The sequence below is a fragment of the Neovison vison genome, chromosome 11, assembly GCF_020171115.1.
Source record: "Neovison vison isolate M4711 chromosome 11, ASM_NN_V1, whole genome shotgun sequence".
NCBI classification, from domain to species: Eukaryota; Metazoa; Chordata; class Mammalia; order Carnivora; family Mustelidae; genus Neogale; species Neogale vison.
In genome coordinates, this window is record NC_058101.1 from 45,871,440 (window position 1) to 45,943,528 (window position 72,089).

General features: G+C 34.8%; 1 long non-coding RNA gene across 1 annotated transcript; it reads left to right on the forward strand.

The window, feature by feature from the left end:
• Window positions 1-13,725: 13,725 nt before the first annotated feature.
• Window positions 13,726-55,772, forward strand: LOC122889403. Its single transcript, XR_006380895.1, has 3 exons — window positions 13,726-13,801; window positions 39,455-39,514; window positions 55,762-55,772. It is a non-coding gene; the product is annotated as an uncharacterized LOC122889403 (long non-coding RNA).
• The last annotated feature ends 16,317 nt before the right edge of the window (window positions 55,773-72,089 follow it).

A 72,089-nucleotide genomic window follows, 5' to 3' on the forward strand; every position in this document is an offset into this window, starting at 1 on the left:
CTTTAGCACTTTGAAATGGTTACAGTCAAGTTTTAGATCACAATCCTCATACCATTACTAAGGGTAATGGTTTTCAAACAATACAACTGTAAGAGAAAGCCTGGGGATAGCCTGGGAAAGGAAAGGTGGGAAAGTAGCTCTATTGAAAGGTAAGAATCTCTTGTGACTGAAAAACCTCCTTTATGCATTGACTGAACCCCAAGTGGACCTTTCCTATTGACAAGCTAAAGGTATTTCTGAGAACAGGTAGTCAAGTAACAAAAACTCATTTCCTCCAAATTGAACTGAATTGCTAAAGCTACTGCTTGAAAGAATGACCTCCTCAGAAGACAGGGCAGAAGAATTTAGCTATGTTTCTTCTCCAACTGTGTACAGTTAGCAGAACTGTTAGCTATTCCCGGTGTCACTAGGAACAGCCCCTTTGAGCAAGAAAGGGAGAGGAGGTCCAATACAGTAGTGTGATTCTATAGAGAAGGCCATTCTTCTCCCTTATAACATCATTAAATACGTGCTACTACTCTCTGGGTCATTCAGCTTCATCATCTCCCAAATAATTTAGCTCTTTCTAAAAAGATATATAAATGTATATGAGCACAATTTCATTTAACTTTTTGCCTTTAGCATAAGTATAAAAATATAAAGTGTCAATGCTCCAAGTGATTTCCTCTGGGACTTTAATATATTTACCAGATGCTTGTACTGTGCCATAGTCTGATGGACAGTGTGTCTTGGTTGACATTTCTTCCTGCTATTTTGCACAGGTTGGTTCAAAAAGGTTTTTTAAAAAAAGTGACAGTTAAGCATATCAGTATTCCTTGATCCAACTCAAAGCAATGCTTAGCATTTTATTCACATTTTTCCCATCGTATGTCTATAGATTCTCAATTTGTTAATGATGGTTTTCCATTATCATTCAAGAGACATTGCCTCTGATATTCTTAAAAGGAAAAATATAATCACATAAAATCATATAATAAAAACAACCAGTTTCCCATCCAGAAACCCACAGACTAACTAACACATAGTCACTATGTGTATTTTGTCTTTGTGCATTTGCTTAGTTTTGCTATGAAGGGGTATGTCTTGATGGGTTTGATTATATTTTCCATATTTTATAATTGCTTCTATATTTTCCATATTTTATGATTACTTCTGAGATGTCAGAGAATACACGCAAGTAATCTGACTGAGAGATGGGATAAATCTATTTCATCAAAATGTTTAGGAAAGATAAAAAAAAATCAGTCACCAGAAAAATGTTAAATCAATCAACAGATGCTAATATTGGGTATTTGGGTATGGGCTGTCTACATATAATAATCTATACATAATCTGGACTATGATTCTTTCTAAGTGCAAAGCATTCAGAATAGACTTTTAAGATTATTTGTGATTACCACTCAGGATTTTAAAATTATATTCTTGCCTTTATTTATTACATTAATTAGGACTTAGTTACTATTCCCAAATTCTCAGGAAGTAACTTTCCCATTCAAGTTATTCATTGAATCTGTATTAGTCACCAAATGATTGCATGTTAGTCATGAAATGACACAGTGATTTATTTATTTGTTGGGGGGAGGGGTGCTTAGATCCTTTCCAGGTTTAAAATTATAAGATGGACAAGGAAAATGATCAGCAAAAGTAAACTGACAGTAATATTAGGTGTGTTTGTTAATTCTAATCATTATGCTTCCACAGCGAAGGTCACATCTATGACTTTTAAAGTGGAAATGAAAGTTTAAGTTTGGAATGAGAGCACATCAGTGTCAATGAAGAGAGCCAGGGCCCCTGAGGAAAGTTTTCATCAGAGTGGAAAGCAAATAGGGAAGTCAGTCTCACCCAAACCTTTTTCTTCCAGAGGTGAAGTGAGGCTTATGGTAGTAGTACCATAAGAGTTTGATCTTGAGCTCTCTTGACATGATTTTTGAGACAAATTATGAGTAAAGTGGTATGGTCAGGAGAAAGACATCAAGGAGAACAGGGAAGGCTAATTTAATTGCTTTTGTTCCTCAGTGACATAGCTTAAATTGAGCTTGCATTTCTGAGAGCACAGGGATATTTGCATGCTTGGATTTTTATAAATGGGAAATGAACTCAAAGCACTTGGCCTACAGATAATGTATCATTCTATACTTGAAGGACAAAAAATACAAGAGGGAGTCAAGGGAATCTGAAAATTTTTTCCTCTTTTGCTCATTTTCTCCAGATATGAGGGGGTGGTGGTGATAAGGTCAGCTTAAGTGTAAAATGAAATATAATAAATACAATACAAAGATAAAAAAATGTGGAGAGTCAAAATGCATGTACCTAAATATATGTTCTTAAGAAGAGCACTATCTTGTGGCTATAAAGGAAACCAGTTCACTTGATGTTTCATTTATTAATATATTAAACAAAGACATATTAAAGATCCTTTTGAAATGGTTCATACCAAGACAAATTCTGGCACAAAATGTTTTATTGAAGATGCTCTGTCTATACGACTGAATCTGTGAAAAATCAGGGAAATATCAGAGTAGTGATTTTAAGCTGTTGTAGAAAAATTAAAAAAAATTTGGAACAACTCCAATAATATTCAAGGATTGAAAAACTTGGAACTCTTTCCATTAAAAACCTGGTAATACCGTGATTTCCTGGAAGTGGACATAATTAAAACATATTAAAAAAAGGCAATTCACACTCTGCTTGCAAATTCTCCCACACATTTAGATGTTACTAGAGTTGATTTCTTCTGCATTTGATCTTGTTGTCACTGTCTTCTATGATCATTGCGATTTTATTCATGTCCAACTGAATCTAAGTAATGAAAATTTAATAAAATCTGTTATCAATATAATGAAAAATATAACTTTGCTATAGAGGTAAATAATTAAATACTTGTGAAACTCTGAGTCATAATTCGGGGGAGTTTGTAAGCAATATAATATAAGCAAATTTTGAATTTGTAAAATTCAAACAAATGAAACATCAATAAATGTGAGCTATTGTTGCAACTTGAGGGGTGTTTACTAAATAGCATTATTTTCATGCTCTGGTTGGAATCAATTAAGAGACACAGGGATCAGACAGATGGAGATCAAGAGAACACCAAGAATGCTGATAAAGGTTAAATGGGAGAAATTGTCTTTCAGTCTGTTAGCCTTGTGGGCTGGCTCAGATTACACCTGAAATTGAACTTGTCCACTCAGTTTCAAGTGTTGTGGAAACTTACACTCCTGCATGCGGTCCTGACCCTGCAAAGCTTTCAGGAAGGTGATGCAGCATGTGTTTTCTTCTAGCAGGTGTACCAGAGAGAGAATGGGGCTGGGTCCCATTTGTAAATTCTCTGCTCTCGGCCTTACCCATGAGAAAAGTTCATCTTCCTTCTCTAGGCAAAAGTAAATCTAAGAACAGAGAGAAGTCCATATTTAACTCTATTGGAGGTGTTATTATTATTGTTTACTGATATTTAAAATATAATAGTAATAACAGTATCCTCATGAGATTTCTTTTTTATTTTTTACCTTTTTTTTTTTTTAAGATTTATTTATTTGAGAGAGAGAAAGGGAGCACACACACAAGTCAAGGGAGGAGCGGCAGGAGAGAATCGCAAGCAGACTCTGCGGGGCTTGCAGCCCAGTGCCCTGCTTGGTCTCCCAACCCTGAGATCATGACTTGAGCCTAAACTGAAAGTCTGTGCCTCAATCAACTGAGCCACCCAGGTGCCCACTTCTTGAGATTTCTAAACATATCCATATTTGGAATGAGATAGATGAAGCAGCTTCATGTTTTCAATTTCAACCAGGTGGTTTCAGTTTGACTACTAGAGCAAATAGTGATAGGACAATTGTTACTTCATATTACCTTCTCCCATGAGTATTCTACTAACTTTACTACAAAAAGATAATAATTAATAAATGTTTTAGCCATTGTTATTAAGGGCTTAACAACTAGACATAAAACTTTAGATTCCTTTGTCTGCTCTGATAGGTATATACCAACAGAAAGGATGGGGATATGCAAAATAGACAGTACATTTAAGTCTTTTCTACAGGATGTCCTCAAAGACCTTTCCTTCTCTTCTACTTTTGAGATGATGGAGTTCAGAAGGCAATGAGAAAAGCCTATGTTGCTTCATTAAGAATAGCTGCGGGGCGCCTGGGTGGCTCAGTGGGTTAAAGCCTCTACCTTCAGCTCAGGTCCTGATCCTAGGTCCTGGGATCAAGGCCCGCATTGGGCTCTCTGCTCAGTGGGAAGCTTGCTATCCCACCCCCCCTCCCCGCCCACCTGCCTCTCTGCCTGCTTGTGATCTCTGTCTGTCAAATAAATAAATAAAATCTTTTTAAAAATTGTCTATTTGGTTTGCTAAATCTTTAAAATGCTAGGTGATGCTGACACAAAATTTATAGATTATTGTCTTTATTTTTAAGAAAATTGTTATTGTCTGCCTGTTGCAATTTCGACTGTATTTAATCTAATTGTTTAAAAAGAAATATATTTATGTAGCTGTGTGCTACTGTGTGCTTAGCTTTCAGGTTGCCTCTTCACATATTTCTTTGGTGTCTCTCATTATTAGCTCCCAGAATAACTTTATAAGAAGAATGCAAAAAAAAAAAATAGATCAAATACAACTTCCAGCTATAACCATCTCCTCATGTTCCATCTCTTGAAGAGAAATGTTATTCTTTCAATCGATAGAGGCTACCCTACACTTGCCCCTTGCTTGATGCTTTACTTAGTTTATTAACATCAGTTCAGACTTGAGTCCTGGTTTTTGAGTCCGCTCAATTCTATCCTGCATCAGTGTCCAACAGTACCAGGTCCAAATGTAAGAACAGTTTGAAATAAGCTTTAAATTGTCATTGAGGGCACCTGGGTGGCTCAGTGGGTTAAGCTTCTGCCTTCAGCTCAGATCATGATCTCAAGGTCCTGGGATCGAGCCCCGAATCAGGCTCTCTGCTCAGCAGGGAGCCTGCTTCCCTCTCTGTCTTTGCCTTCCTCTCTGCCTACTTGTGATTTCTCTGTCAAACCAATAAATTGAAAAAAAAATCTTAAAAAAAAATGTAATTGAAATCTCAAGGGCAATATCCAGAGGTGAGGGACCACTCCTCCTCCTCCTCTACACCATTATTTGGAAAAAATGGTAGGACCTTCACTAAACAGTGAATAAACTGCTCGGGGAATTATCTATAGCTGGGTGTTGAACTCAGCTGCCGCAAAGAGTTTAATAAAAATTGATCCCAAACCGGAGACACCTGTTCAATACCCGAGGCTATCCCAACTCTTAATATGATCCTTGGTAGTTATTTAAATTCTTTCAGGTTACCCTAGTTATCTCATTTAAAAAAGAGAGGTGAAATAAGCTATCTATAATAGCTATCATTTATTGAATACTGTCTAAATTTCTCTACATTATTTATATCTGTTATATCATTTAATTTAATAATTGTGTGAGAGATGTATTAGTATTATTCCATTTTACATTTGAAGAAACAGAATCTTAGAGAAGCTAAAATATTCTCATGGGCATATGCCTAGTGAATGGTGGAGGCAGAATGCAAATTTAGGTCCATCTGTCTTCAAAGTCTGTGCTATAGGGATAAGGCTCTAGTTTATGTTAACATTCTATGATTATTGGTTATTTGGGTGGTGTGTGTTGTCTTTGGGAAGCAATAAAATGTTTTGGTACAAAGGTGACCTAGAATCTTTTGCAGTACTTAAGTACTTTAAAACAAAAGAAGCCATATATATATATATATATATATATATATACACACACACACACACACACACAGTGTTTTTAAAATAGGCTATAAGGTAGATGTATTTTAATCTGTACACTTTCTTTTAGATTGGAAGCTTGTTGTAGTCCTATTTCCAGAATAAATATAGAAGAGGACTTAGTATCTTAGTATATTACAGCGCCTGAATATAATTTGGGGCTAATTGAAAAAGGCAAGGAAATCATCCCTGATTAAATTTGCAAATGGCTGTCTGGAGAACCATTATAATTTATGAGGATTTGTTGCTCAGAGAGTAAATAATACCAGTGACAGCATTTCCTCAGAGAACAGAAGATCAAATCTGTTGCAAACTAAGTGCCAATACTTCCTCTCAAAAACACAGTGAAAGAGACAGAGGTAATAAATGATGCTCCATTTACTGCAGTGCTTATGACCCTCCCGGCTGCTTGACAGCAGAGGGACAGCATTTAACCCTTGCAGTGTGCTTGAGCTACATATTCCTGCTTCATCCAACAGCCCCACATTCTCAGGGCATAACTGAATAAGAGACGTTGTCTAGGCAAGTGAGCCCCATAAAGTCACACCTGGTAGTTCTGGCATATAGAGATATGTTTAGAAATTTCATTTTGGGGGGCCTGGGTGCTGAGTCATTAAGTGTCTGCCTTCGGATCAGGTCATGATCCCAGGACTCTGGGATCAAGCCCTGCATCGGGCTCCCTGCTCAGCGGGAAGCCTGCTTCTCCCTCTCCCACTCCCCTTGCTTGTATTCCCTCTCTCACTGTCTCTGTCAAATAAATAAAATCTTAACCAAAAAAAAATTTCATGTAAAAATCTTTTTATTTTTTTCGTAATAACGATAACAAGAATCTCCATGGCATGCATTACAGCAATACTGTGTTGGTGTCTTTTAGCAAAATGACAGGCATTCTGCAATTAGCATTTGTGAGTTTCTGATAATGCAAACTGCACGATGAAATTCAGAATTTGTGGTCCTATATTTCAGAGCTAACCCCAAAAATCCGAGGTGCAGATTCTAGCAGATTTAATTCTACCTTTAGCTCTCCTACAGCATATAAATTGAAAGCTAGGCAACTTGTCATTCAAATGAGTTATTAAAAATTGAGACCCTGGATCTCACCACTTTAGAATCTGGTGGTGTCAGCACATATTAAGAACAATTTATGAAACGTGGAGACCTGTTGGTCAAATGTTAGCCATATATACTGGGGTTGCCATTTTAATTACTACATGTCCTTTTTTAAATAGGCATTTATTATATGAAATAAATTATTGTTCTGCTTGAACAGCAATATCTGGCCCTTATTGATATCTTATTACATTGCTTTAATAATCATTTGACATTTAGCATTTCATAGCTAACAATGAAATGCAGTGATTCATATCTCTTGAATGGATGATAAAATCCTAGAGGGAAGTCATTATGTTCTACATTCACTTTATTAATTGATTAATTAAACTGACACAACGTTAGACTGTAATGGGATTAGTAAATACCAAAAGACTGATGAGCCAAAGTTTACCCTTAATAGGTACAGCAGTATATATTTGTTAGTTGTATTTTTTTTGGGGGGGGGATTTGACATAAAATGAAATGATATATGTAAAACATGGAATATAGTGTTCATAATAAAATAGATGATATAATATATATGGTTTCCTGTCTTTCATTTTATTAGTTCTCAAAAAAGTCTGCGTATGGAGACATGCACACACAATTTTCTCTCTCAGCCAAGATGTTGATTTCATGCAGGTGCACTAGACGCAAGATAGTGTCATTACAGGTAGTAATACAATAAGCCTTTTGTCTACTAATAGCCAACTCTGAAACCTGCATAAACAGGCTAAGAAAGTAAGAAAGAAGTGTAATCTCCTTGCATGGAGTCAGGAAAAGAGGATCACAATCAATTCCTTTCTTGAGGGAAAATATAACACGGGTCCAGCTTCAGGAGGAAAAAAAAAAAAAAGCTGGTTTCTAATTTTGCATTTTACAACGATTTGTCCAAATTTTGTTTGGTTGATTGCACTGAATTGTCTTGTTTTTGAAAAACAGCAACAGCTTAAAAGGAAGCTCTCTGCAGGAGAAAAAAATACGCTTCAGGGAAGAAGGGTAGAAAAAGGAGAGAAGGCATTATTAATACAGCTAGTTATATGATTATTCTCTCTACAGTTTGTTTCTTCGGAGTCCACTGGCAGCTTTTTGAACTCACTTTGTGGGCCACAACACTTAATAGATTAGTAAGTCATCAAAGCAGTCTCCATTACACAAAATTAGCAGGATACACCTGCAGCAAGGAAATAAGGTAATAAACAAACAGACATGGACACAGAGGTCAGCAATACTTGAGAATTAATTCTGCTTCATCGTATGCCATGTGCGCAATAATTCAGAGTAAACGATAATATATTACACCCCGAGAAAATAAAAGCCTAGTCGGTGCTTGACTTACACGAGCAAAACAAGCTTACAGTGCATGGGTCTGTGTTGTTTGGCAAGTAGTCAATAAAACTGTACCTTATGACTTTCTCTCCTAAAGGTTCTAATCAAAACAATTTATTTCAGGCGTGTAAACCCTGCTTTTCAGACTGTAGCTATTGTCAGCATATGCAGAGGCATCAGCAGCCGCTGATGCGATTTTTGGATTGAGAGTCTCAGAGCTCCCCCATCTGTCTCAGGAATGGTTGGATTTCGAGCTCGATCAATACAGCATGTCAACTCTAGTGCGAGGATTCCCCCCCTAACCTTTATACCAGCAATTTCCCTGCATCCAAAGCTTGCCCAGTGTAAAAGCAGTATCTGAGGATATTATGCAAAGTGGCTGGATCTGATAGAGCTCGGAGAACATTAGCTACCAGGACACTAATTGCTGGAGGCCAAGCATTCAGACATTACAGCCCATTTGAAATCTTAAACGCCAGCCATGAAAAGAGAATATCTTTTCAGGCTAGATGTTAACTTGCTTGCCTCTATGATCGCGAGGCGGTGGGCAAAAATGAGAAAGAGTTCTGTAAACAAAGCTACCGTTTATTTTTGTGTGAGAGTAATCGGGCGGCTCTGGCTGCTTCTTTGAATGTATTTCTCTCTCATCAGCCGTGGGAGAAAAGAATTGAATGTGATGTGTTTGTCTTAGTAAAAGGTATAACTAGATCCTGGAGGGAGACAAAGTGTTTTGCTTTGTTTCTGCTCCAGTTCTCTACTGAGAAATAAAACCAAGAGGATTCAATTCTTTTCCTTGCAATGGACTCGCAGCTGCTCTGACTCACTGCTCAGAGCCACAGTGAGCGGATTGTTGTGTATCACTGCCCCTTAGTGGTTGGCCAACAGCAAACCTTTAACACCTACTGAACACTGCAGGATCGCAGGTAAGTAGTTTACGCGGGCTTCCCTGTTTCTTAGTGTGGGCAACAGAGACTTAATATGCCTGCCTATCGCTTTCTAAGATGATGTGTTTCTCCTGGTCAGTGGAATTGCAGAGGAAAGGGCATGTACTCTGGGGTCAAACGCATCTAGAATGATATTTCCCTGCTATGAGAGCATAAGCAAGTTGCTTAACCCCTTTCTCTTTCCAGCATGGAATTAGCTACTACCCACATAAACCCACGTTGTGGGATTAGCTGAGATGATGCAGGAGAACAACTAGCAAAATAGCTGATACGGGTCTTGGCCTCTGTGATGATCAAATGTAGAAAGCATGCAACTCACTATTTTGTGAAACCAAGACAATGTACGCATGTCATGGAAACATCACTATGGTCCCTGTGGAATTACAAGTGGAGTTTGCCTTGAGGGGTCACCTCAGGGAAACTAGAGCACAGTGGTTCCTGTATCTCACCCAGACTGTACGTTAATTTAATTATTGTGGTTTGTGGTTAGATTACGGTAAGGTGAAGTAGGCTTTTATTCAGTTCGCCACCTATTTATTGGTAGCCTCCTGCTCTGTACAGTCAATGTGCAAAGGAAAAAATTGAGTATCAGTGGCTCGGAGGAGCAACTTCTAAACAGTGGAAGAGAAAGAGATACAAACGTGTCTATATAAAAATGAGACTCTGCCAAACTAAGCATGTATATGGGGTCCTGGGTGGCTCAGCTGGTTAGCATCTGACTTCAGCTCAGGTCACTGTCCCAGGGTCATGGGATCCAGCCCCACATCAGGCTTCCTGCTCAGTGGGGGATCTCCTTCTTCCTCCCCGTCTGCTCCTTCCCCTATCTATGCTTGGCTCTCTCTCTCTTTTTCATAGAGTAATAAAATCTTTAAAAAATAAATGAATAAACATGTGTAGTAAGTGCTATGGGAATGTAGGAGGAAAGGTCATCGGCAACCTCGGTAATTTTCACAGAGTTTGTATTTGTAGAGGTACTTGATGTAGTAATTTTAGACTTGGCTAAACAAGAAGAAAACATTCGAAGTAAGGACAATAGCAAGGATAAGTAATTTACCGGGAGGGGAAAAAAGGTATTGAAAGAATAATTTAAAAACCAAGTGTGGCATGGGCCCCTGGGTGGCTCAGTGGGCTAATTGTCTACCTTTGGCTCAGGTCATGATCCTGGAGTCCCAATATCGAATCCTGCATTAGACTCCCCACTCAGGGGGGGAGTCTGCTCCTCCCTCTCACCCTCTCCTACCAGCTCACTCTCTCTCACAAATAAATAAATAAAATCTTTTTAAAAAGCAAGTGTGGCAAAAGCATAAGCCATGTGTTAGGAATAACAACCAATAAAGATGAGCAGGGTAGATTTTGAAGAGCCTTGATCTCTATGCTGAACTTTTACATACTGTATTCTATAATAAGAAATCACGGGGGAACATGTTTTACATCTTGGGACATTTTCTTTATTTTGGTTGAAAAAAGCAATATTTAAAATGAATTCCCCAATAGCATCTTTCATATCAGAGACAAATATTTTATAGGCATTTTCAAGGTTATCTATTATTATTTAACAATATTCACTTACATCTTCTTTAAAATGTTGGTATAATACAAATAGCAATAAAATCTAACTCTTATGGATTCTTGTCACAACCAAATCTCCCATTGGCCTATCATTTGATTTTCCCATTGCTAATGATAGCTCTACATGAATATTATTCTCCCCTCCTAAATAATTATATTAGGCCCAGACAAAACAGGTCACTGGAAACACCTTGAACACCTAACTGGGATCATTCTACACATAAAGTAAAACATTTGGTTTTCTTATGAAGATGTAAAAATTATCAAGTAACATTGAAGGATGAATGACAAGTCCCAAAGAACCATAGGACAACATATCAGCTAAACCTACAAATACACCCAAATATCAATTTCTGTTAATATCATTAGCACTACTCAGGTCTAAGACACCATCATTTCTCCCTTGGACTACCTCATCAGCTATAATTGTTATAAACATAAGCCAGCCAACTGAACTTCCAGTTTATAACTCTCTTTTGATTCCTAGCATCATCAAAAAATACTGTACATGTTCATATCTCATAAGGTCTTTACAACATCTTTATAACATCTGCATTGTGTTCCCATGCTGCAATGCTACAACTTCGCTTCACCCCTCAGGTTTTCTTATTCTTCTAACAATTCTCCTCTTTTCCACCAAAGGGCCCTTGCTTTCTCTTACCTTTTCTACAGCACTGATCTCATGTATATTTCAATTTACCCTTCATTGAAGTTTTTATTTAAAGACATCTGTAGGGGGGCACCTGGGTGGCTCAGTGGGCTAAACCTCTGCCTTTGGCTCAGGTCAGGATCTCAGGGTCCTGGGATCAAGCCCTGCATCAGGCTTTATGCTCAGCAGGGAGCCTGCTTCCCTCTCTCTCTTTCTGCCTGCTGCTCTGCTACTTGTGATCTCTCTCTCTTGTCCAATAAATAAGTAAAATCTTTTTAAAAATTTTAAAAAAGACATCTGTAGGGAGAATTGTCCTACCCATTCATTCTCAGGTGGCTTCCTTCCCCACTTTCATCATTCTCTATGTTCCATCACATCTTGAATTTTATTTCTTTCTCCACACTTGTTGTAATAATAAATTACTGTAATTCTTATATATTTACCTTGTATAGTCTGTTTCACCAGTGAGAGTCATTTGTATTATTTCCTTTTGCATCCTCAGTACTTCCACACAGTGCAGGCAGCTGTGTTTGTTAAATGTTTACTGAATGAATGAATGAATGAATGCACTAACCAATGAATGAATGACTCACTAAAGCCCAAGTCAGATGAGAAGAAAAATGAAATAGAAAGCCACTGAGATGGTAAAGCCAACAGAGAGAATCAAGAGAGGGGAGATAACTGACTAAGGAAAGCATTAGGGGCACACATATCAATAATGTAAGATAGGAAAAGTGGAGACATAGCCTGTATCCACATGGCCATATTTACAGCCCGCAGTCCGTTAAATTCAGTATGCCAGGGGATGAGTCAGAGTGCTTGGGATTTATCTTCCTCCCTGTAACTGCATAGGCTGTGGGGAAACAGCCAGAGGAAGTGTGAAAAGTCCACATAAGCCACCCATACTCTGAGGTAGCTGGGATGAGAGGCGAGACACACTCCTACAGCAAAGTGGTGGCACCGGGAACATCAGCGGAACACTGCAGCATCTCCCCGTGGGTCCTATAGCAGAGTTCCAGCAAATGTAAGAGCAAGGAATTATCTTATAAGAAAACCTGCCATTAGGATATATGATTCTAATTTTAACAAGCTGGGTTTTGTTATCAGAACTCTGCTCCTTAGAGAAAGGAGAGAGGTTAGGCAATGAGGTGAAACTCAAAGTCCTAAGGAAAAAAAAAAGAAGAAAGAAAGAAAAAAAGAGGCAAAGGTAAAAAAAAAAACATATATATACACATATATATGTATATGCACACATATACATATATATGTGTATATATGTATTTTTTTTACCTTTTCCTCTTTCTTTTTTTCATATATATATATATATATATACTGTGCATGTTGTTACTATGAGAATTCAGTCAGGAGGGTAAACCTGAAGCCAGTAAAACCAGAATGAAGAAATAAAGTCAGAGTTGGATTGTTGCTTTATGTATTTCTTTAAACAACAAGACCTTTATTCACATGTTTCAGGTGGGAAAGGAGCAAATTGTTGCAATCTAGTCCAATTTGTTCTTTTGATTTTTATTATTCCTGTGGCAAATGATATTGTCTGCAAATGACTAAAAAAATAACATATTAATAGTGACAAACTTCAGTACAGACACTCTCTCTTATTTGGCTGAGAAACCTATGGGAAGAGCTGCTGGTTGGGAAAATGGGTCTGTGTGGCCCAGAATGCTAATATAAATGCTGATCTACTGAATCTGTGAGAACCACGCAGAATGAATAGTAACACAGGGTATTGGAGGTTTTATGCAGGAAAAAAATGCCTGTGATTAGAGATAAGTTCATGGGGAATAAAAGAATGTGGAGGCAGAATTACAGACTTAGTACAGGAAAATAGATTAAGGTTGAGAAAAACTAAGATAAAAAGAGATTTGGCAAGAGGCTGAAATGCTTTAAATCCATGCAAATAACCGACAAGGGGGAAAGTGAATATGCTGGAAGAACAAAAGAATGTATTTTAGAGCAAGACAAAGATCAGATACGGGGACAAAACGTTAAGAAACTGCCCACATCCTGATTTTTAAGTTATCTAAGAGTACAAATTGACTTAAACATGTTCTGTTTAATGTACAATAAAAACAATAACCAAGCAAATAATATTAATAGAGCAAGCAAGGAAAATCAGAGTGACCTTGGTTAGCAATGTTATGGAAAAGAATGGAAGGGGTTTTTGGTTTAAAAAAAGAATTCATTATAAATCTTGAGTGGAGCCTGTAGGAGGAAATTTTTATTTTATGCCCTTTTAAGTTTGCATAAGACAAGTATTGATTTTGCCATATATTTTTGGAAGGTGGCACTACAGGCCAAGATTAAATCCTTATGGACACACTACAGGGAAACCGAGTGACAAAACCTCAATGCTGAGAAGCACGATACCATCTCCAACACCTACTCCTGAAACACCATAAACTCTGTATCCTGCATCCCAAGTGATTCAACAAGGAAGGTACTAACCTGAAGTTTCTATAGATGTGCTTTGGAAATGGGGAGGTTGAAGATTTTTGAATAACTTAAAACCATAAACACACTGAAGGAGAACAGGGTCTATTGCTGTCATCACTTTTTCAAAGGGGTCTCAACTCAAAAGTTTCAGAAGCACTGAATGGTTATGAAATTATGATATAAAAACTTAATCTAATGTTTAAATCAGTATGATTATAGATTATTTACAATGCATAACATATGGAGATCACATATATATGTGTGTATAATGTGAAAATATATAGTTATACATAATCTGTATATTTGTAAGCATTAGTTTGTTTTTATATAATCTTTCTATCACCATTCATATATATAATAACTTGTGGAACTGAGAATAATTTCTGCATTATTTTAGTAACTTATACATGATCAATAAAGGGTCATCAATAAAGATACTCGATAGATAGATAACTGTTTTCCAAAAGCATATTCAAAACCTGTGTTTTTTTCCCTCTCTCAAACATCCCTAAATATAGATGATGGCTGTGCCTAATACAACTAACATAACTGTTTTGCTCCAATTAAAATTCAATTAATGTCTTTATTAATTAAGGTTAACATAGTTCTATCACTCATTCGATCATCACTTGAAGATTTTAAGATTAAATTATTAAATGTTTTATGTGCATTTTATGTTCTTACTTGGCTTGATCTTCTTTTTCTTGAGATGGCCAGAAATACTTTCATCTGGAAAAAGCTTGCCTCTCTAAGGGCATAAATCCCAGGCAGAAAAATGAAGGTCTTGATTCAGCTGTCTGTAAAACCATACAGCTAATTAAACTAAACAGCTATTGTGTTGCTATAGCACAATAATGAATCATGGAATAAGGCTAAAATCCTAGAATAGAGAAGTTTCTGCTCTTAGTGAAGTCAAAATGTGTGAATTTGCCATAACATTAACATTGATTAAAAATTTGAAGCAGTGGTATCCAGTATTTCTTTTACCAATTTTGTAAAGGATGGGTAGTAAGTTTAAACAACTGCAACATAAATGCATTTGTTCAGAAAAAATAAGTGAGAATTCTGAAATATGGAACAAATATTTTAAGATTGTATCCTTGCCTGTTTCAGTTACAAAATAAATGTCTTCATGACCTTCACCTTGCAGAGAAAACTTAGAATTTTATGAGGGCTCTACTATATGTAAGCTAAAAAGATTCAGCTAATTTTCTGTTGCCAAATAAGAATTTGGACAGACCTCTGAAGACTCTATAACTAAACATTTTTCAGATAAAGCATCTCTGGGATTTTAAACTCCAAATTTTCTCTTAGGTACATGTCTCAATACAATGTTCAAGTAGAAAATACTTACATCTACTTCCCCAAAATGCATTTCCTATAAAACTGCATTTTTATCAAAATGATAGGAAAGAAAACTCTTGACTTACATTTTAGGTATAATTGGTAGAATGTTATACTTACATATAGAAAATTTGAAAAACTCGAGAATTCTTAGCAGTAGGAAAGTGTGTTTTGCAGGTTGTAGGCATTCTATCAAAATATACCAGATAAGGCTTTCTCTGCCATATTGTTCTCACCTGAGCATGATTTCACTGTGATTCTATATTTAATCCTTATTTTGTCTATTAAAGTACAATAAATGCCAAAAAAGTGGAGAAAATATTAACAAAACTGTACAAAATTTAGCAAAGCAGATGGGAAAAGTAATTGTCAGGGAAAACATGGTCCTGCATGTAAAATGACTACTTGCTAATAACCATATTAATATTTTGGAGACCAAGTAGCAATGTCTTAAAGCAATTTACATCTTTACCTGATAGTTTGATAACTTGTTTTTCAGCATTATACAAAGTGTACACTGGATACTGTTTGAGCACTTTAGATATACATGTAGCACTTTATAATGTTTCTCTTTAACTAATGAAAACCTGGATCCCTGTTAGGATTTTGGGGCAGAAAATCTATTGGTAAAGAATAATGTGGGTAGTGACTGATTTTGGTCCTTCAAACATTGAATTTCAAATACCTTCATGGATGTTTTTCTTTGGACTCTAACATCATTTTTCTTAAAACAGATTTTAATTTCTTCCAGATTGCTCTTGTTGCACCATGACCAAAAACAATACATTGTAGCAAGACAGCGATGACTTTCTATAGCTGTATAGTGCTATATAGTAAAGGTTACAGTGTAGGGAAGAAGATCTCTGCTTCTTCCCTAGAAGAACTATCTTATGGAAGAGAGTTTAACACCATAGTCTCCTCAAATACTGACCTACAGCCCATGACAATGGCTTATTTTACCTAAGAGACTTTGTAAGTTTGGGTAATTAACTTTGTAAATTTCCCAATCCTAGGGAGATTATGTCATATGGAAAGCAAGAGTAAGTATCCTTGACCAAGTTCAGATAAAATCTAAGAAATATACACATAAACTGTTGTTAGGAGGTGAACAATTTCACCTAAAATTACTTTAAACCTATGATAGGATGAGTGGTAGAGTTGATTAATAGTAAAATTACTAATTAATAATAAAATTAATTGTAAGATAGCAACAGTAAATTTATCAAAAATTCTTAGGCCAGATTTGAAAAGAAGCCTTCATTTTAGATGTCAAACAAACACAGAAATATGTTTAATGTTATTGGCATTCCCTATTGTAAGGAGATTTTTAGAGATGTCTGCTTTCCAAAGTATATCTTTGGCATGCATAGTGACATAAGGAGGAAAGAATGTTCTATTTCTTGATTATGCAAATAATGACATTATCTTCTTAAATTCGTCTCAGTACTGGGTCAAAATCAAGTTAATAAAGAAAAAATGGTTAAAATATGAACAAAAATTTTAAAAATTAAGACATTATTATGTAATATGACTAATAATGACTCTTATACTAGAACTTCCATCCCATGTTCTTCTATACATCTGTCTTTCTTCCCCTTCCTTCATCCCTTTCTTCCATTCTCCTCTCTCTTTTCTCCTCTCTCTCTCTCAATTGTAATTCTGTATCCTGGAAACAGAGATTCTTATCCTTAGCACTGAAAGCAAATTTTTATCTCTTCCCCTGCAACATTATGGCTATAGAAACAAAGTACTTTTAATGTAAATATTAAAATAAAATTTGGTACAGTATTTGAACTCCATTGCTTTTGGTAAATGAGCTTTTATAAATGTTTTAAGGTTCTTCATGAGGAGCATTTTCATCCAAATAAGGAGAGACTAAGCTTTAATATCCACTTGTTTGGATGGAGAGTTCTTTAAAAAAAAAATTCCTACTGTGAAATTGCTAAAGGTACTCAATAAACAATGTAGTATAGTGACACTATACTAAATGCGTTAGCACATGTTAAACTCAAAGAGGTTTATTAGCCAGGAATATTAATTTCATCTTTCCATATTTATAATTTTCCTTTGTTTTCCTTAAGTTCTTGGACTTAGATCAGTGGTTCTTTATTTTATTTATTTATTTATTTATTTATTATTTTTTTTAATTTATTTTTTTTCCCAATTTATTTATTTTCAGAAAAACAGTATTCATTATTTTTTCACCACACCCAGTGCTCCATGCAAGCTGTGCCCTCTATAATACCCACCACCTGGTACCCCAACCTCCCACCCCCCCGCCACTTCAAACCCCTCAGACTGTTTTTCAGAGGTTCTTAAAATTATTCAATGGGTCTAGGAGCTGGAAGTCACAGTGCGTTTTGTGGACCACCATCGAAATACTGAGATACTCAGTGTACTTTTAAATTCCACATAGACAATTTTGTGGCATACTCAATATCATTTTATACAGATATAATATAAATAAGATGAAATGAGAGTCAATGTTCTAAGACAAATGTATTTGGAAAAAAAAACACATTTTAAAAAAAATATCTCCATTAGGTTATTTTTTTCTACAAATTTGGAAGAGACTCATTATTCAATTACAGCAGCAGAACACCTTGATCCTGCTAATGGAACATGCTCGGCATGATAATTATTTAAAAACTATCTTTCTACATTAACAGACTTTGAAAAAAGACCAGGAAGTAAAGAACATTACATGACTCTAATCAACACAAAAATTAGCTGGATATTTAAATATATAAAATTCATGGCACATTGCACAATTTATGATCTAAACAAGATGTTTTAAGCAGAGTAATTCCCTTAAAACTGCTCAGTAATATTAATAAAGTCTGCATATTTAGACATTCTTCGGGCAATAATTTACACAAAAAATTTTGATATGATAAGCAGTGGTTGAATAATTTTGTTTTCTTTTTTTTTTTTTTTAAAGATTTTATTTATTTATTTGACAGAGAGAGATTACAAGTAGGCAGAGAGGCAGGCAGAGAGAGAGAGAGAAGGAAGCAGGTTCCCTGCTGAGCAGAGAGCCCGATGCGGGACTCGATCCCAGGACCCTGAGATCATGACCTGAGCCGAAGGCAGTGGCTTAACCTACTGAGCCACCCAGGCGCCCTAATTTTGTTTTCTTTTGTAAAAAGATAAAACAAAAATCTAACAAATATGCATGAACTCATTAAATAACTGAAGTGCAGTTTTATAGAAATACCTTTGTGGGGGCATCTGGGTGGCTCAGTCAGTTAAGCATCTGCCTTAAGCTCAGGTCATGATCCATGAGTGCCAGGATTGAGCCCTGCATTAGGCTCTCCACTCAACAGGGAGTCTGCTTCTCCCTCTGACCCTCCCACCACTTGTGCTCTCATAAAATCTTTAAGAAAAAAAACAAACAAAGAGAAAAAATGCCTTTCTTAAAATAGTGCAAAGTGCTATTTTGTGAATTGATTAGTGGCACAGGGCATTTTCAGATCATCACAGAGCACTGAAGAATATTCTGGCAAAAATCCACGGTCATTTCCCTTCTAGAAAAGTTTGGTAAATTTAGAATAATTTATTTAAAGTTTAGTTTTTTCCTTTGTTAGTAGTCTGTGTCAGGCTGAACTTCTCAAGATGGTGATCAAGTAATTAAGAAATGCAGTTTTTTTTTTACATAAGTAATAGAGAGATTAAATACACAAAAAGAAAATGAGAAGGCTAGGATTATATATATACGTTTTATATATATGTTATATATATACACACACATATAATAAACATACATACATATATTTTTTACTACAAATATACTACTTATTTCATAATTTTCTTTATTACTAAGAACTGGTTGATTTAAAAGTAATCACTAACTGGAATATTTAAAAGGCAGAATTACAGTTATTTGGTGTTAAAAAACCTGAAAGTAAAAAATTTAAGTTTGCAAATGATGAAGTTGAAACTCAAAGAGGATGTGACATGCTCAAAATATGAGCGTGGGAAAAATGCCAGGTCCCATGGCGATTCACAGACCTGTACCCCTGGGGATAAAAATATATGTTTATAAAAAATAAAAAATTTAAAAATAAAATAAATAAATTGGAAAAAAATTTAAAAATAAAAAAAAATAAATAAAAATGCTAGGTCCCAGCTCTCTGCCTCCCAATCAATGTTTCCTCTAGTTTCCCAGACTGTAAACAAATAAGAGTTACATATAAGACTTCTATATTGAATAATGCATTTTTCTTCTACTCTTGGCATGTAAAGACCAGTAATGGAAAGTTTTTCTACAACTCTATTGTTCAGAAAATCAGGACTAGAATTTTAAGCAGTCATTTATTCACTTGTAGAGAGTTATACACATGCAAGATACTATATTGTGGGAATAGACATATCTCCAAAGAAGATAACAATTGGCCAATAAGGATATGAAAAGATGCTTATAGTTAATCATTATAGAAATGCAAGACAAAACCACAGGAAGATACCACCTTGCACCTATTTGGATGGCTTCTATAAGAAGAAAATAAAACAAAATGAAAATCAAAAACAGAAAAAAACAAATTTTGTTGAGGACGTGGAGAAGTTGAATCCCTAATACACTGCTGGAGGGAACTCAAAATGGGGCAGCTTCTGTGGGAAACAGTTTGATGATTTCTCAAAAGATTAAATAGAGAACTACTATATAATCTAGCAATTTCATTTCCAGGTATATACTCAAAAGAATGGAAAGCAAGGTCTTAAAGAGGCACTTGTATATTCATATTTATAGCAACATCCATTATTCACAGTAACTAAAATATGGAAGCAACCCATCAGCAAGTGAATGGTAAGTAAACTACGGCATATATAAGCAATGGAATGTTATTCTGCCTTAAAAAGGAAAGGGGTTCTGACACATGCTACAAGATGGATGAACGTTGACAGACAGATGCATCCGCCCTTTACATTCACACTCTACCCAGATCCTTTGTTCAGAATGAGTGTGCATTTATCTAGCAAGATAATTTTATCAGAAGAAAATACAGACTATTTCAGATTTATTTTATTTTATTTATTTGAGCTAGAGAGAGCATGAGTGGGGAGAGGTCAGAGGGAGGATCAGACTCCCTGCCAAGTAGTGAGCCCGATGTGGGACCCAATCCAGGGACTCCAGGATCATGACCTGAGCAGAAGGCAGTTGCTTCACCAACTGAACCACCCAGGTGCCCCAGACTACTTCAAAATCTTCTCACAATTAACTTCAAATTTTGTTCACTAAGAAAACATTTCCCAAGTACCTTGTCCTCAATGTCCTCTTTAGAAAAACCTGGCATTTTAAGGCATGAGAGTTGTAATATGGAAATAAACAAATACTCATGGTATTACATTTTCTTTATTCTTCATAAATGTTAACTGTCATATAAGAGATATTTCTACACAATATTTTTCAAACTTAAGGGCTGATGTGTTCAAAGGGATTAGAGAATTTTAAATGCAGTTTAACTCAAATGATATTAATTATAGGCAGATACCCATCTATGTTAAATTTGAGAAAAAATTCCATTTGAATTTTGACCTCATCAAAAAGAGTTTCAATACAACTAAGGATAGATTACATAAATTCACTTGCAGAGTAAAAGGACTAAGAGAATTTTTTTAAAATATATTCATTTTTATAAGTTTAAACTATGTCACTGAGAAAAGCAATCAAAAGAGCTTAAATTTTGCAGGTTCAGGTGAAATTTCATTAAGTTCTCTACATGCATTTACGTCCTATTTTCATGTTTTTCAAGAGTGAGAAATACAGGCTGCTCCCACAGTGGGTCTTTCTATCTGGATATCTGATTGCAGAGCTTCAGTGGGATACTAGCTAGTATTCTGAGATACCAACAACAACAAATGAAACTAAATTTGGATTGTATAAGTAGGAAGGGGATTTATTGATAAGATATGGAGGAGTATGACTTCAAAATAGCAGTATGAAGAGCTCTGCAAAACTGCTCCCCAGTGAAATAACCATAAATGGTGAAAATCATGAAAAAAAAAAAAAAAGAAAGTCTTTCGAAATGGTCCCAAAGGCATATAATAAGTGAAGAAACGAAATCTTGGTAAGAATAGCAAGGCTCTGTAGCAGTCAAGTACATCCCACTCACCCCATCACCTTCCCCCACCGTAGAGCTCAGCATGAGGGAAACACCAGTCTGGGCATGTGTTGCTAAGAAGATGGAAACTTTCTTCACCCCCAGTTCCCAACAAGGGATATGGTGCCAACTTGAGAGTGGCAGTACGCCAGCGTTTCCCATGGCCCTTCATCTCTGTATAGTAGAAGCTGAGCTCCAAGTGAATGTTTCTGAGAGGTTAGGGGCTCCTACAATGGAGGTTCTATCCCAGGCTTAGCAGGTCTAGAACCCTGGAGCTGGAGGACACCCAGAAAACTCTCAGGGTGGCAATTAAATTGTGAGAGAAGAAAGCAGAGAATATCAGAGGCTGCCACCCACCATGAACACCCTGCTGGTATAGGGGGGTGTCATTTTGAGAGAAGTATACCATTGCTGTTGTTCTTAACTCAGAGATTCTGCTCATGCAAGAGAGATGGGGCCAAAGAACAAAGAATTCTCAAGTTCTCTCCAAAAGAATTAACCTTATTCTCAACAGAATATGAGAATTAAAATCTAAGGGCATCTCAAAAACAGGAGAAGTTTTGGTGATAAGCAATTAAAAGGAATTTGGCAACTCTATCAGTGTAGCAAACTAAGCTATAAGCTAGCTAGCTGACCAGACAAAACAGGGGTAAAAAAACAGCTGAGATGAGCCTCTTGGAGTCTGGACAAATCTCAAAGATGATTCTCAAAATTAACCGTCAAAAATGGGAAGAACCCAAATGTCTATTAACTGATAAATAGAAAATAAGGTATATATTCCCCAAATAGCATATAATTTTGCAATAAAATGGAACGAATTAACTACAACTACAACATGGATGAACTTTGAAACATTATGCTAAGTTAAAGAAGCAAGTCACAAAATAGCACAGAATATTCGAGATAAACAAATCCATAGAGACAGAAAGTAGCTTTCGTGGATGCCTAAGGCTAGAGGCATTAGAGTTGGGAGAAACCAACGGAGGTGATTGCTATTAGGTACAGGATTTCTTTTTGAGGTGATGGAAACTAGTGTAAAATTGATGTGATGGTTATTGCACAATTCTGTGAATATACTAAAAACCATTGAATTATATGCTTTAAGGCAGTGAACTGCATGGTATGTGAATTTTATCGCAATGAAGCTGCTATGCAAATATTATTTAAATACAGGTTTGGGGGTTCACCTTATCACTGGGGTAACTAGAGAAATAGGCTCTGAAAAACATCAGGAAGAAGAGATGGCCAGGCTACCAAAACCAAGCTGAATGAATTCATAAATTTGAGGTTCTTCATGCTTGCCTACTACAGTCTGCCCTGCCACTACCAGCTCTCCTTGGATATTATATACAAGGACTTCTGTCATTGGTTCCACTATCTAAAGAGATTCTCCACTTTCCTCGTTTATATCATTAGTTGCGGTTTCAAACCACTGAGCGACTCATCTGATTGTTTAAGCTTGCATTACATGCCTCCCAAGCAGAATGTGTAAATACAAAGCCTTTTTTCTCTGCTATATTAGAAGTCATCTTTTTGTCCTTACCAGGTGAGAGTTTCTCAAGCATAGGAAAGGGACTCAGATGATGGGAGGATAAAGATGACAAATACACACAGATAAATGAACATAGAATATACTTATAAGTATACATTATCTTTATTTAAATAGAAATATAGGTTCAACACGATAGTAACTAACTAACCATTACACTTCTTACTATGTACAAGATAAGACACTGTTCCAAGAGCCTTTGGTATTTTAACTCACTGTTTGCATCAATTTTGTGTGAAGTCTGAAAAACAAAGGTCTTTTGATTCAACTCAGCTCTCCAAATGGATCATGATCCGTACTTAGAAATATATTTTTTTTCTCCTAGTCACTGAAAATTTTCTCACTGAAAATAGACAGATTATATAACATTCTGTTATTTTCCTCCTTCAGGGGTTGTGTTTGATGCTAGGAGGGTGTAGGAAGCAAAAGGGAATACAATATAATTCCTGCTCTTAACAAGTTTGCAATATAAATGCATTCCTGCTAAATGAGTGTGCAAAATAACTAAAATAAAAGAAAGTCTTCTCAATAAAAAGAAGTTTCTCAAGGAATAGAAACATTGTCTTCCAAAATAAATGTCATGCTTACTTCAATTAAAAAAAAAAAATGTGAACCTATACCCACATCCTCTTCTCCCTCGCCCTAATGCAATGCCTGGAGCACCTCTGAGGAAATCTTCAGCTCCTAAAATTTCAGTTTGAAATCCTTGATTATAATGAATTCAGAGACAAATATAAAAATAAGGTTTTGTAGGACTATCTAGGAAGAGAGGTAGTGTTAACGGAAGTCCAAAAGCAACCTTTGAAGAGGAGGGCATTTGAGATAAGCTTAGACAGACACAGATGGGTGGTGGCGATGAATTAGAGAGAGCACTGTTATGACCACAGACTCACAAGAGTTGTTCAGGGAACAGTGAATGATCTACTTTTGTAGGAACATAGATTATATATACAAGTGCACTAGGAAACAAATTTGGTCAGATAAATTAACTCAGTGTTACAGACCATGAGTTGCCAATGTAAGACTCTTATGTTAAGCTGAAAAGTAACAGGAAATCATTAAGTTTGTCAATTAGAGAATGACATGTTTTGTTTTGTTTATACAAGAAGGGTTCAAGAGGTTTATTAGACAGCTCATGGCAAGATATAAAATGCTCAGTGACCATAATAATCACATTTCATCAACCAGCTGCCACTTGGCACTATGACGCAATCCTGCAAGATACTCCTGGGCTCACATTTCCTAATGGGCTGCCAAGAAATGAATCCCCTCAAATCAAGATCCTAATGCAAAGGCATTCTTGAGACCACTGGGGAGCAGAGTCCTTAGAAAGCCTGCTTTCTTATCAATGTTAGGAGGGACCGGGGAGGAAACTGTGTGTGGCAATTTGAATTTCCAAACTTAGTAAGAGGGAAATAAATTTGGAGGCAGGGTCTCCTGGGTCTGGGGCAGAGCATGGGGACAAGAGAAGCAAAACAACTGGGACATGACAGCAGCTTTCTCTCACCTACTTCTTTTGCTTACCCCTCTCCTCGAGGGTCAGCAGATGACTGCACCATTGGCCATGTTGAAGTAAGCCAGCAAGTTGCTATCCTTTGTGAAGTTGCTTTCATAAGACAGCTTCTCCTTCTCTGCAAGCATGCCTGTGGCTTCAGAAATCTTCTCTGTGATGCTAGAGAACTGATCTGTGAGCAGGAGGCTGAAGAGTAGTGCCTGCCCTTTCAGTTTCCATTCTGTCTTATCCTGCATGTTAGGCACCTAGATTTTGAAGAACACCAGCCTTGTTTTTGTGCATGAACTCCTCCTCAGGCATGAGGCTCTTCTCTGTCTTCACGGTCTTGGAGGTGTGTGCGCCTTCCATGGGAGGCAGGGTTGGACAGTGGGCTTTGCGCCTGGGGCTGGGACCAGTGACAAAGGTGAAGCAGGGAAAAAGGCTGTTGGCACAATCATAGGGGAGGACGAGGTGCCATGGCAAGGGGCCAGTGGAGTCATGCGCACCACAATGATCCTGGGTGAGTGTATGATAAGCATCATGGGAGTGATAGCTGAGCAAGGGGGCAGTCAGACCTTGAGAGCCACTGGGGCCAAGGACATGACGGGGCTGTGGCCAAGATGGTGCTATGGTCACAATTATAACACAGATGGACCAGAGGCAGCATGGCACATGAAAATGAGGTGATGAGAGGGTCAAGCTGGGAATGTTGATGGCTGGGGGCACAAGTGGTGACTGCTGGGGGATGCCATTGGGCTTGCTGGGGTCAGTGTTCTCTTTGGCATCATGCTCCAACACAGGCCCCTTAGATAGGCTCCTGACAGTTGATATTGGACTGGGTGGCCTGCTGGGTCCTGGTCATGCTGTCTAAGTGACCAGTATCAATTAGATATAGCTGAAAGTGGTATGGTATGAACTATGTTTTATGCTGTAGATTGTTATTATTTTCTATTATTAGTTTAAAAACATCATTATTTCATAACATTTATTTATTTGTTTATTGGGTTTAAGATGGTTCCAAATAACGATCAAAAAGAGGTATAGAAAAAAAAAATAAAAGAGGTATAGAAACCTGTTGTAATACTGTCTCATAATATAGTAAATGAGATTTATTTAAATGGGAAAAAAAGGAATAATAGATATTGATGGATGATGAATGGATGAGAAAAGTTCATGGAAAAATGAATAAATGCATGATACAGTATATGGAGACAGAATCTATATAATTAGATCAGTTCCTACCATGGGGGAACATTAGATGTTGATGTCAAGGATTTATTAGAAATGTATTGAAGATATGTAGGGTAATGTTCGTATAATTAACAGAAATTAGGATGGAAAAGGCAGTAGCGTTTTTGAAGCAGAAATAATATATTTATTTGATGTATTTAGATAAATATTCCATTGGGGCAAATTTGAGGTAATACCAAACAGTTGAAATTACAAACCTAAACTTTGAAAGAGTCTTTTTGGATTATAAAAGTTGATAACACATATGCAAAGAATACAAATTCAACTATAGGAATAGATTCAAAATAGAGTCAGACAAAATGAAACAAGAAAGAAGGTTTTAGAGACAGGGCCATTTGGAATGAATATTTCTAGGTTGGGGATGACAGTATGAGAAAGACCAGAACAATAACATAGAAGATAAGATTGATATTTGTTAGGAACCTAGAAGCCAGAGAAAGAGAATTTTAAAAGTTGATTTGCCAGTTGGAAAAAAAAAAAGCATTAAATATTTCAGAAATTAAGGGTTTTATGCAATGAGTGATCAGTTTTGCTAAATAAAGAATATCATTTGGACTGTTTGAAAACTTTTGTCAAAGACCATTAACAGTGTCATATGGGAAAATAGAAGAGTCCCTACTGAGTTTATGTCATGTCATATGGAATAAACCTAAAGGTTTAGAATTATTCTTCAGTTTTGAGCAAAATTAACACTAACATTTTTAGTAAGATATGTTTATGCAAATGTGAAGTTTTCTGATGATATTCAAGAGAGTATTGAGGTGTTATTTTATACATATGAGAACGTCTAGTTACTCAAACACAAGAGATGTCCAGTAGTTGTTTCTCAATAATAATATCCAAAATATGACCATTCACGATTATGTTGAGATGCTAACTCATTCTGTTTATTTTTTTGTGTGAAGTAGGAATTATGTGATAAATATTTTCTATTTATATGTTATGTTTCTATACTATTTGTATCATGTTTAAGGATTTAAAAAAAAAAAAACAACTAAAATTAGAAGAAGTTACCATATAAATTTTCCATGGCAAAAGGAAGGAAACACAAATCACACATACACACACACACACACACACACACAGACAAGATTTCAGAAAAAAAATTTATAACCAGCTTTATAAATATGTAAATAAAGTCAACTTTTCAAGTTTACTATGAGGATTGAGATAATATACATAAACATGATTTACATATTATAAAACACTCAGAGATCATTGTTATGTTAATTATTATGTTAATACTCCTTGGATAAGGCAAGGAGTATTAATCTAACACAGTAGATCATGAAATAGAAACAGTACTAACAATAACTTCAAATATAAGAGTACTGTGGTTACACTCATTCTGGTATTCATGTTGATCTATGAAGAAAGAAAAAATAGATATTGTGTTTTTTCTAATCTTTTCAATAGCAAAACTAATATATATAGGTGGTCATTTCTAAACATCACATATTAACAAATGGAAAATAACAAAAATAAGCTGGATCCAGTGTCAGTGTTTTGCGTCCCTAAAGTAAATTTGCCAAGGTTACAAATAAAGTGACAGAAATTATATTTGGATCTGTTGCTGTCCACCATATATAATTTTTCTTGAAATCATATCTATGACAGGATTTTTTTGTCAAAATCAATATTTTTTCTCAAAACAAAATTATTAGAATTGACTTTAAGACATTTTATTAAATTCAGTAAAGATTTATTGATAGCTTTGTATGTTCAAGTTGGATGTCTAAGACACTGTGATAAATTAAAAATCAATCTGCTATCTCCACTTCTCTAATATCACAGGGACTCATAAGGTAATAGATGAAGTAATTATTTATAAATTGCTAATAATATAAAGCAGGTTTATATAAATAGTACAACAAATATTCAGACAAAGGGCTATAGGAGTGAGGTAAATATAAATGAGAAATTTATTCTGAAGAAAGTGATGTAAGAAGTGTGTCTTGAGTCAGGTAATATTTGATAATGGTACTGAAATTACTTAAATGTGGACAGGGTGATAAAGGAGAGAGGATGTGTAGGGCATTCTTCAATGATTTGTCTCAAATGAAAACTTCAGAGACTCATGATTATACTCAGATAATTCTCCACCATGTCATCTATGCATAGAATTGCATAGGGTATATGAGCAAAGAGCACAGTGTAAGTCATGAGAGAATTTTTTTTATTTCCAGTGTAGTTAATATATTGATATTTTATTAGTTTCAGATGTACAATATAATAATTCAATGAATCCATTTACTACTAAACACTCATCATTTAAGGCCATACCCCTCTAAATATGCTCAATTTCATCTGATCTCAAAGGGCTAAGCAGGGTCAAGCCTGGTTAGTACTTGAATCGGAGAGAGAGGTGTTTTGATTAATAGCTATAGCTACCTGTGTGTTGAGAAGAAACATCAGATAAGCAGGAGGACCCATTTGGAGAGAAAAATTTTAAATTATATGGATATGGTATAAATTGATAAGACTTAATTGTCAACAAAATATTACACAAACCAAAATAAACAGTTATATGATTGCCTCGAAACATAAACTAGATGAACTCCTTATCTCAGATCTGCCTTTTTTCTGCTAAAAATGAAAGGAGACTTTTATCTCACATCATTGAAGCCTCATTGTAATGGACATTGAAGCCTCATTGTAATGGACATCACTGTAAATACATAGTTTTTGTTTTCTTAACCATGAGGCAAAAATACATTTTTTGAAAAATTGAGCATAAATCAGAAAATATTGGGTAGCTTCATATTCGACAATCTACCTTGGAACCATTTCAGGACCTTAAATAACTATGTCTCATGTCTTTCTTCTGATTTATTTTTGAAGATGTATTAGTCAGAGGTATATTCTATATTTTTGCAGATTTTATACACTTTGCAAAATTGTAATCAATCTCATTGAGTTGAATTGTAGTTTTCCAAAAGGCTGAAGTGAAATTTAGAATTTAATGCTAAAGAACAGAAAAAAAAAAATTGTGCTTTTTCAATGTTATAAAATGCAGTCCTCAGAAATAACAATGACTTCCATAGTATTTACATGTTCTATGCTGTTATTTCTTGTCTCTTTTCTGATTTTACTTAAAAACCAATGATGGGGGCACTTGGGTGGCTCAGTCGGTTAACTACCTGCCTTCGGCTCAGGTCATGATCCCAGGACCCTGGGATAAAGCCCCACATCAGGCTCTCTGATCAGTGGGAAGCCTGCTTCTCCCTCTCCCACTCCCCCTGCATGTTGTTCCTTCTCTTGCTGTGCCTCTCTCTCGGTCTGTCAAATAAATAAATTAAATAAATAAATAAACAAACAAGTAAATCTATCTTAAAAAAAAAAACCAACAAAAAAAAAAAAAACCAAATGATTTTTTTTTTTCTTAAACTCCCTTGCATGGTCACATGTTTTCTAATTAATATGGTCTCTTCTCTTTCCAATAACTATTTTGGGTCTCTTGGCCAACTATGTTGAACCCTCTCTCTGACAATCAAAATCCTCTATAATATGGTCTCCGTTTCCCTAATTAAATTTTGTCTCCCTCAAGTCTTTCGCATCTGCATGACTTCTAATCTGATAATTTCCTATGCCATTTTTAGTATAGGTCAAACCTACTTGTGCATTTGGCCATCATGAATACCTATTCCAGTGGCCTCTACTATCTGAATTTTTCCAATTATTCAATACCAAGTTCAGTGCCTGTAGGCCTTCTTAATGAGATTTACTGACTACCATATGAAAGGGATAGCATACTTAAATATTATCTTCAAGATTTATAGTTGCCTTCAAGAATCTTACGGTTAAATCAAAGTAAATCAAAAGAACAGGTCAGTGAGTTTGTTAATACTTAGATTTATTTTGATGAAGGCATGGAGGTGATGGCAAGACAAATCCATGTGTATAGAAAGTGCTCTATTGCAGCACTTAGAGGGTCTATTTTCAGGCAGGATGTTGGATACTTGAGCACTGAGTGTCCTCCCCAACAATATCCCCAATAATATAAATCTATTTCTAACATCTCTTCCTTACACCCAGCTTAGCAACATACTCCCTGTGCATTTGAGACTCAAGCGAAGACCATTACCAATAGATTCACATCATCAATGCCAAGGAAATACCTCACGTATATTAAGACTGATTCTTCCAGAAACTGAAAGACTTATGACTTTACTAGATGGCCAGATCAGACTGAATCTGTACATCCTCTATAGATTTATTCATTAATAATTTCTACAGATAGTTGTTGAAGCCCATTAGGCACTGGACCCACAGATAATCTCTAGTTATGGCAAATTCTGTGCTTCAAGTTTTCGGTCTTGATTTATGTATTGAGCTACTGCATGTCAGGTGCTGCCAACACTACAACATTGCAGATGTCACGTTTGGCCATAGAATTAAGTCTTTCAAAGCCTCCTTGTTTATTTTCTCCTTTAAACCTCCAGATATCTCATCCTCATCACTCTCTGCTCAAAAATGTCCCACAATCCAGTAGCAGATTCGGGTCTAAAGTCCCAAGGCTGGCTGAAAACTCATTCCTAAAGTGGCTTGTTCTGTGTAAGACCAGGAACTGGAGCTACCTGGTTCTGGGACTTTTCACGTGGGTGATCTTAGGCAAGATAATCAATGTAACCAAGTCTCAGTTCATTCTTCAGTAAAGGAAAATGTAATACTTGCCAGCTCACATAGTTTTATGAGAATACAATGAGAAAAAGTACCTGTTAATCATAATACAGAATAAATACATTATTAAAAATAAAACTAATAATAAGATGAAAAATATATACATTTTTTTCCTCCCAGTTATAATTTGAGTCATCCATGGCTTGGACTTTACACAGTGCCTGGTAAAGTATGTTAATGCACAAGAAGAATAGTTTGATTCACTGGGAAATCCAATGAAGTTTAAAATTCTCCATTGTCTGTTACACAGACAGGACAAACAAAGACCTGCCCAAACCTTTCTTCTAGGCTCACAATAAAAACAGACAAGTGTCTCATTCTTTGACATGCAAACAAAAACATACATGTGCTTATGTGTGTACCTGTGTATGTATGCAAACAGGCACATATTTCTAAAAAACTTAAAGCAAAAATATACACATTTCCACATTTTACTAGTTAGGGTCTTTGGCAACAAACAACCCATCTGACCCCTAATTTGGCTATAGGGGAAACATACTCTGAGATGGATATTTGCAAGCCAGAGGTTTATTGAGAAGTCCCTTGGGATCAGCTCTGTGGTGAAGGAAAGAAGTCAGAATGAGTAGAAAGTAGTATTGGATTACAGTACCATTGTGAAGGATAGTTTTGCTGATTTTCTGGGGTCTTAGAGCTTGCAATGGCCCATCCTAATTGTTCTGCAGAAGAAAGAGGACCAGACTTCACACCATGTAATCAACTATCACTGAATGCCTCTGGGACAAATCACTGAAATTGAGCCAGATCTCTTCAAGGCAGTTTTCCAAGAGGAACATAGCTTAGAACTATACAGATCCAACTCTCCCCAAAAGCCAAGGAATTCTGTTTCAGTCATGAATAGAGAAAAATAATCTCTTAACAATTACAAGTAAAACTCCATCAACCAGGAAGGTATGAATATTTGTTTCATAGAACAAGTGCTGAGAACAACTCTTCTAGGATCCTAATGTGGTCTGGAGGTTTCAACTAATATTTATCATCTATCTCATTTTTATGTAATAATTACTGAAAGAGGGGTTATTCTGCTGTAAAGTCATTTGTTATGATCATATAAATTTAATAAGAGAGTGCATATCACAAACTCCCATAAAACCTCTTAGAATGAAGAGTCATCATAATTCATGATGAATCCTCATCATTCAATTGAACCACTTACTTCTGATGAATGTTATCTGAATATTTTTTGAAAGTTATCTGAATATCTAAGACACTCCTGTGTCCTGAAAAATTTGCTGATTTTATTAATTTTCCCTAATTTTGCTAATTCCAATTGGCGATTTTCTTCCCTTATCAATTATTTTCTGCTCCAAAACAGTATCTCAGGTTGTCTTATGTCTAAGTGAGACATATATATGGCTGAGATGTGTGTGATGCAACACTGACAGACAAAATGGCAAGATCTATATTAGTGCATAAAAACCCATTATCTATAATTATTGGCTCCTCCATAGATAGGTTGCAAGATTAAATACAGGATACAGGGCACCTGGATGGGTCAGTCACCTGCCTTTGGCTCAGGTCATGATCTCAGGGTCGTGGGATCGAGCCCCACATTTGGCTCCTTCCTTGGCTGAGAGTCTGCTTCTCTCTCTCCCTCCACCTCTGCCTGCCTCTCCTCCTGCTTGTGCCTGACCCCCCCCACCATCAAATATCTAAATAAATAATCTTAAAAAAAAAAAAAGTAAATAAATAAATAAATAAATACAGGATACACAGTTAAATGTCAATTTCAGGTAAATAACTAGTACTACTTTAGTGTAATTGCATTCCAAATAGTGCATGTGACACATTTACACCAAAAAAAAAAAAAAATATGGTATTTATTTGAAATAAAAATTTAATTGGCATCCCTTATTTTCATTTTCTAAATCTGGCAACGTTGTCCTCAAATGAACGACACTATGTCAGAAAGGTAACATTTCACTTTCTGTTCACACTATCTACATCATGGTATCTCAGCTTCAAAGCTGTTGAGATTCTTGGCCAGATAATTCTTGGTTGGGAAGAGGAGGGCAGACTCTCCTACTCACTATAGAATAAACAGCAATATTCCTGGTCTCTACCCACTAGATGCCACTAGCATCCCCCCAGTAGTGATAATCCAGAAATTTCTACAGATGTTGCCTCATTTCCCCTGGAAGCAAAACAGCCCCACTTAAGAACTTTTATCCAGATACAAGGATTAACAATATAACTGATTTAATCATCAGGATAATTCAGGCCAAATCCTTCTCTTTTAGTTAGATAATTGCAGCAAACAAACAAACAGATGACACATGTAGAGATGTTTAAATTCGTTGCACTTTATTCAGAGTGTGACATAAATTTCTAGCTATCTATCTGCTGAGACATTTGATTGCTTGAGAGCAGACCATGAAAAAGCCTTCTGTTGTATGATCCTGTTTCAAAAGCTATTGACTCATTACTTGCCACCAGAGCAGTTCTGGTTCAAAGTATTTAGTCTGACAGAAGATACTTATAGATACGTGAGATGCTTGCCCTTCACAGTTCTATGTGTAGCCCTACTGAGATGCAAATTGACTCTTTTGTGACTCATTCAGTTTGGTTTCAGCTGTGCTAAAACTTCCTTGGTAAGCTAACATGCAATTTAAGATGACTGAAATAACAAGAATATCTACTAGGTCTGCTTAAATCAGTGAGAAAAACAGCTGTAGGATAAGGTTAACTGATAGAAACACGGGTAAGATGGGGTTTGTTCCAGTTCGTGTTACTACCAAACATGGCCGTGTAAACTCCAGGTCAGAAGCTTCATTTGTCTCCTTCTTTGCTGTATCTCTCAAACCTAGAGCATTACCTGGCTGATTGTGTTCAACAATATATCTATAATGAATGAATGAATCAGTCAGTAACAGATGGAGTTGACATAGTCATATATGATATTAATGATTAAGCACACTGTCCGATTAGTGATTATAAACTGTTCAGCAGACATTATCTTGATTACAAGGTTGTATTCATTAAAAGAAAAATAAAACTCTTAACACTAATAAGTGATTAAGCTCTTATTAGAATTACTTTATCATTCGTTAAGACATAACACAGGGCTCTAATTTTAACCAGTCAAGCTGTTTGCTAAGTGTTACTTTGTAACCCTTAGGATTAAGGTGTATAAATATATAAAATGTAAAAGGTCATATTCATTTATTATAACTAAATAAATAAACTATTTATTATAACTAAATTAGTTATAAGCAGAATTTATAATTAAATTCTGTATGAAGATGTGAGAGTGAGAGAGAAAGGGAAAGAAAGAGGTAACTTAAGAATGAAGTTATTTAGTTATTTGAGGAGAAAAGGTATTTACTTCATATTAAACATTACAAAAAAAAAAAGGACCAAGTTTTGCCTTTCTGGGCATACTGCTCACTATTTTCCTAAAGTTGTAAGATTTTTGGAGTGTCTAGAAATTTTGTATGATATAGCAATTAGCTGTGCTTTATCCTTAGATATATTAAAGGCAGTAATTTCTCAAATACTAATGTTAATGAGGTTTATGAAGCCAGCTTTATCATTTTGCAAACATCTGTTGGGGCATGACTAATTGGAGAAAGAATAGTGATCAGAATTTCTGAAACATCTTCATATTTTATGAAGAAGCAATTATCCTATAGAAATGTTAAACACATCTAGAGCACAATTATACTTTCATTATTCAAAATTCAATACAAATATTCAGTCAAACATAAAATAAATGTACATAAATGGTTTAAAAATCCTGTCGGCTCTTCCATTCCAGGCAATATGTATTTTTTTTTTTTTTAACATTTATTTTTTTTTTTTAAAGATTTTATTTATTTATTTGAGAGAGAGAGACAGTGAGAGAGAGCATGAGCGAGGAGAAGGTCAGAGAGCGAAGCAGACTCCCCATGGAGCTGGGAGCCCGATGTGGGACTCGATCCCGGGACTCCAGGATCACGCCCTGAGCCGAAGGCAGTCGTCCAACCAACTGCGCCACCCAGGCGTCCCGCAATATGTATTTTTAATAGCAGAGGAAAGAAGGTCTTCATCAATGTCCAGGCACTAAATTTGTGTTTTTATTTTCAACCCAGCACTGTGAGATATTACCAGTCTAGGAGAAAGGCACTATGATATGTTATTGGGCAAATCTGCTACACCTGCCATCTTGTGACAGACTTTTAGACTTTATGGACCTCAATTTTCTTATCTGTAAAGTGGGAATAAAATTGACTTCTAAGATAAAATGTGATGATGTTTATAAACTGTTTAAGAGCCAAAGTTGGCCCATGGCAATTCACAGGAGGCTACTGTTTTGCAGCTTTCCAAAAAATTTCAATACATATATGAAAAGAATCTTTTGGTTGTAACACTTCTGCTGTTAGGTAAGCCTTTATGGTTTGGTATATCAAGAGTTTTCTTCGTTTTTTTTTTTTTGTTGTTGTTTTTGTTTTTGTTTTTTAGTTACATGATAATGCAAATATACACTTAGACATACATAAGGGATTGATGTTGCTGTTTGTTGGATCCTGAATCAGTTCAAATCAGTACAATTTAGTTCAAGATAATGGGAATTTATGGAGCAAGCATCAAATGACAAAAATTATACTCAGGGCTTTCAAAACAAAGATAAGCAAAAATCCCTTGAACTCACAGTCTTGATGGTAAAACAACAGAAATCATTTTACTTTACTATGCAGAGAAATTTATCTCTTCTCTCTGGACCAAAAACCTAGACCAGGGGCTCTGCCTCAGCATACTCCAAAGGCATATTTGAGTGTGTGCATGTATGTATGCATGTTTATACATGTGTGTGGGCTTGCTTTCATCTCTTTCATAATGGAAGCTCTGTTTCCAAAGATGAATGTTGTCTCCATTCCTAGAACATCTGATGAACATATACGCAACATGTAAAATAATTTTCTCACCCATACCCACAAATGCATTCATTTAATCCACAAGCATTTGTTGAGCAACTATGTGATGTTCTGCTAAAAATTGGAAAATATGAAGATAAGTAAAATAGACATGGCTCCACCCTTTGAGAGTTCAGAATCTACCAGGTCAATGAATATACATTATATAAACCTGCACATATATAAAAAATGTATAATTTAAGTTATAATCACAGATAAGCCTTTCCTCCATGTTTATGCAAATTAATATAAAGATTATTTTCCCTCTCACAACTTCAAATTTCAACAAAAGAGGAAAAAAATAAAATGTTTGCACACACTCAAGATATTTTTGTAACTTCTCATGAGAAAGCAAATATTCACTTGCACAGAAAGTATTTTCGTGTAGCATATGATTTCTAGGCGTTTTGCTGAGTACTGGTTATAAAGAAAAACAAAGATCCTGTCCTTGGCTCACATTGATTTCACATAAGGGACACATGTCTTAGTGAAGAAAATTAAACCTGAGTTTAATTCCCTCCCCCATGCCTATCACCTTCTACTAACATGAAATTCTTTTTTTTGTGAGTTTACATCTTTATTTTATACTTTGTTCTCTTCTCAATACATTATGCAGTCCTTCTCATTTTTATTTATATTCTTCAAATTCTAACATGAATATTCTTATATAATCCTCAACTTTTGAGAGTCACTGGTTTTGAAGAGGAAACTAGACAATGAAAATAAATCAATGTAATAAAATGTTAGAGGTATTATGAGAGAAAACTTTACTAAGTTTAGCAGGGTGACATACTGGTTTGAATAATTTTACTTTGCAGAAGGAAGGTGTTCAACATACCTACTAGAACAATAAATGGGCCTTTGAATAAAATTCAAAAGGCAAATATAATATTCTAGCCTATTTTCTAGGCTATTCATGGTGAAGGAAGGGAAAGGGTTTAGGAAGCAGGAATTATGGTGTCTGAGGCAAAAAAAAAAAAAAAAAAGTAATACGAAACAATGTGGCACTTTCTAAGAACAAGTGGGCTAGATGTGTAGAAAGCAGCTTCTGAGAGAGGGAAGAAACAAACATGAGCAGATTTTCTCTCTCTCTCTCTCTCTCACCACCCCCCCACACACACACAGTTATAGAATGGGTTGAAGAGTGTGGGGTTTTTCCCATGGGTGATATTGACTTGCTTGAAATTGGTGATAAAACAATTAAATTTGTGTTTTGTTTTGTTTTTAGAGATTTCCATGGCAGCAAGGTGAAACCTGTATCAGAGGAATGTAAAATTGTAAATCAAAATTGCAGATGATGATTGAAACAGTCCTGATGAATCTGATCATTAGAAGACCAAAAATGAAAAACTCAAACCTTTAAAAACCTAGTTAGTTTTGTTCACAGACAAATGTAGTAATAAAAAAAAAAAATACTTTGCACTCTTAAACGGAAAAGTACACTAGATAGTCTTCTATACCAGATTTCACATTCACTTGCTAAAGGCTTGGCATATAGAATCTATAGAAAGCAGTCCTCTCATTTCTGCCTTTGCCAATGTAAAGACAGAATGTAAAAACTTTTGCCAAACATTCCTTTTAACCAAATTTTGCCTGTTAAACATCTCAGCTGAAAAATGTCTTGTTACGCTATATTCTTATTCACAGCTTTCTAAACAAAAGGTCAAATATTTTATTTCTTAGTTGTCACGTAACAGCTGCAAAGAATTTTAAGTAACTGGCAACCTATACATAAGTTGAGACTTAAAGGTATCTGCTTATACAAAGGCTAATAAATATGTAAATTGTGTCTGAATGTGAATTTTGCTTACTTATCAAGATTCTTGGACTGTTAGTTTAATCCACAGGGTAGTAGAATTCTCTAGGCTATTTTTCTTGCTATATTAAAAGTGTTCCTGAGACAAATACTAATTCAGCATAAAGATAATGATTCCAACGAGCAGCTCCATAAAAAAAGAAGGTTTGATAGAAGAGAAAAAATTTGTTAAATTTCTAGTGAATTTCGAAAACACAGAAAAACAGTATATTACTGTTGGGCATGTGTAAGACTATTACTTATGAAGTCAGTGTTTAAAAGTGACCAAATATATTTAAGGGAATCTCTTCTGCTTCAGTGATTATTAGAAATATTTAAAAACCATTTCTAGGAGCATCTGCGTGGCTCAGTTAGGAAGCGTCTGCCTTCTGCTCAGGTCATGAACCCCGGGTCCTGGGATCGAGCCCAGGGTCAGCCTCTCTGCTCAATGGCGACCCTATTTCTCCCTCTCCCACTCCCCTGCTTGTGTTACCTCTCTCACTGTCTCTGTCTGTCAAAAAAAGGAATAAAATCTTAAATAAACAAATAAATAAAAACCATTTCTAATTTGGGATCAGTGTCTTATAATCTGCTTATATCCATGGATTTGATCACTTTCTTACAGGGTGCTTTAAAGATTTATTTACTTATTTTTAGAGAGGTGGGGAGGGGCAGAGGGAAAGAGAGAGAATCTCAGGGAGTCTCCCCACTGAGGACAGATCTTAATGGCAGGGCTCGATCTCACTACCCTCAGACCACAACCTGAGCCAAAACCAAGAGTCGGTCCTTTAATTTACTGCACCACCCTTAAGGGGTGCGTGGGTGGTGCACACTTTAAGGGGTGTCATGAAACAGAAATATCTGTGCGTGTGTGTGTATGTGTGTGTGTGTGCGTGCCACAGCAAAATAAAAGTGATAGTAATTTTTTTTCTCAACCATTACTGTGGTCAGTTGTTAATTAGCCATCCCAAAGAAATCCAGACAATCCTGTCTCCTTCACCAAATAGCTTATAGTTTTTGTTTGTGTTTTCCTCCCCCCATTTCCGTGTCACTTTTACTTTCTTTTAGTACCATCTCCTTCGCCAACATTGGAAGTCTTGCTTTTCCTTAGTCTCCTTTACTATTTTTTTTTCTTTTTTCTTCTTACATTTTAAAACCACACAGTTATAGTGATTAACATTTGTGTTATAAATATATTCCCTGGTCCATATTATCAATTCAGTCCAAAGAATTCAAGACTTTTATCCGACTTTGGGATAGAACTCTATGATTTAATACAATCATGTAGTTGATACCAGATGCCTTCCCACATCAAAAAGCAACTCAAGGAGCTCTGATTTTTTTTCTTGACCACTAATGACAATGAACTCAGGGTTTCCCTCAAAACAGTCAATTCTGCCTTCAAGAAAGTTTCTAGAAAGTTTCAAGAAACTTCTAGAAAGTTTGCTTCTATAGCACTGACATTGTTCTCCCTACATCTCATTATACTATCTTAGTCTTCTTGGGCTGCCACAGCAAGATGCCCCAACTCGGTGACTTAAACTGTGGGCAGTCATTGTGCCTGGATAGACAAAGTCTGATTGGTATATGCCTCCCTGGATGAGACTCCTTGAAAAGCAGAGGAGGAGTGCCCGGAACGCTGGGCCTCCTTTGAAGTTTTGGAGGATTCTAACTGTGGCTCAAGGCTCTCACCTAGGGAGTAAATGTTTAAATTTTAAAGAAAAACAGGCACCTGCAGTGGTCATGTACTTCGTGTACCCCTTACCTTGTCCACATGTCATGAGAACTGTTTGGTCCTATCCCACGCTGCCCTGTATTTTATTATCATCCTGATCACTAAAGCTACACATTCCTTCTTGTTTTGCTCTTGTACTTGGTGCCTTGATCAAACTCAAAATAAACGAGGACACAGACCTTGGCTTGTGACTTTTTCCCACTAGACCGTCTGATCCCCTATTTTGGTGTCTGGATTAATCTTTTCATATGCTGTCTCAGAGTTTCCTGGCCAAACCCAACTTTAAACAATCTAGTTCGCACATTTCTTGAGGCTGGAAGTCCGAGATCAAGGTGCCGGCAAAGGAAGCTTCATTCTCAGGCCTCCTCTCTTGGCTTATTGGTGGCTCCCATCTCACTGGGTACCCACATGACCTCGTCTTTCTGTGCATGGAGACAGAGAGAGGGAGCTCTCAGGAGTCTCTTCTTACAGACATTAATCCCATTGGATCAGGGCCCCAGCCTTATCACCTCTTCTCTCCTCAATTCCTGCAAATATAGCTGTACTAGTGATTGAAATTTCAGCATATGAGTCTTCAGGGACACAAACGTTCAGTTCATAACACACACCAGCTGGACCCCTTGACACTATATGAAAAAGTCTATTGCAGAGACTATCACAATGATTATTTGAAACATCTCATCAGATCTTTTTGGCTTTCACATACCTCCCAGTAGCTGTAATTGTCCTTCCAAGAACAACTCATTGGTACATTTCCTTCAGGATTAGTTATTGATTCACATGTTTCTTTTTCATTTCAGGAGCCATGTAAAGATCTGAACACTGCCTTCCTGGCCCTCTCTGCCCCTATTCAAGAATCAGTAAGTATAACGGAAAGCTGGTTAGCAAATTTTCTCCAGACATTTCATAAAAAATAAATAAATAAATAAAATTTTTCATGGAAAGTAATCTGAAAGAAGGCTCCTCCTGCACTGTATAAAAGATTAAGGTGCCATGTCTTTGGAATATTGATGAGAAAAGGGTGAAAATGTTCACTCTGAGAAGTTGTTTTCTTCCATCCCAAGTTGGTAGCTGGCAGTCTGGCATCTTCGTTTACATCCCAGACATTAAACCTGGGCTATAAATATACCTAATGGGGTTTTCAATAGTTTTGTTTATCTCCCTGAGGACAGAAGAAATCTGCTGCTTAGAAATGTCAGATCTTAAACCTTGTTTCTGTGAGTTGTTTTTATTTATGTTCCATCTTGTGTTTCTCTGACACACACACAAAAGTCAACTTCAAAGAGCTATTTGTCATATTTGAAATTCTTAAGTAGTTAAGTGTTAGTTTGAAGAACCACCTGGAAAAGTGTAGACAGGCAGTACATCCAGCACATTAAATCCAGACTGTGAATACCTAACATTTTTTACATCACAATTTTGTGTTCCAAAAAACCAAACAAACCTGGCATTATATACCATCATAAATATAACATAGTGTTATATTATATAACATTATAAAATGTTTTCTTTACTCATGTTCTATGGTGAAAAGATTTCCTTTGTGTTTACCAGTGTATTATTTTGAAAAACTCCAGAAATTCTGACACAGTAAGCTTATATTTTCATATGCAGAGGTTCTGAGTAATGAACAACATGAGTGCTGAATCACAAACAATAGCAAACATGTTTGTTCATATATTAATAAAGCCAATTTTTTAAAAAATTTAATCTGATGTCCCCATTTATATTTTTAGGTTGTAACAATCATTAATGTAATTGATTTATTCTCTTTAAAAGAGTTGCTTAACTTGGACCCAGAGTCATAGATTAGCATAGTTGGAAGTACCTCAGAGTAAGTCTTTAAATATCTAATTATACAGAAGTATCTTAGAAAAATGAAGTCATGAAGCTAGTCAGTAGAAAATCCTGGGAGTGAACCTAGCATTTCTATCTTTTAATACAGTAACCTGCCCTGGACTTGGCCCAAAATTTCTAATTCTTATGCTAATCTATATGTCCTTTTCCCCCATAAGCACTTATTGCTTTCTAACAGATGATAAAATTATTTATTTATTGCTTATTATTGTCATAGTCTCTTTCCCCTTACGCAATGCAAATACAGTAAGGTAGGAGTTTTTACATGCTTTATTTACAGATACAGTCTAATTGCTTAGTATATATTCAATAAATAGTTACTTAAAAATGAATGAGCTAATAGTACCTAAAAATATCTAAAATCATAGGGTTGTAAGACCATTTTTTTTTAATTCCACATGCATTTATTTGGTGCCTGCTTGTTCCAGATACCATCCTATACACTGGACTGAAGATCATAAAGAAAACTGAAGTGACTCTTCAGTCATGGTACTTACAATTTATTGAGACAATTGAATATTATACAAGTAAATATAACAATTAGTTAAGTATCTGAAGTTAATAATTAGCGAAAAGAAGACAAATAGCAAGACAACTGCGACTAATTTCAAAGTGCATGATCCAGTGAAGAGGTGATATTCAACCAAAAGGAGAATGCGTATCAGGCTACATGGAGTTCAAGTTATCAAGGTTAATCCTATATTTCTGTATTTAGCTTTCCACACATGTAAAAAATATTAAATATGCTATTGAACAAGTGATACAACAAATAGAATTGAAATGGCCAGTGGAGATCAAATGATTGTGAAGAATGTTTCTTCTCTACTTGCTGTCATCTCATGGAGGCTTCTTTCTTATACATGACCTACCTAGAAATTAACTAGGAGATTTACATATCACTCCAACTTCCATTAGTTACTTAATGTTTTAAATCACATCATCATATGATTTTCTTTTTTAATTCCCTGTTGTCTCATTAACTTCATTCTCATTTAAAAGCACTTATCTTCCCGTTAACATAAGTGCTTACTGCATACAACTAATAACTATGGCATAGCCAGGAAAATACTTCAGATATTGCTGCTTTTAATACACTCTTGGGATAACCTTAGTTATTTTTTCATTTAGTTAAGGAGTGAAAGATTTTACTAATTTTTCCTAAAAAATGTCTGGAATGTTGAATTCTGAACGTTTTTATACTAACAGTCCTACATTTTAAAAATCCTTTTATTTACTCTGAGCATTTGAGGAAGATATGACAAACACTATAATGTTTTTGTATACATGCAGAACAGTTTCAGAAGTTAATTTTCTACTCCAAAGCCATACAGCTGGAATTAAACTCAGATTTCTCAACTGCTCCCCCAAACACAATTCTTTTAGTTAAACTTTATGTTAGGAGGCAATTTTATAATAAATGGAAAAAAATGCAGTAGTCATGAATATCCCTGCTTGTATAAAATTATGATATATGTATTATGTTGTTTACAAAGAAAAATTAAAGAATAGAACAAAATAAGGAAAGGGCAAGACTTTTTTTGGATTACACCTATGTGTATCAGTAAGTTAGAATTAATGTTCTATATTACAAAAAGAAAAACAACAGAAAAGCCAAAACAACAACAACAAAATAGAAAGATAGAATAAAGTTTATGTCTTTGCACTATCTGTCTTTCTAGATTTGATTTCACTGTGATGGAACATTCTAAAGTTGAGATATCTGTTTGACAATTATACAGATTTATTAAATTTCTGAGCTATTCTTTAGATAAAAACTTGAAGAAAGTAAAATATAACATAGTAGAAGATCTATGAATATATAGAGACAAGAATTTTATCTGAATTCATGAAAAGATAATTATAATTGAAATTAAAATCTAACAATAGTTAATCCTCTTTCTAGCAAAATATATTACATCAGAAATAATTTCTCATATGCATTGGCTCAATACCAACACATAAGATGTACCTCTATGGTTTTGATCAAATCTGTAAAGAACTCTATGGCTCAGCTTATTCAAATAAAAACATTGATCCAAGTTATTCCATATATCTTTAAATGATAAAAGTCAAATGGCTGTATAAAATAATGTAAGAAAATCTGGAAGGACTTGTTAATGTAATAAGACAAGAAAAAAAAAAAGGCATATAGATTCAGAAGGAAGAAATTTTATCTGTTTATAGATGACCTGATCATCTATGTAGAAAATTCTAAAGAATTGATAAAATACCTCCTAGAATAAGCAATTAGAGCAAGGTTACAGAATACAAAATTAATATACAAAAGTCATTTGCTTTATTGTATATAGCAGTGAACAAGTAGAATTTGAAATTAAAAGCAAAATACCCTTTACATCAGCACCCCCCAAAATGAATACTTGGGTATAAATCTAACAAAATATGTAAAATTTCTGTTAGGGAAATTATAAGAGTCTGATGAATGCAATTAAAGAAGAACCACATAAATGGAGAGAAATTCTGTATTTATAGAAAGGAAGTTTCAATATGTTCAATATGTCATTTCTGCCCAAATTGATCTGTTGGTTCATTTCAATCCTAATCAAAATCATACCAAGTTACTTTGTGGGTGTCAACAAAATGTTTTTAAATTTTATATGGAGGGCCGAAGACAGAATATCCAACATAATATTAAAGGACAAGACCAAAGTTGGAGGACTGAAGCTACACAATTTCAAGACTTACTATAAAATTATGGTAATCAAGACAATGTGGTATGGGCAAAAGAATAGACAAATAAATTGATAGAAAAGAATATAAAGCACAGAAATAGACATTAATAAAAATAAATAGACACCCTAAAATAACTTAGACCGAAAAGCAAAGTCAATACAATGAAGTAAAGATACCTCTTCAACAAATGATGCTGGGACAACTTGACATGTACATGAAAAAAAAAAAAAATTCTCGCTGCAGACCTTAGGTCCTACACAAAAATTAACTGAAAATGGATTATAGGGTCTAAAGGTAAAAGGCAAAACTATAAAACTCTTAGGAAATCACAAAAGATAGGTCCTAAATGGCCTTGGGTATGGAAATGATTTTTTAACTAAAACACCAAAGTACAATCTATGAAGGAAATGATCAATACACTGGGCTTTCTTAAATTAAAGATTTCTACTTTGCAGAAAAATAAGAAGAAAAACCTGAGACTGGGAGAAAATATTTGCAAAAGACACCTCTGATTAAGGATTGTTTTGCAAAACATACAAAGAACACCTAAAATTTAACAATAACAACCCAACTAAATAATGGGCCAAGGTCTTTAACAAATACCTCACCAAACTAGATATACAGATGGAAAATAAGCATAAGTAAAGATGCTTATAGGGGTGCCTGGGTGGTTCAGTGGGTTAAGCCTCTGCCTTCAGCTCAGGTTCTGAGATCGAGCCTCGCATCAGGCTAACTGCTCAGCAGGAGCCTGCTTCTCCCTCTCTCTCTGCCTGCCTCTCTGCCTCCTTGTGATCTCTCTCTCTCTCTCTGTCAAATAAATAAATAAAATATTGTTTTTAAAAAATAAAGATGCTTACAACATATGCCAACCAGCAAAAACAAATTAAAACAATGATATATTACTACACATTTATTAGAAAGGCCAAAATTCAGGTCACCGACAACACCAATTACTAGCAAGTGTGTGGAACAACAAGAATTCTCATTTATTGTGGGTGGGAATGAAAAATGGCATACCCATTTTGGAAGATAGTTTGGTGATTTATTACAAAGCTATCCATATTCTTACCATACAACCCAGCAATTGTGCTCTTTGGTATTTACCCAAAGGTGCCAAAAACTTTTGTCTACATAAAAACCTGCACATGAACATTTTTAACTGTTTGACATCTCGCTTGCTTCCAAGTTTTGGGAATTATAAATAACTTTGTAGGTGAATGGATAAATAAAGTGTGGTGCAGTCAGACAATAGAATATTATTCAGCACTAAAAAAAAAATAAGTTATGAAAGACCTGGAGAAAACCAACATGCTTATTACTAAGTGAAAGTAGCCAATCTAGAGATCTATATACTGTATGATTTTAGCTATATGATATTTGAAGCAGGCAAAATTACAGAGAGAATAAGAAGTTCAGTGGTTGTCCAGAATTGGGGGTTAGGAAGGAGGAGGAATAAATAGATGGAGCATAGAGGAAATTTAGGGCAATGAAACTTCTCTATATGATCATATAATGATGGATACATATTACTGTACATTTGGTACCAAATACATAGAATGTAAAACAGCAAGAATGAACTATATAATACAAACTATTTTGAGGGATACATCAATGTAGGTTAATCAACTGTAACAAATGTACCACTCTGGTGAGACATATTGATGATTAGGGAGGTTGTGATTTGAGGGGGAGGGGGCTGCAGAAGTAAATAGGAAATCACTGGATCTTGTGTTCAGTTTTTCTGTGAACTTAAAACTGCTCCAAAAATAAAGTCAAGAGTAAAGGAAAAATACTACTGCAAACAATTTTAAGGCTTTATAATCTTTAATCACCCTCATATAATTAGAATCTTAGTATATTCCTAACAACTTAATAAAATGGTTACATTTACTGGACCCCACAAAATTTGTGTAATATTAACTTAATAACTGGATATCAATTGGGCAGGAAATAGTGCCATTTTAAATATGTATATGTATTTTATATATCATATATGTATGACATTGGTGAAGTGGATATTTTTATGTTAATTTTTTCTCTCAAATTCTTCACGTCTTTTCAAGTGCTCTGAATTTACATGATCTATTAACCCACTATGATATATGTCTCTATTGATGCAATGATTTTATATAGTAATACCACAAATTTTACATATGTGTCCTGTCCTTTCAACAGTCTTTTTCCTCTTTATTTTTGTTTATGGCTTTGGTGCAGCTATATTTATATTTTGTAAGATGCCTATTTTTTATTTTAAAGATTTTCTTAAATTTTTTAGTTTTTATCTGTGTGTCCTTAAATCTGAAGTCAGTCTTCTGTAGGCAGCATATAATTGGGTCTTGGTTTTTTGTTTTTGTTTTGTATCCATTAAGTCACTCTGTCTATTGATTGGAGAATCATTCCATTTACATTTAAAATTATCATAGTAGGTATTACCAATTTGTTAATTGTTTTGTAATTTATTTTTTTCTTCTTTTGCACTTCCCCTTTGTAATTTGATGATTTCGCATAGTGGTATACTCAGATACCATTCTTTTTTCTTTTGTATATCTACTATAAGTTTTGTTCTGTACTTACAATGAAGCTTACATAAAACACCTTATAACAGCCTATTTTAACCTTATAACTTAAAAAAATTATAGTGTTTTTTCTTATAATTTTGTCTTTGTATCTTTATACTGGATTTATAAGTGATTTATCCATCACCATTACAATATTAGAGTATTCTGAATTTACCTTTACCTATATGTACTTACCTTTACTGGTGAGATTTATACTTTCATATACTTACCTGTTCTAACTAGCATCCTTTTATTTTATCTTGAAGAAGTTCCTTTAGCATTTCTTGTAAGGCTGGTCTAGTGATGATGAACTCCTTCAGCTTTTGCTTGAAAAACTCTCATATAATTAGAATTATCTCTCCTTCAGTTTTGAAGAACAACTTTGTCAGGTAGGGTCTTCTTGACTGACAGTTTTTTATGTTGTTTTTCAAAACTTTGAAGATATCCACTTCTTTCTGGCCTACAAGTCTCTGCAGAAAAATCTGTTGACAATCTTATGGGAGTTTTCTTGCATGTAACAAATTGCTTCTCTTACTGCTTTTAAATTCTTTCCTTGTCTAACTTTTGACAACTTAATTGTAATGTGTTTCAGTGTGATTATCTTTAGAATCATCTTATTTGTAACCCTCTGGTCCTTCTGGATCTGGATGTGTGTTTCTTTCTTCAGATTAGGAAGCTTTTCAGCCACTATTTCTTTGAATAAGCTTTCTGCTCCTTTGTCTCTCTCCTTTCCTTCTGGGATCCTTATAACATGACTATTGGTCTGTTTGGTGCTGTCATGTCGGCCTCTTAACCTGTCTTCACTCTTTTCTTTCTTTTTTTTTTTTTTTTTTCTTTTTGCTCCTCTGATTGATTGGATGAATTCCACCACCATATCTCCTGATCTTTGTGATTGGTGATCTTTTCTTCTGTTTAATCTAATTGATATGGACAGCCTCTATTGGATTTTTTAGTTCAGTTATTGTATTCTTCAACTCTGCCATGTCTATTTTACAGATTCTTAAATTTTCTTTTTGTTGAAACTCTCACTCTGTTCATTCGTTGTTTTTCTAATCTCAATAAATACATTTATGACCATTATTTTGAACTCTTTATCAGGTAAATCACAAATCTCCATTTCATTAAAATCTTTTCCTTGGATTTTATTTTATTCCTTCACCTGGAATATATTCCTCTATTTCTTTATTTTTTTTTTTTACTCTCTTTGTCCGTTTCTATGCATTAGAGAGTACAGCCTCCTCTGCCAGCCTTGGTGGAGTGGTTGTGCATTGAAGATGAACGTTATCTTTCATCTCATCTGGATCTTTTAGCTGTCTCTCAAACCTTTGTGGTTATTCAAACCTCTTTCTTTGTTCCTGGTTCCCAGTAGTTGATATTGTGTCAACACCCATTCCAATGTGAGTATTTTCTCTTTCTCCCAATGTATAGAAGTCAATCAGCTAGTTTCTGGATTTCTTTTAGAGGGAGTTTGTCCATGTGTAGCTGGAGATTCTGTGTGTCCATAGAGAGAAATGAGTTCAGGTCCCTCCCAACTCATCATCTTACACTAGAAATTGCATGAAATCCAATTATTTTTTTAAAAGTTGTTGACTACTAATATTTGGTAGGAAGATGAATTTAAATTTATTTAAATATCTCAGACTAGCCAATATTGTCATGCTTCTGTATCAATGCTGTTTTAGTCAGTTATGTTTAGTGACAAACAATCCCTAAATCTTCTTGATTTATAACAATAAGGCTTATATTTCGCTTGTACAAATAGTGGTCGAAGTCTTCCTTTGTCTTATTCATACTTGGATCTGAGCTCCAAAAGCAGCCCTTCTTTGGGTCATGCATTAATTATGGCCAATGGAAAAAAAGAAATGGGTGAATGCATAATGAGTGTTAAAAACATCCATGAGAAAGCCACATGCTGTTTTCCTCAAAATCAATGACTAAACAAATTATATGAGCAAATTTTATATCAACAGGGTGGAGAAGTATAATCTAATAATAGAAGGAAGAGGTAAATATTTGAGCAATTTAGTTGGCACTATTACTGCCTCTTTTCTATATAGAGAAGTCACAGAGAAAAAGTATATATATATATATGTGTATATATATATTTTTTGTCGCTACTTCGATGTGGTAAAATGCCAGCAAAAATCAGTGCCTGTCCAATAATTTAAAATACAAATAACAGTGAAAGAAAAAACAGAGCTTAATCCAGATGTATTGCTTTCTGAAATAAAACAAAACACAAAAAATTAAGTAAACTTCATACTAGAATTCTCATATGGATAGGGTATTAAATGGGTATCCTTTGAATAATTGAAATCTAAAAATGAATAACATAGAAGCTAAAACATCCATAAGAATTTACTGGTATTGAAATGTTATATTTGGTATTTAATTGCATTTTTTCATGTGTTCCCCCTTTTTATTCTCCTGATATATGAAGAAATACCCTTTTACAGTAACTTTGACAATTGTGTTTCTCAGCTTTCTTATTTTGACAATTGTGATTTTGATTTATGATTTTCATAATTTTGACAATTGTGTTTCTCAGGTTTCTCAACCCAATCATTTTGGAGCAAAACATAGACTAAGGTCATGCAACAAACACTGACATTAAGGAAGAAAAAACTGTGTATTAAATGCTCTCAATCCCTTAAGAGTTATGGAGTCTTACCAAACCAATTAAGTCAAACCTATTTGTCAGTTATGTCAGTTAACATACAGTTTATACTGTTATATTGCTTTATTTGATTATTAAATAATCCATCTTATTATAGAAAGTCAAATGGACTATTAAGATTGTAGAAATAGCAGCACCTTCAAGACTGTTGTGAAATTATTTTTGTTTGTCTAGGCATGGCCTTGATGTCAAACTCCACCATGATTGCATTTTTATATCAATCCTATTTTTATTTATACAGCGTAACTCCTATACCTGAATGCACTCTCATCTCTTAAATGTCAATCAGAGTTTAAGGAAGTATTCATTCAGTTATACCAAAAGCAGTATTGAACCTGAGAACCTCATCTTACATATTTGGATCCCAAGATCATCAATCCTGTCTAACTTCTCTTTCAACACATCAAGTATTAAAACCAAGGGTTAAATTAGAGGACATGATAAAAGTCATTAAATCTATCCCTGAAGCAAAACTTACATTGTGACAGGCTTATTTTGAAATGTTCCTCTAATATTCATTTAAACTATTTCATGGAATTTCTCTTTCTCTCTCATCTTTAATTTTTATTATTCAATTACTCTACAAATGAAGTTGCTAAAATCCCTATTAATACATAATAAATCATTAATATTTATATTTTCAAATAAGACATTGACTTAAATTCTCATAACAGAAAAAAAGCAAATTAATAGTATTTGTTGTTGATTAATAAACTACTAAAAGTTTTCAGTCACTTGTTTAGGAGCAGAGAGTATATTTAATATTATATATGATATAGTTATATATTATAATGTTACAAATGGTACTGGCATAATATAACAAATCTTTACATGACATATATGACATACATGTATGACATACATGACATACAAGACATACTATAAGTAGAAAATTTACAGATTGAAAATCTAATAATTCTAAATATTATGTAAGTAAGTTACCAGATATTTAAAGCTTAAAAATATTGAGGAATTTATTTATATTTTGGTATTTGTGTCCCTACTTGTTACTTCTTAGAGTCTAACTATTCTTCTTTTTTTTTTTTTTTAAAGATTTTATTTATTTGACAGAGAGAAATCACAAGTAGGCAGAGAGGAAGGCAGAGAGAGAGAGGGGAGGAAGCAGGCTCCCCGCGGAGCAGAGAGCCCGATGCTGGGCTCGATCCCAGGACCCTGGGATCATGACCCAAGCCGAAGGCAGAGGCTTTAACCCACTGAGCCACCCAGGCGCCCCGAGTCTAACTATTATTCTCACACAAATACTACTTAGAATCTATCATGTGGTTTGGAGGGACATGGTATGACACATCTGGCAGTGACCTTTTTTTTTTTTTTTTTTAAAGATTATATTTATTTATTTGACAGAGAGAGATCACAAGTAGGCAGAGAGAGAGAGAGGGAAGCAGGCTCCCTGCTGAGCAGAGATTCCGATGTGGGACTTGATCCCAGGACCCTGAGATCATGACCTGAGCCGAAAGCAGCCGCTTAACCCACTGAGCCACCCAGGCGCCCCTGGCAGTGAACTTCTTATTTAAGATTCTTAGCCTTGTAACACTCCACTACCCAGACATTCTGATTTTTAATTGTTAAGTACTACAAAGTATCAAAACTAATGATCAAAATTTCTCACTACTATTTAGTCTAAACTTTAAAAATTAAAATTGAAAAAAGCTTATGTTGTAATTTCATGTCAACTGAGTTTTGGGGTTCGAGATGAAAAGTAACACATTTCATATTATAATATTCTCATATTAATTATATGATGTTATTTTTCAGTCCCACTCCTTACCAAATATAACATGACACAAAATAGATCATTTGTAAGGCCCTTATTATAATAATTTAACACCAAGACTATTTTCCTATTTCAGCCACTAAAAAACATCTTTTCAAAGTTGTGAACTATTGCATTATTGAGATAGCACAGAGAGCCTATAAAATGTAACTCTAATAGATGATTATTAAAGGGAATAAATATATACCTGTTCCCTGACCTGCATGGGAAGAATATGTTTATCAACCTATCGATATTTTGCTTGGCCTTATGACTTGCTTTGAGTGAATAAAGGGTGAGTGACCATGGCATATCTCTAGTGTGGGCTGTTACTCAATATTGCTAAGCTCTTGGCCAGTCTCACCTGCAGGAAGACAAGGACACTCCAGGAAGCAGCTGCCCTTCTGCCTGGGTGGGTAGATGAGGATGTATGAGCAGACCTGAACCAGATCTATAGCCTGGAGCAGAGATTTTGCAGCTGATCCACAGGTGCAGGGATGAGAATTTAATGTGTGTTGTTATAAACTAGTGAGATTTTGGCATTATTATTTAAGCAAAGCTTGATAAATGATCCTCCCATGACAAAGACAACAACAAAATGAAACAAAATAGAATGAATACAAAATCCTTGTATTTATCTCTTTATTGTCACTGAATGCTGATTACACTATAAAATTGTATTTAAAATTGTTATGACCTAAAAATTTATAATAAAGCAATGTGAAAACTAAAATGAGTTATTCAATTTAAAATATATAATTTAGCTGTTTTTTCTCAGATTATTTGCATGATGAGACTATGTTTTATTTATTTAAAACATAGCTGTAAAGAACACTGAATTCATTTATTTAATGATCATTCAATAAATATTTATCAACTGACTACTATAGTTCTGTTTCTGATGGCTTCAAACAAGGAGAGAGATCTATAATCTGTAAATTTAAGGATTGCTGTTTTCCTTTCCAAGAACCACATTTCTATCCATGTTCTCATTATTATTAGTTATTCGAAAATTAGTAGATAGACCTGACAGACATTTAAATGAGGTTAGGGAGTACTTTTGTTATAGTCAATACTGATATGTTATAAGAGCAGTTGCATTATTAATAATGAAGATAATAAGCACTGTGTGCTTACTTGAATTATTTTATTTAGTATTTAGAACTTATTGTAGACAGGGACTATTACTATGTACATTTTTTAAAGTAAGAAGTTGAAGTTAAGTGATTTAATTTTCCCAAATACAACATGTAGGATTGTGATTAAGTTGCAGTTTAACAAATTTCCTTTGGCTTTCTAATTGTTCTGATTACTCACTGAGCAATTATTTTCACCTGACCTGGTAACAGGAAGTGAGCAGTCCTGAGCACTGAGCACAGTCCTAAGTGTCTTGATGAATAACCAACCATGACTTTCAGTAACTTTCACAAGATCCCTTTACCTGCAAAAATATATGCTCATCTCTACATGGTAATACAGGAACCTCAAAATTCAAATTTAACCTTTACATTTCAAAAGCCATGGCTACAAGATGAGTGATTTATCCTCTCCCAAAAATCTGTGGTTTTTGAACTCATTGTTTTATGTCCTTCTTGTATAAACTGAGTAAATGCTAACATCGTTAACTTAATTGTCAAAAAGTGTTTATAAACTTCTGCAGCTCTATGAAGCTTAGAAAGAATCATATTTTACTTTCTTCTTTTATGAAAGCAAAGTAAAATTCTTACGTCTTTATATAGTGCTATTTTTTAACAAGTCTATTCCAGAGTTGTGTTTTTCTTTTTAACTTGTGCATTGAGTTCAGGGAAGTGAAATGCTGTTTATATACTTCGAGGTTGTGCTTTGGGTAGATTTAGCTACATTAATTCCAGTCCCATTATGAAACATTCCTCTGAAAAACTTGGAGTTAAACAGGATAATAATGGAAACCTGGTTCAACCTACAACCCACAACAGCACAACTTCATCTAATTAGTTGTCATTAAACTTCAGCTTCTGGTGACTTGTATTTTCAGGGAGTTCTGATATTTAGCTCTTCCTTATTCTAAACCAAGATCTAGGTCTGTGGACTATTTGCCGACTGATCATGGCTTTTCCAATCTCAGCCGAAACAAAGGTCGTCCCCTCTGTACAAAGGAACTTCAGTGATTTGAAATCACTTAGTATATTCCTAAGCTAAAGTCTTTTAAAGTCCTCCACTGCATCTCATTATAAGCCACTATACCTTAAGTCTTTTCCTTGCTGATTAACATGCTAGAGATTCTTAAGTTTGTCAGAGTCTCCTGTAATACAATTTGCCCTTTAACAAAGGAGTACTCAAATACAGGGAGACTACTATTTCAGTATATCAAGAAAATATATTTGAATAATGTAGTGTGAGGTTGCAATGCTTTGCAGTTATATTGACACACTCTTCAATTATGTAAACATTAGTTGAAAATCATAATTTCTATTTTTTTAACCTCTGTTTTTTTAACCCTCAAGTAACCTCTTTGATCCCAGAACTGAAAATTTTAATGCAATAAATGCAAAGATTAAAAGTGCAATTGTTGACAATGTAATTTTTCATATTATTATTCTCTCTCTCTACCTCTCTCTCAAGAGTCTGGGTAGCAAATGTTAAAACAGTATATTTAGAGGGTTAGACCACAAAAACATGTACGATTGTGTTCCTGACATCTTTTTCAGGATCAGTGTTAGTTACCAGTTACAGGGTAGCTCTAAGCTGACATGAAGAGTGGGCTTCAAGTTTTCAGTTCACCAAAATGAGGATTTTCTTTTGATTTCTTTCTTTCTTTCTTTCTTTCTTTCTTTCTTCTTTCTTTCTTTCTTTCTTTTTTTCTTTCTTTCTTTCTTTCTTTCTTTCTTCTTTCTTTCTTTCTTTCTTTCTTCTTACTTTTCTTTTCTTTTTTCTTTTTTTCTTTTTTTTTAATCTGGATTTATTAAAATGGCTAAGTCAAGACTACACAGCTAACTAGCCATAAGACCACCAGAGCTATTCATCCAGCCATGATTTTGGTATGCATTGGAACCATTGGGTGATAATTGCTTGCTCCCATTTAAGACAATGAATAGATCCTGTGGCTGGCTATGATATTGAGCTCAGTGTTGGTAATCCCAGTTATCTCCTGATCAATTGAGATGGTGAAATTTGGCCAGATATGAGGAGACTAAACAGGAAGAATTGTACACGGCACATTGATGAGCTTTGCACCTCCATGATTCCTCAAGTCTGGTAGTTTGTCACACCTTCTGAGTCTCCATCACCACAACTATCTTGTCCCCTGCCCCCAACCTTAAACACACAGAAATTTTTCCTGTTCTCTTTTGAGGCAAGGTGCAGTGAAGAAAAAAGAGTCATATAGAGAATTGATAGCTACTTGTGATCTGTTATAGGTGATTACTGGAAGCAAATTCATTTGCTTTTCCTCTAAGCCCTTAATATTCTTGTGGTATCAACTATTGGGGTACATAATAATTCACCTTGAATTTGCCTTTGTCAGAAGCTTGCCAACCTTTTCAGATACTGAACCCTTATTTCTAAATCTTGTTACAGTATGAATTATTTATAATTAAGGGAAAGGGGTGGGGAAGCAGAAGACAAATTATTTTAGTATTTCTTTATGAGTTTTTGTTTGTTGCTAATATTTAATACTTCCTTCATGTTTTTCCTCAGCTTTGTCTTTTCTTAGGTATATGTTGTTTTTCATCTTTCTCAGGGACTCTTTTTCCTAAGGTTTAATCATTTTTATAGTTTTTAATATTGACTAAGAAGCAGCACATAAACACAATCGTTCTTGTACTTAACATTTGATAAAAATGCAACTTTAGATGATGTACGATTATGCTACCAACTCAAATATTATTTCCCTGGAAAAACTAATATTTCAGGGGCAATAGAAGAGATCAGTGAGAATATGAAATATTAGCTAATGTGCCAGTATCGATAGTCATAGAATCTCCTGACTGTAGGAGATATTGCTGATAGTGGCTAAAATGTATGTGACCTATAACCACAATTGCTTTTGGTACTCTCTTTACTACACTTAGTGGTCCTTCAGCTCTTCTGAAAGTTTTAGGTTAGGGGAGTTTCATGATTCTTAATGAAGTTTATTTTCTCTGGGTAGCTCTGTATGTTAGAATGTTTTTAGTGCGATTTCTTTTTATTTCTTTGCAACTTCCTTTTATTACTCTTAACATACCACTTGGTGTCACACAGGGGGAAAATTTAATTCTTCTTCCCATGATTACATATAATTTTACCACTGAGTCTTCGTATAACCTAACCTAAAAGTTTTCTTTTATTTCTACTTTAACCTTCAATGCAATATCTGTATTACTATTATATAACAAATAAAACAATATAGTTTAGGTTTAAGAGGACATATTCTGGACCTAATTCCCTGGGAGTTTCATTGTTTACAAGCTATGTGAATTTGGGCAAAATATTTAACCTATCTGCTTCAATGTTCTCTCTTGCAAAATGAGAATAGGATAATTAAAATATTTTCCTCATTGAATTAGCAGGAGAATTAAACGACTGTACCCAGTAACGGCTAAGATATTTTATTTTAAAATGCACATAAAATATTTTGAAAAATGGACTCATGCTGAGTCATATATCATGTCTCCAACATTTTTTAAAAACTGAAATCATTAGACCATGATCTCTGACACCAGAAGACTTAACTAAAAAACCAATAATAAATATGTAGTTTCAATTTCTTTTATAGATATTTGGAAACTAAGTGATACATTTCTAAATAACCCAGGAGTGAAGTCAGTTACAATTATATTAAAGGTTTAGTCATAATTAAAACTAGCAAGTGCTTGGAATGAAAGGAAATACCAATACACTCTAACTGTAAAAAGGCATTATGGGCATAAACACACACACAAAAATACTTGCCTTTAAATATATATATTTAAAGAGAAGAAAAATTTCAAATCATTTGTCCCAACATCCACTAAAAGAGGCTAGTAAAATAACAACAGATTAATTTGAGAGAAAAGGGAAAAATAGTAATAAATGGCATAAATTAATAAACAGAAAAAAATGGAATCCCAAACCAAGGTTTTATTTTTTGAAAAGATTAGTAAAATGATCCCTGTCAAAACGGAGAAAGGTAGTTGCTTGTAGGCAGAAGTAATTTTAGTGATTTGGCATGCGATGTAAACTGAGTAAATAAAGTAAGAATTTGGGGCGGAGTGAAGGATGTATCTTCTGACCTACCCATTTTTCTTGAAAATCACATCTTGAAAGTATACATTGATTTATATCTTATGCCCAAACAGAAGAGCTAAGAGGATGGTGGCTACTATTTTTTTACTCCCATTGGTAACATCAGATAACTACTTAACAACAATCATAGGCATTAACGATATATGGATTTCTTTCTCTTTATCTTCAATTACTTCATCAATGGCTTACAATATTCTTACTTTAATAACTGACTTTAAGCACTTGATAAACATGTTGATGTTTCTCATGAAATCATCCTGAACTCAATTCTTCTTTCCTTTCTCTTTTCCTCTCCTGTTCCTTTTTCAGTTGCTTCCTCCCCAACCCCACCACCTTCTTTTTTTCTCCATTCTTTCTCCTCTTGCTTCTTCTGCAAATATCTATGGAGCATGTGACATTTGACAAGGACTTTGGGAACTTAAAGCTGAATGGAAGGAAGTCCCACCCTCAAGAACCTTATAAACTGGTCTCGATAGTCAAGAAGAAACAGCAAGAAGGATGAAGTAAACATTGAATACTTCTTATTTTGTTTTAATATTTTAATTATTTTTATTGTGTTATGTTAGTCCCCATACAGTACATCATTTGTTTTTGGTGTAGTGTTCCATGATTCATTGTTTGCATATAACACCCAGGGCTCCATGCAATCTATGCCCTCCTTAATACCCACCACCAGGTTTACCCATCCCCCCATGTCCCTCCCTTCTAAAACTTTCTGTGTGTTTCCCTGGAATCTTTTTTTTTTTTTAATTATTTTACTAACATATAATATACTATTTGTCCCAGGGGTACAGGTCTGTAAATCATCAGGCTTATACGTTTCATTGAATACTTTTTACAGCCTGTCTTCCTATATATGTCATCACAGGTAATCATCACAATGACCTGAGGAGATCCGTACTAAACTCACTTCCGGTTTATAAGTAAAAATAACTTTAGTGAAGAAAGATAAAGAACTTACCAAGATTACACTAAAAATGGGTACTGTAAGGAGGATTAAGCACAGATAATCTATAGATATTGTTATTCTATGAACACCTCCAAATTTGCAGAGTAAGTGGATTCAGAATAATGGGTAATCAATAGAGTAATGGATGGTCATGTCATTTCTACTGAATTCCATCCAATTCTATCATAACTCTCCCATAGCCACAGTGTAAGAACACCTAACAACTTACCATTGAAAATGCACTACTATTGTAATTATACATTCTGAAAGAGTGCTGATATATCTGTAAAAGTTCAAGTGAAATGAGGTCACTATGTCAAGGGTTTTTTTTTTTTTTTTTTAAAGATTTTATTTATTTATTTGACAGAGAGAAATCACAAGTAGGCAGAGAGGCAGGCAGAGAGAGAGAGGGGGAAGCAGGCTCCCTGCTGAGCAGAGAGCCCGATGCGGGACTCGATTCCAGGACTCTGAGATCATGACCTGAGCCGAAGGCAGCGGCTTAACCCACTGAGCCACCCAGGCGCCCACTATGTCAAGGGGTTTTAAAGGTGAGCCAGGAGGCCAGTAAAGAGGCAGAACTTAATGCACATCCTCATCCAGAGAAATCATCATCTTTTAAACTGAGCCAAACCACAAATATTCCAAAGATTGAGCCCAAATGCTTGCAACGTGTTACAGTAAGAGACTTTACTTAGTGATAACCTTAGTAACCATGTATATTTAGTCAAGATTAGTTTTCTGCCATGAACACTGGTAGAAATTTATATATATATATAACACATACAAACATTCTCTTGTCTATAAAACCCCTTGGGGGCGCCTGGGTGACTCAGTGGGTTAAAGCCTCTGCCTTCAGGTCGTCAGGTCATGATCCCAGAGTCCTGAGATCAATTCCCGCATCGGGCTCTCTGCTCAGCCGGGAGCCTGCTTCCCTTCCTCTCTCTCTGCCTGCCTCTCTGACTACTTGTGATCTCTGTCTGTCAAATAAATGAATGAAAATCTTAAAAAAATGAATACTGTTTTTCTGAAAATAAATAAATTGGGGGAAAAAACTGGGGAGAAAAAGAGAAATTAAATAAAACTATATTTACTTAAAAAAATTTTTTTTGAAATAATTTAGAAACCCCTTGTTTGTTTGTTTTTTTTCCTCCCTCTGGGAGTGGATGGCACAGTTTTGGGTTGCTGCCAAATGCATGTTCCCCAAATTACAATTCTGAGACCCCAAATAAATGTTTGTGTATTTCTTGTAGCTTGGTTTCCTTTTTGACTGACTTATGTTCAGAAGACTAAGGTTTAAGTCACAGTTTTTCCACTTACTAATTTTGAAGATTTATCATTTCTCTTTTCTTTTTTGATCTCAGTTTCCTCATACCAAAAAAGAGAATTTGATTTTTCCAGAAACCTGTGAATTTTTTTTTTCTAGTTTTTTCATCTTTAAAATTATTTGACATTGTGGTGCCTGGGTGGCTGAGTGGGTTAAAGCCCCTGCCTTCGGTTCAGGTCATGGTCCTGGGGCCCTGTGATCGAACCCCATGTCGGGCTATCTGCTCAGTGGGAATCCTGCTTCTCCATCTCTCTCTGCCTGCCTCTCTGCCTACTTGTGATCTCTGTCAAGTATATAAATAAAATCTTTCAAAAAATTATTTGACATATGTGTAAAATATTTATATATTTATGAAAATTTAGAACAATATGTTATAACTTTATGAATACATATTGTAGGATGTCTTACTATTTATCTTACTTCTTTCTTTGGGACATAAAGATCAAAATATGGTAAGGAAAGTTTCATGGTAAGTGGGAAAGTTACAGAAATTAAATGTGAGAATCTCACAGCAAAATTGAGAGAGTGTCTAAAGTGATGCTGAAATAAGTAATAACCACAGAAATGCAAGTAAATGACAGGCATAGTAGCACTGATTTTGAAATAGCTTTGGGAATATAAAACCAAAAATCCCCAGATAACAATATGATTAAGTAGTTTCAAATATATTAGTGGATTTTATTTAAAGGTTTTTGGTTAATAATTGTGTCAGTTAGCTTGTTGTGTATCTTTTTTGTCTGTTTTTGTTTGTTGGATTGGTTGGTTTGTTTTATAGATAGTGCACATGAGCAGATGATTGGGCAGAAGGATAGGGAAAGAGAGAATCAGGCATAGAGCCTGATGTGGGGCTTGATCTCATGACCTTGAGATCATGATCTGAGCCAAAATCACAAGTTGTATGCCCAACCAACCACCAACCCAGCCACCCAGGCACTCCTTTCCTGCGCATGTTAACAAACCAAAGCAAACCAAAACTGAATGGGTTAAAACTATACACATATATGTAATTTATTCTATGGGTTGATAATTTAGGCTGGGCTCAGTTGGAATGTTCTACTGATTTGGGTCAGACTTAGCTGATTTTAGCAGCACTCACTCAGGCATTAATTTAGTCTGCAGCCTTTATGTTTACCAGACTCTCTCATCTGTTCCTGGTCTACCTTGGACTTACTTAATTGCCATCAGTGACAGAGATTGAGGAGTTCAGCTCCTGGCTAAAAATCTGTGTGTGATTTTTCAGGTGCCACCATAGGCCACCTCAAAGGTTTTTCCTGTCAGGCCTCAAGGGGAGAACCTTCTTTTTTCACACTGGACTTCATGAACAGCCAGTGTATTGCCCCCGAAGGGGGGTGCAGTCAAGGACACAGACCCACCATGCTCTTATGCTGATAAGTGTTCCTAGTCCAGGAGCTTCTATTAGAGTCCTCTTTCACAGAGATTGTGCACAGAGGTCTCTGCATCTTATACCAGAGGACTGGAAGTGATTACTCTGAGGTTATCTTTTCCATTTTGACTTGGTACTTAACACTTTTCTAGACTTCGCTCATCAATATTTTCCCTTCCTGTTGCCTCTAGTCCCAGAAAAACTGGAGGAACATTTTGTTTGGGGTCACAAGGAGTTAGATGATCCCAAACATCTCTACTGCCTACCTGACCCTCTCCCCTTACATCTTCACTTCTGGGAAATGAGAAGTGTCCATATTTTGTCCAGTTTAGCCTCCTCCTTATACTACTGCAGGGAGTAATTACAAGCTTGACTCTTATTATCATTTTAGCTTATTGTCTTCATCAGCTAGTCCTGTACTTGACAGCTCAGTTCAGTTTCTCCCTAGCTCAGCTGAATTCTAGGCAGTGATACCAAGAGGAAGAATAGAAATAAAAGCCTATTGAGACCCAAGTTTGGAACTCACCCACAATGTTGATTTTTCTGTCCAGGCAAGTCACAAGGAAATAATAAATTTAAGGAGAGGAGACACAAGATTTAAGAAGGAGAGAAAGAGACTCCCCTTAATGGAGGAACTTCCATAAATTGTGGACCTTTTTATATCTTCTATGTCTCTCCGAGGATTATGGTTTTGTGGCACAATTCAGAGGTCTGTTTTCTGCCCTGCCCTCTCTGATATTTCTTGTTGATCATGGCTTGTACATGTGTGTGCTTGTGGTTGTCTTGTGTTTGTGCCTACGTGTGTGTGTGTGCATGTAGAGGGATGAGATGTTGGAAAGAACTGATTATGGAATATTTATCCTCAGAGAGCACTGGCTACTTTCCATTTAAAAAGTGTTATGACTTTGATGTTCATATCAAGCAATAACTTACCAGGGTAGCATTTGATTGCAGGATACAATATAGTATTTTTGTGCAGTTTTAAGAATACTTTTATATGTTAATTTAAAAATAAGAAAATAATTAAAAAAGAATAGTTTTAATCTCCCAGTAGCATACATATATTTACTTAACTCCAACCAAACTAAACTTTTGGGTCTCACCTTCACTAGATGTGTAAATGTAAACACACTGTATCTCAGTATCTTCATTAGTAAAGTGGGTATAATAAGAGTAACACTCTTTTAAGACTTTTGTGAGTTCTTAATTTGACAAATCATGCAAAAACAAAACAAAAACAACCTAGCACTTTGGATAGTCCTCACAAAAAATGCTTAGTAAACATAACCTACTTATCACTATTGTCAACATGATCATCATTTTAATCATCATTAATTTAATTAGAAGTTTATCTAATGCAATAAGGTCAAGTACAAACTTTAGAATCCACCACTCTATTTTTTTAATTTAATTTTATTTTTTCAGTGTTCCAAAATTCATTGTTTATGCACCACAACCAGTGTTCCATGCAATACGTGCCCTCCTTAATACCCACCACCAGGTTCACCCAACCCCCCACCCCTCTCCCCTCCAAAACCCTCAGTTTGTTTCTGAGTCCACAGTCTCTCATGGTTGTCTCCCCTTCCGATTTACTCCAACTCACTTCTCCTCTCTGTCTCCCAAGTCATAGTTCAGTCAATAAATATCTGGTAACTACAGATAAGTAGTTAATTAAGTTATTTGTATCTCACTTTTCTCATCTACAACATGGGAATAATAATATCAAATTATATTTTGTTTAAGTATTAAATTAAGATGATAGACATAAAATTCTAGAATAATACTAGAAACAGAACAAATACTGCAAATGTAAACTACTATTTACCTTTATAATAATCAAATTTGGTTTTTATCAATATTATACCAGAGGTGGTGACTTCTTGAAACAACTATGAGACTGGATTCATAAGTTATGGTTTTTTGTCTGTGTTTGTGTTTTTTTGTGAGAAGGCATCTAAATATTTCTGTAATTTATAGATTTATTTGCTGACTTACACATTATATACAAAATATATAAAAAATACAAGTCCCCCATACAATATATAGGGGTCTTGCAAAGAAATAAAATCATCACAACAATTATATACTTTCATTAATTAGAGAATTTTAATCAGTTACTTTTCTGTTAAAACTTTGGTAATTTGAGCCACCTGGGTGGCTCAGTCAGTTACCCCTCTGCCTTCAGCTTAGACCATGATCTCAGAGTCCTGGGATCAAGCCGGGAATAGGCTCCCTGCTTAGCAAGGAGTCTGCTTCTCCCTCTCCTCTACTCCTCCCCACAGATCACGTGCGTGCTCTCTGTCTCTCTTTCTCTCTCAAATAAATAAATAAAATAAAATAAAAATTTGATACTTGAGCTTAATTCTTTTATTCAATATTTATTGGTTTAAAATGAGTGTGAGACACAGAGCTATGGCAAGAACTATAATTTCCCTATTTCTCTCTGAGTTTATATTCCAACAAAATAATCAAATATTAAAACCATTTTAAAGTATGTATTTTGGTAGTTAGTTCTAATTTTCCAGGGAAGTTGATTAGTTAAAAAAAAAAAATAAAGCCCAAGAATACAATTCAGGCTAAAACTATGAAAGCCATCTAGAATATCTTTAGACTTTCTCATCCTAATTATCCCCTTGAGCCAATCACTTACAAAGCTATTCCACAATATACTTTCCAATTCTGTCTTCACAACATTCATCTTTTATTGAGTGTCCTTCCCTAGTCTTCAGTAAAGAATCTCATTCTAATTGTTTACATGTCTCCTTCTCTCTGGGTCATATTTTCTATGGGAGCAGTGGCCCATGGAATTAGTTTCATGGAATTACCAATTGTGCATGGACTTCAAGAAAATAAATGGTTTCACTAAATGAAATTATAGAAATATGATTCATCCATGACTTAGGGCTCAAAATGTAATGATAATTTCTCCTGTTGAAAGACTAAGTTCTACATGGGAAATAAAACTTGGGGCACTTTTACAAAATGAAGTCACATTCTCTGCTTCTAAAAAAAAAGAAAATGTCATTGGTTATTCATTGAGCTATTAGCTCAATATTTGCATGTAGTATGATTACCTGATCTATACTCTTCACTTCTTTTCATAAATAAAGTGTGTTTTTCTATTGGCAAATTTTATTTCTCTAGTCCAAGGGACAGGCATTTGATATGGAGAGAGTATCCATGGATGTTTGAAGAGCCAGCATGTTATTTCAAATACTTTCAGAAAAGAAAAAGAAAAAAAGAATACTTCTTTAAGGTAACATTATTTTTTCTAAACCTTGGTGTGGAAATAGCTTGACCCACATTATTAAAAGGGTTTATTGATTTTTCCCAGAGAAGCTGCCTGACTAAAAATTTCATTCACCGTTTAAAGCACAGGAGTTTATTTCACTTGCAACATGATGCCTGCGAGAGTTTTAAAGACTCTTCCCAAAGGTTGCAGCAGAAAGCATGAAACCAAAACAAATATCCCGAGATTTTCCATCATTCCCACTATTCGTTATGAGCTCTACTCTGACTCTTTCTCTCAACTTTATTTTTCAACCACCCTAAAAATGACAAGGATAAATATTATATTATAATAGTAATAATAAAATAAAACAAAAATTATACTCTGCTGTTTTCATGAGGTAGAGTGTGTCTAGTTTTCTGGTTGTATCACTTTTGATATATATATATTTTATAAGGAGATAATTATTTTATTTACTATGAAAGGTAGGTCTCAAATTACCAAAATCTAGAATATTTCCTTGGCAGTCCCTCCATCCATTCTACCAGACAATCGTAACTACATGAAATAATTGTTAGACAACATTTAGTATTCCATTAGCTGATAAGAATGAACTGAAGTGTTTTTAAGCAGTCTATTCTATAGCGATTATGGAGACAAAGAAAACAGCATCCCCTGCTCCCGCCCTCAAAAAAAATCTCTACCAGTAGGATACTCTAGGTATACCTATATTTTATTTATTTATTTATTTATAATTATTTTTTATTTATTTATTTATTTATTTATTTTTTATTTATTTATTTATTTATTTATTTTTTGATTTATTTTTTATATTTTATTTATTTATTTATTTTTAATTATTTTTTAAAATTTTTTATAAACATATATTTTTATCCCCAGGGGTACAGGTCTGTGAATCGCCAGGTTTACACACTTCACAGCACTCACCAAAGCACATACCCTCCCCAATGTCCATAACCCCACCCCTCTTCTCCCAACCCCCCTCCCCCCAGCAACCCTCAGTTTGTTTTGTGAGATTAAGAGTCACTTATGGTTTGTCTCCCTCCCAATCCCATCTTGTTTCATTTATTCTTCTCCTACCCACTTAAGCCCCCATGTTGCATCACCACTTCCTCATATCAGGGAGATCATATGATAGTTGTCTTTCTCCGCTTGACTTATTTCGCTGAGCATGGATGGCTGCATAGTATTCCATTGTGTATATATACCACATCTTCTTGATCCATTCATCTGTTGATGGACATCTAGGTTCTTTCCATAGTTTGGCTATTGTGGACATTGCTGCTAGAAACATTCGGGTGCACATGCCCCTTTGGATCACTACGTTTGTATCTTTAGGGTAAATACCCAGTAGTGCAATTGCTGGGTCATAGGGCAGTTCTATTTTCAACATTTTGAGGAACCTCCATGCTGTTTTCCAGAGTGGTTGCACCAGCTTGCATTCCCACCAACAGTGTAGGAGGGTTCCCCTTTCTCCACATCCTCGCCAGCATCTGTCATTTCCTGACTTGTTGATTTTAGCCATTCTGACTGGTGTGAGGTGATATCTCATTGTGGTTTTGATTTGTATTTCCCTGATGCCGAGTGATATGGAGCACTTTTTCATGTGTCTGTTGGCCATCTGGATGTCTTCTTTGCAGAAATGTCTGTTCATGTCCTCTGCCCATTTCTTGATTGGATTATTTGTTCTTTGGGTGTTGAGTTTGTTAAGTTCTTTATAGATTTTGGACACTAGTCCTTTATCTGATATGTCGTTTGCAAATATCTTCTGCCATTCTGTCAGTTGTCATTTGATTTTGTTAACTGTTTCCTTTGCTGTGCAAAAGCTTTTGATCTTGATGAAATCCCAATAGTTCATTTTTGCCCTTGCTTCCCTTGCCTTTGGCGATGTTCCTAGGAAGATGTTGCTGCAGCTGAGGTTGAAGAGGTTGCTGCCTGTGTTCTCCTCAAGGATTTTGATGGATTCCTTTCTCACATTGAGGTCCTTCATCCATTTTGAGTCTATTTTTGTGTGTGGTGTAAGGAAATGGTCCAATTTCATTTTTCTGCATGTGACTGTCCAATTTTCCCAACACCATTTATTGATCACTTTTGATAATTTTAATGGCATTTTTTTTAAATTTTACAAAATGCACAACCAAACCATACAGGCTATGTTAATAGTTTATCATTTAATGATTGAATTGCTTGAATTAGAAAGAAAAAAAGTAAAATAAATTAATAGAAGTACTAAAGGATTACACATTTCACTCAACACATATAAACTGGTTATAACTACTTTATCAAGAAGATGACAATATACAGGTCATATCAAGTGTTCTGAATGGAATGAACTGAACCACTCTTAAGTCTATAAACGCCTCTATTTCCTTTTCCTTTAGAATTTATTATTATTTTTACTTAGCCCTAATCCTAGTACTTCTAAATTGGAACAACCATAAAACCAATCCATGTAACCTATATCAGTTCTTGAATCTTCTTTGCAATATTTCTGCCAACAGACTGATGATAAACTACATTCCACGTGCAGTATATTTTCTCTTTTGTTTATCTGAATCAAAATGTATATCATAAAGTCAAAACCTAAGTCTCCTTAATTTTTTCTGGTAGCTGAGTTCATTTGTCTCTATTTTGTTTTATTATTTCATTAAAAATACAACTGCTAATTACTAAGATCTGGGATCCTATTGGTGAGAAAGACAGACTAGGTTCCTGTTCCCCTGGAGATGTAAGTCTAGTGAAAAAGTATTTTTCAAATAAATCACAAAAGCATGAGAAATTATGATTGTGATAAATTCTATGAAGAAATAATTTAGATGTGAGGAGCTTTAGGAGTTGAAGAGAAGTTGACATAGTGAATGAGAAAAGTCATTGCAAAGAAACAGCATTTATGATGTTCCTTGTGTGAGAGGTGACAGTAAATAGATTTGAGAGATGTTTGTAAGATAAAAGTAAGCCTGTGTAGGGGTCATGAGGAGGAATCAAAGGTAACTTCAAGTTTCTATTTGGTGGAACAGAATGGAAGTACTGGTAACATCACATGAATAGTAAATACTGAAAAATTGTAAAGAACAATAATAAAGATAAAATTAGAAGTCAATGCAATATGAAATTTAAAAAGCACATGGGGAACATGGGTGACACAGTGGGTTAAGCATGCAACTCTTGGTTTCCTCTCAGATCATGATCTCAGGGATGGAATCCCATTTCTGGCTCTGCTCTCAGTGTGGAGTTAGCTTGGAATTCTTCTTTCTCCCTCCACCCTTTCTCATATGTGCTCATGCATATGTGTGTCTTTTTTCTTCTCAAAAGTAAATAAATAAACCTAAAAACAAACAAACAAATAAAAAGCACAGGAAGGATTAACCAAGGCAAAGTTGATTTTTTTTTTTTTCCAGCTGGACCAAAAACAATGAACAAACCTCTGGAAACACCGACCAAGGGGGAAATAAAAATCCACAAGTCAGTTGCATTTGACTGAGAAGGAAATCATAGCTACAGTTTAGTAGACATCATAAGGATAATAGAAGAATGCTATCAATAACATATGGCAAAAAATATGATAAATTACATAAAATAAAAATAGTTATAAGAAAATCAAACTTGCTAGCATTTAATCTGACTTAAGATGAAATGGAAGCCCTAAATAATATTGCTATTTGTATCCAACATATTGAAGTCATATTTTAACATCTTTCTGCAAGGGAAACAAGACCTAGCTGTAAGGAATATTTCTGCTAAATTTTCAAGGTAGGTATCAATTTGATCTTTTTTCAGAAAAAGAATGAACACTCTGCATCTCATTTTATGAAGTTAATATATAACCTCTATTACCAATACTGGACAAAGAAAGTGTGAGAAATCACAATTATATGCCTCTTTGACTCATGAATATAGATGCATACACCCTACATAAATCCAGTAAAACTTGAAATAACACAGATTAGAAAACAAGGCAATTGGTGAGTTCCATCCTACAGAGTAAACTCCCTTCCTTTGTGAACAAAAGAAGATTAAATTTGGGGTGTGTGGATGGCTCACTTAGGTGTCTGACTTCAGCTCAAGTCATGATCTCAGGGTCCTGGGATTGAACCCCACTTTGAGCCTGTGTGAAGCCCTATATAGGACTCTGCACACAGTGGAAAGTTTGTTTCTCCCTCTTCCTCTGCCCTTCTCTTCCCACATGCTTCCTTTCCTTCTCTCACGCAAATAAATAAATAAAATCTGAAAAAAAATTAATGAAAGTTGAAACTGTATCTTAGCAAAGAAGAGGAAAATGCAGAGGAAAATGGCTTACTGAACAAATAGCACACAATCCTACTTTGAGGATTTTCTATGGGGTAGAAATCATTTCCAGGAATATAGAGATCAGGCCTTTCTGTTCATAGAGTTTTCCCAAGTTAAGACTTTGAATTAGGCCAATAATAGCTTTAACAAGCCAGGCCATTTTGGAAATGTTAGGTATTATCCTGGAAATCCAAGAGTTTGTCATTTTTCAATGTCAGAAATTACATACATGCACACACATACACACACACTTAACCCTGAAAATAAAACAACTATCATGAGGTACCAGTGGATTTGGAACTGCATTGAAATGATGCAGGAAGATCCCTTTGTGATCCTATGATCAGTTATTTTCTTAATTTCATTATATTAGCAAGTTGAATTTTGCTATGTAGTTTTAAAAATTCAAAATTCAACACTTATCATGCCGGGATTCTCTTATATATGCAAAGATGTATAAATATTGTATTTTTAAATATCATTAAGTCCTTTATGAGATTGAAGGGGGAAATATGATCATCTCAATAGATACAGAAAAATGTTTTCATAGAGTTTAGTAAGTATTCATAATTAGGAGAAACAAACAAACAGTATTAGTGATCTAGGAACTCTGGAATGTAAGTTTCACGAAGACAGGGAATTTGCCTTTATTGATGGATTTCAGGCACCTAGAACAGTTTCTCATGCATAGAAGACAATCAATAAGTCAACCCTTTATTGAACACATAAAATAAACTTTTAAATTTGATGAATAGTACCTATACAACTTAAAATATTATTTGACAACAACTTAAGTAGGTTAACATTAAAAACGTTTCTTTAAAACAGAGAATAATTTCCTTTGTCTCCACTTATATTCTGTTTTGCACTGAAGGCTTTACTTGTTCCAATAAAAAAACAAAATTAAATAAATACATAGGAAATTGAAAGAGGAAAATAAAACTGTCATTACTTGTCATCAGTGATTTTCTACAGGGAAACGCAAACAGATATGTGACCAATTTATTATACATAACTGAGAATATTAGAAGGCTCACTGGATATGACTTAAAAAGCCAATTTTATTTCTTAATTTGAGCAGCAAATATATGAACAACTGGTTAGATGATATAACTTACAATAGGAATAAAGCTATATTTTATTTGACAACACATTTAGCAAGTAATGTACAAATATTATTCATGATGAATAATGAAAACTGTAATAAAGGGCGTTAGAGAAGACCTCAGAAAATGGAGAGATATCCCATGTTCAGAAGGCCTCATGTTATATAGTGTCACTTCCCCCAGCTAATCATAGAATACTCTAAATGATCAATAAAATATCTCCAATAAATATTCCCAAATGTATATTTGTGACATTACACAAAGTGCCATACACTTTATTTTTTAAAAAGGATACAACTAAGATAGTTTGAAAGAAGACCAAGAAAGCAGAGATGCACTACCAAATTATCAGTTTGACTATTAAGTAACATAGCATGGGGTTGGTATAAGGATAGAATAATTGACTGAGGGAAGGGAAATAGAACTACACATATGTAGAAATCCAATAGATGATAGGTGATACGTGTATCATCAGGAAAAGAACAACTATTTAATGAAGAGAGTTTTAACCAATAGTTATTCAGAGGGGAAGGGAATGGAATTAAAGCCTGTTATTAGACATTGTAAATAGATTTTTCATATGTTGTTGGAGAGTTTCTGAGTTTCCTGTTGTGTTCCATTGGTCTATATATTCGCTGCTCTTATACGCGTTCCTTTCCTTTCCTTTTCTTTTCTTTCTTTCTTTGTTTTGTTCTTACACTCTTATTTGGAATGTTCTTATGCTTTGATATCATATCTTAACCCTTATTCAAATTCCTTGGCTTCTTTTCCTCATTTTGATACTCTGGTCAGTCTGCAATAGTGAAAAAAATAATAATAATAATTTTCAAGACAGTGTGTTTCTCTAGCATAGCATTAAATTCTTAATTTTCAATTCTTCAATTTTCAATTCTTGTGTAGCATGCAAGAAGTAACATAACAAAAGAGTAAGAAGCTGAAATTCATTAATTCAGGGGTTCTGAGAGTCTGTGAACCCCATGAAATTGGGTGAACATTCTTTAACAGGACTGCATTTTTTTCAGGGAGACGCAATATATTTTTAGTGTACATTTGACCTATTTACTTGGATGTTATTTTGCTCATTCTGCATTAGAATATTTTAAGGCAGACACCCTTTTTTCTGGGTCTTCAACTGCTGTCACATTACTTTTTTTAAAGAAAATTCACCATTTTTATTCACTCTCATGTAAAACAGCTCCTCAGAAGGTTTATTGTCCCTGCTTCCAAATATAAAGACGGAAATGGTGACCTCAATGAGAGGGTGAGCATGTCTTTGTCTAGGTTCATTTGTGTCTTTAACATTTGGCTTCTTGGCTGTATATTCAATCTTAATTCCTCATGAGATTATTTGCATTTGCCTTACTAAGTGATTCCTGTTAAAATCAGTAATATACATCATTAAAAAGGGAAATACATATGTTAATAGCTCTTCTGTTACCTAATGATTTTTAAACAGGAAATAAGACCAATAAAGCAAATAATGAATATTCTCCAGTGATGCCTTTATTGCAGTTTATAAAGTTATAGCTCTGACTCCATGTTTCACAAGAAAAATAGATTTCAACAAAATCATCATAAAATAACTATTTTTGTGGCATGCTCATGGAAGCATAGAATTTTTGTAGAGATTCATAGATCTTTCAAATTGTATGGAATGAGAGTATATACCAAAAACAGCTGACATTAATTAATAAAAATTTGTGAACTTTGAAAAATTCACAATTTCATAAATTTCTGAGATCAGTAGGTCTTTCTACAGTCAGTGTATTTCCATAATGTGTCTAAGAGGCAAACAGAGGTTTTTTGTTGTTTTTTTTTTTTCCCCCTCTGTTAATCACTTAAAAATAAACATGATAAACTTTTGAATGTTGTTTTCACAAAATATCAGATGTTTGTGTCCAGGTCGCTTTAGACGGATGTCAGCTATAGAGTCCATAAAATTATCTGAGAGTTGGCAGATAATTTCATATGATGTGACATTCCCATTATATGTGAGAGTTAAACAGCTCAATCAATTGGCAACCCTGAAGACAATAACCCCTATAAACACCAATTAGTGAGCTATCTGCCAAATTATACATCTTGATGAAGAAGGAAATCCTTGATGATATTTTTCAGATCTTATATCTTAAAATAGGACCCAAACTATGCCATCTTTTTGGTATGATGACTTAACACAAAGCAAATCTATACATGGGAAAATGTTTAAGGTCTATCCAAAAACACCAGATGCCGAGGCAATCTTGGATACTTACAACATAGATTGCTTTACCAAAGTAGAAAGATAAGTCTTTTATTTGGAATTGTGTAATAGAGCATAAGCCATTATTGCTCATCTCACTTTTTAAGTTTGTAACAAATAAAATACATCTTATTATTTTTTTTTCCTAGGTTTTGAAGATGCACAGATGTGAAAAAATCGAAAGCTCTGGTCTCTGATACAACTTTCACTTGAATTAAAGACCACCAAGGGCAGTCTTTACAGGAGTGAGATGTGGAAAAATTCTATATCAATGACTCTGTCATACACCCATAAATTAAGAAGCTATTCAAACAGAAATTATCTCAGAATAATTCATTATGGTTGCTCATTTTAAAGGGGAAGAAAGTTTTACCCTCTTTCCTCTCTGTATCCTCTTCTCCCCTTTAGATAATTACATTCAAATATGTTGCATTGAGACCTCCAAGACCACACACTCTGCTTTATCCTTTCATGTACTTTGCGACATTTCACCCATGATAGGGAATTATTTCTTGAGCTTGCTGGCCCACACTGCAGATTTGGTCTTGCCAGTCATCATAATCTAATAAACTAATTTTTTTGTAGCCAATTATATATAGATGTTAGATAGATAGATGGATGTAGTTATATACAGTTCTGTTTCTCTGAACAACCATGACTAATAGAAACTTTCTTAATTGTGGTGCAAAATAAAATGTTCTTACATTTACCATTATCTGGCAACATTTGAACTAGTCAGTAATCTTGAATTAGACAATTAAAACTTTACCATCATTCTGTCTTTGGACAATGCAAGCTCAGAAAATTTATTCCAACTATTGTGCTGGATTTTCACTGTTCAATTTATAAGCATTATGCATTTATCTGAATATTATTTTTTTCTCTACAGTAGCCCCCACCACCACCTCTACTGATCCAGAGGAGATACGTTCCAAGGCTCCCAGTAGATACCTAAGATCATAGATATTACTGAACCCTACATATACTATATTTTCTCTCTATATACAGGACTATAATGAAGATTAATTTATAATTAGGTACAGGAAGAAATTAACAATAGCTAATAATAAAATAGAATAATAATAACAATATATTTTAATAAAAGTTATGTGAATGTGGTCTCTCTCTCTCTCTCTCAAATGTCTTAATGTACTGTACCACCCTTCTTGAGGTGATGTGAGATGATAAAATGCCCATGTGATGGGCTAAAGTGAGGTGATGGATGCAGGCACTGTGACATAGCAATAGGGCTACTATGGACCTTCTGATGATACTTCAGAAGGAAGATAATTTACTTCCAGACCACAGTTGACCATGGGTAACTGAAATCACAGAAAATGAAGCTGCAGATCAGGGAGACTACTAAAATATGTGAGAATTAATTGTTAATGTCAGGTAATTCACAGACATTGGTAAAACAATAACAGTAATGGATTGAAAGTATGGAAGTTTTCATAGTTAACATAAAATGAAGCCAGTTTATTGTGATTGTCCTTCACATTTTAATCTCTCAGTTTTTTCATCTATCAATAACATTTTATGTTCTTATAGGAGATTAAACCCACTGTTAGGCACTGGTCATGTTTAAAGAATTTTTGTAAGACTCAATGTACAGAAAAGAGCTAAGGGAAGCTGTTGTTTGACATATAGTTGCTTAAAAAGAAGAAATATAATTTGATTTCAAGTAGACATTGGAACATTATGGGGCTTGCCAAAAATGAAGTAAAATCATGTCATTCTACACTTAAGTTATTGAAAGTCTTATCTTCTCTTCTGGGGATTTTTAACAACCCATTTATTGTCATACACAATTTTGTCTGCCTAAAAAGGTCAGTAACATTCTGAGAATGGTCATACTTTGAAAATACCAACCATACTCAGTCTAACTTCCAACAAATACTTCCTGGACAAAAATGGAGTCAGAAACTTAAGAAATATTTGTTGAATATAAAAGTTACGGTTTTGAACTTATAAGGCCATACATTAAGACATATTGTTCCTCCCCTGCTCACTCCTTAACTCACAGTCACAATGATAAATATAAGAAAATATCGTACTTTAGTTAGGACCCATATCAAAACTCTTAATGTCACCA